Below are 72,089 nucleotides of genomic sequence, written 5' to 3' on the forward strand. Positions count from 1 at the left end.
TATTTTTTAAAGCAGAAAAGTCTCCTTATCAGCTCAATGGTCCATATCTACTCTAATTAATTCCTAAAAGCTCTCTCTTGCTCCTAGAGAGTTGGATTTGACTTCTACCACTCATTTTCTCATTTATTTATTTTTGAGAGCATTTACATCTTCTCCCATTATCTAATTAAATCACACTTAAAGGCCTAAATATTGCCTTAACTTGATACTTAGGAAAACCATTTCCTAAAATGCATGACCCCCTATGTATACTATTTACAATGACTTTCCTTGGGCTGAATGCTCCTGCATCAATATTCTCCCTTAATGAAAATCAATTCAAATTTTTGGAGTTACACCTAGCCTGACATGGTATCAGAGCCAACCCTGATTTTTAGCATTTTTTTTCCCAATAACTTATGCATTCTTTGTCCTGTTCCTTTGGTCTTTGTCCCTATGCATTTGGTGTGTTGAAGACTCTAATGCGTTGTATGTGGAATATGTGGGCTACATTTGGAGGAGTGAGTCTGTGCATGCAGCTTTGAGAAGATGTAGAACTCTATTGAATAGTTAACTTTTGCAGTGCGCTGTATTGGATACCAAAACACTGTGTTATGAAAGCCAACGCTAAGTTCTGGAGACATTATTTTTTTTATGTTTAAGGGATCTTATTTCTGTGGCGTTGAGGAATAGAAGCACCAGCTGATTGACTCGAGGACGAGTCACCAAATTGTGTTGGGGGGTTGTTGGGATGGGGTCCCTGGGGTTAAAATTTTGTATTTCCTTTTTGTAAAAATGTAAAGTCTTTGCGATTTGTGGAAGAGAAGCGTGAAGATAGTAAGAGTCAAAGGGGATTTAGTCCCTTAGGTTGTTAGGTGTTAATAAGGTTTTGAGACCTGCACATGGTCTTCGGACCATGGTATTGTAAAAGGAAAGGCTATAAATAGAAGAGTCACAGCGAGTCTAGCGAGGCATCATAAGATAGAATATCATTGTTGGAGCAAGTAAGCTAAGGTAGGAAAGTCTATTTCTTGTACTTAAGCAAAGGGGAAGGCTCCCGCAACTGAGTGCACGGATACCTTGGTAAGTTCACAAGCAGAGTGCGCGGGAAAGTTTGTACTTCAAAAGATAATCTAATAAAAGACAGTTTTGATCCATACTTTGCATATCTGCTTATCTATATTTACTTCTGCAATTTATGTGTTTCCACTCTGTATCTGAAATTATATGAATAAATGTTTATCTAATGCGTGAAAATGGTATATCAGTATAAATTATGCATGTTATGAATAGTTAATGACCTTCGCAAAGATATAATTGTTGTGTATAAGATTCATTGCTATTAACTGTTTTGGAAGGGTTAGGGTTCATGAAGACATGACTAAGCCCTAGAACCTGCAGGAACCCATCACGCAGACCTATGGATGTAGAAACCTAGTTTTGTCATCCCCCAATACTTCTTCAGGTGAGATTGCAGCTTGTGCTACGTGGGTTTTTTACCGAAAGGGCCAGAAGTTTAGGGTTTTGTTGGTTGGTGCAACTAACGTTGAACCTAGGTCAGGCCCCATTGAGCCAACAAGAATATGGATAGGCATACCTTAGCATTGCATAGTGTTTCTTGCATACACTTATAGGGTCGTAATGATGAAAACTCATCTCATCGAATCTAAGGCGATTAATTTCTTCACTTTTTTCCTTTTTGCCTTCATATTCTTCAGTTCATATGACCTTATTTGTAGAGGGAAAATAAACCATGGCGACTTCTTCAACTTTTTCATTTGTTGTGACAATCCTATGTAGAGCTGGTAACCAACCTCTTGCATAAATACTTTATCCGTTACAAACTTTGGCATAAGATGTGGGACCTTATAAGCTATAAACACCCTAATAAACATGCCCTAATAAGATGTGAACCAATCTTCAACAACAACTTCTCTAGTCTTATTAGTCATGCATGGTGCCTCAACTTCAACTATCATCTGATATAACATGATAATGAAGTTCTCATTTATCTTCTCATACACTTCCTTGTAGCTAACATGTGAAAATATCTTATAGTAGGTGTGGGTAGGAGGACGTTACTTGGTCCACTTCCATTCTAGACCCAAGAATTTGTTCTTGGCACAGATCCCATCTAGCAAGTACGTTGATGTATACAACTCGAGTTGCTCGCCTTATGAAACATTTTCACCTTTGCAACAATCCTCTGTAATTGTTTTGCTATTATATTAGACCAATTGAAAATATTTCCTTCAGCAATGTGTGCATTGACCCTATAGACCCATCTTTCTTCAAAGAATTTTGTGCGTTCATGCCCATGCATCCTACATCACATAGTTATAATATATTGATATATTTTCCTCAATGACTTCACTCTGTAAATTCCTACATGCTTTTACTGAAACTTTCTTGGTTCTTGCCACCATGTATTGATAATGTCCTTTCTAGAAAATTGAGAATAACAAACAACATAAAACTTCTAATTCAGGTATTCTTCTTGCCTCAAATTCTTGTATACTGAATGAAGATCATGGGGTTGGTATGTAATGAGATATTTTCCGCTTGAACTTTTGTGGATCATGATTTTAGGGTCAAGAGGCTGCAATATCCATATATTACTTACACACAAGGTCAAACTAGATACCCGCTAACAATCCTATAGAATCTGGACCTTTTAACATTGATATACACTTCCATATCCTCTAGATATTATGGGAACTCATCCTTGATGAAATATCTGAATATCATTTGCCATGTCAAGGTGGTCAAGTTCTCTATCAAGCATCTTGTGTCTCCCAAGATTGGTACTTTTTCTCTCGAGTTATCCAAAACACCTTCGGTATTGCTTTTGGTGGCCTCTCTTATTAGTCCTTTGCATGTAAATGGAGGAATAGTGTCGATGGAAAATTACAAACTAATAGGCTCTGGATTTTCAATACTTGGAAACTAAATTTCACTCATTGAAAAACACATAATTAGTCCCACAAAAACACCTACTCATCTTTTTTACTCATGCAAAATATTCACTTTGAGGGGATAGTGCACTAGATCTGGCCATAATTTCTCAAGCTATAAGTAAGGTTTTGGCATTATGATACAAGTATGACACGAGTGTTGTCCTTGATGGAAACTCTCTCAGATGAAAGATGACAGTATAGCAGGTAAACAACAAGAATGAAGAAAGAAAGGTATAGGCAGGTTCACCATTGACCAAGCCGCGTATACACGCAGGTTCACTATATACAAAGTCGCGTATACGAAAATGTATACGCAGGTTCACCATTGACCAAGTCGAGTATACACGTAGGTTCACTATATACAAAGACGCGTATAACATACACACGCACTTTCACAGAAGGAAAGGCGCGTACATGTTGGAAAACTAAGTTTTGGTTCGTGGTATTTGGTCCATGGTATTTTGGTATTGATCCATGGTATTTGGTCTGAGGTATTGACCCCAGGTATTAGGTCCAAGGTATCGGTCCTACGTGATTTTGGACCATGGTATTGAGAGAGGCCTAAACCTATATAAGGAGAAGAAGATCATTAGGCCAAAGTGCAAGTGTGCAAGTGATGAATATCTGATGAAGTGTGAGATCTAGTATGCTGGTTATGGGTTTGTGATGCTTTGCTTGATCTGAACCAAGGATGCACCTATGCGGTTGATGATGGATGATGGATCGGGATCATAAGGCTTGGAATGTATTATCATTATGTGGTTTGATCATGGATAGACTAGATCTGAATTATTGACGCATGTTTTATTGTATAAATGTTATGATCTGGGTATGACTGATGTCTGGAATAGCTACAAAGTTATGAGTAAATATTTGCAGATCTATACGCGGGTTCACTTTGGTAAAAGTGCATATACATGCTGGTTCGGCTCATTAGAGTAGTGTGTACAGTATGAAGTATGATATTTGAAGTTGCAGTTGGATTTGGTTGTTGTTGCAGAGTTCTGTGGTCTTCTCTGTGTTCTGGTGATTGTGTTTTGTTGACAGGGTTTTAGTGATTCAGTATTGGGTGATTCAGAGATTGATGATTGGTTGATGCAATAGTTGTATTGCAGTGGTGATTGATTTTGTGCCTCAATGTTGTTTATGGGTCCAGTATGAAAATTGGATGAAAAGTGGCCTTCATATTATGGTGTTGTGCTTCAGGAGTATTGAGTATGAAAATTTATGAAACGTGGTCCTTGGAGGAAGAGAAAACGTCGTAGCCTTCTATAGGCTGGTGCCCACGTATTGGTAAACATATCGTCCAGTACAAGAGCCAAGGGGTTGGAGCCCCCTTCCAGTAGCAGCTGGAAAACGAGTGAAGGTTGGAGCCTTCAGTAGGCCAGCGCCTACGTACTAGTAAACATATCAGCTAGTACAAGAGCTAGGGGGTTGTAGCTCCCTTCCAATAGAAGCTGGAGAACGAGAGAAGGTTGTAGCCTTTTGCAGGTGGGTGCCTGCGTACCGGTATGTGTCAGCGCCAGTACAAGATTGTAAACAATTTTTTTCTTATCTTAAAGAAAACAACAGCAGCTGGTTTTTGTCCCGCATTGGGTTTCCACCTTATATCGTGGTGTTCATGTGTGTTTCTTATGTGTGATGATCTGTTCTATTTTTATTGAACCTGGTTACTATTTATATGGTTAATGAGGTTCTGATGCACTAATTAAAGATCAACATATGATGAATTAACTGAATCATAAGTTTACTGGATATACGCTGGTTGCATTAATCATAGTTGTGTGTACATGTGAGTTCCCTTAACTTAAGTAGCGTATATGAATCTGATTATGGAAATGAAAAAGTAATTGATTTGTTAATACTGATTCACCCCTCCCTCTCAGTATTATTTCCAACATAAGGGTAATCACACTGGTCACTAGAAGTTTGCTATGCACTAGTGTTCAGAGAGAGACTAGCTCTAGTGCAAGGCACAATTTCTGGAGGGTAGTGGTCAAGGGCTTAGGAATTAAGAATTCACAGTGCGCCATCACTAAGAGAGGGTCTCTTGGTTGGGTGCATGGTACATATATAGGGAACAGAGATTGGCTTGCTTTCCAATTGGAAGTGTGTTATGCACTACTCAAGGCAAGGATGTCAGTGGTGGTCACAGGTCGTAAGTCCAGGGAACAAGAGTGGTTGAGACTATTATCTAGCATTGGGCTATGTAACCTATATGAGATATTGGCCTAGTGATGGGCACATGTCACAAGTCCAAGGAGAAATGGATTGAGAACTATTCCTTGGAAGCTTAATATGTGCTCTTAAGGAGAGTTATGACTTGTGATGGGTGTATATCACAAATTCAAAGAGAAAGAGTTTCATTATTTGTTGGCTAGGATATCACAATGTGCTGATGCATAGCTGAAGGATTCAAAGCTAGCACACTATATAAAAATAAGGGTTTACTTAGAAATAGACTAAGTGTTGGGTGGGAGTAAGAAAAAGGGAACATAAGAATGGAAAGGACTTGGAATGCATATCCATATATATAACCAAACCCATTACTGGAATATGAACAGTCTAAGAATGCAAAGAGACTCTAAAAACCAAACATGAAAAAACTTAAGTGACACATTCAAAAGCACATTTTCAAAGTGCGATAGATGAGGAATTATGCAAAAGATAGTGCATTTGTGACCAAGAGGGAGGGGCTAGCCTTATGCTCCAAAAGTGTGCAGAGATCCAATGCAAAATATAAGTGTGGAATGAGCTCTTGGGATGGGCTCTTTCTATAGGAAGACCACATTTGTGGGCAGGTTATGGTTTGAAAGTGCACTTAGCATATGTCGCAAGATTAGTAGATAAGGGTGTGATGACTTCCACTAGAGAATTTGAAAGTGCCGCATCAAGGAAGTGTGCTAGGTTTGTGTTTAAATGGCGTTCTTTGCCTATTTTTATAAGGTGCACTAGGCTTACCACTAGCAGGTGCACTAGGCTTGCTCCTAGAAGATGCACTAGGCCTATTTTTGGAAAGTGCGCTAGGCCATGGAAGAGAGATGTGCTATGAAGGAAAATTGACATAGGATTATGAAAGATGCATTGACACTTATGGTTTTTCAAGAGGGGCTTGAATACTGAGGAAAATATTACCAAACATGACTTTTATGACTTGAAACAAAAGATGACAATATTATTAGGGGGCTCTGAAATTTAAATGAAGGAAGAATTTTGGATGGTGTTGTAACAACAACAAAAATAATGAAGAGAGACACCTTTTTCATATTTGGAGTAAATTTTTCCTAAATCCTCATCATCTTTGTTTATATAGCACATGCTTCCAAAAAATTTAAAATACTTGACTATTATTGGTCTACCCTTCCATAGTTCATAAGGTGTTTTGTTGTTGTTGAATTTTATTTTCTCTCTATTCAAAATGTAGATTTTGGTGCCGATTGTTTCTCTCAAAAACATGTGTAATCACTTTGCTTCATTCAACATTGTTATAGGAATATAATTTAGGGTCAGATTCTTGCTTTCTAACACTACATTTTGTTGTGGAGTTCTTGTAGTTGAAAAATGTCTCTTCATTCCATGAAGCTCCCAAAACACTTCAAATTATTGAGATAAATTAACCTCCTAAATATAATCTCAAGCACTTGATTTTAAAATTAGTTGTGTTTTTTAACCAAGGCTTTTAAAGATTTAAACTTCCCAAATGCTTCTAAGTTTTCTTAAGGAACACGACCCATGTCATTCTTGAGCAATCATTAATTAGAAACATGAAATATTTTTTACCCTATATACTTTGTTTTCTTATAGGCCTACAAAGATCCATATGAATGAGATCAATGGCTTTATGGTTGAGTAATCCTTTGTTGTAGAGAATTTTCTTGTCTACATCCCATGTTGCATTTATTACAAACAAATTTTCAAGGTTTTTTCATCTTTGATATGCCTCTCACTACTTGTTTAGTGTTTTTTTCACTATATTATAAACGTTCATATGATCAATTCCTCTATGCCATAACTTGATCTAATTTATTTGTTATTTATAACACTTTTCTCCCTTGATCTAATTGAGGATATATATGTTATTTTTTTTGTTTACATCTACAACTAATTTTCCTATGCCTTCCTTACATATGTCAAATCGTTGAGAATGATATGTCAAAGTATACCCTTGGTCACACGTTTGATTGACACTAAGATATACTTTTCAAAAATTCAACATACAAGACATTTTATAATTTAATATTTCCATTATTGAGACTAGCAGTACATTTTCTAGCTACCCTTGTGGTAGCATTATCTCCAAATGTCAAATTTACTTTGTAAATGTTTTTCAAAATGAGAAAATTTATCTTGTCTCCTATCATGTGGCTTGAACATCCACTATCAATGTACTATTGGTTTCCTTTAATTTGGACATGAAGTGTATTTTGTAAAAGCATACATTTCTCCTTCAACTCTTCTTTCTCATTCTTCTTTTTCCAATTTTTTGAGGAATTTTTGACAAGGGTATTTTCTTCCATGTTTTATTTAGGAGATCCTATAATGCCACTTCTACAAAAAACATGCTATGTTCTCATGTTAATTTCACTTATAACATGCATCATTGTAATCAAATAATGGGGCAAGTGAATTATCTATCCTATTTGAAAATCAGTAAGTACTTATATTTTTGTTCCATACATGATTATTTCTTGAGTGTGCTCTACAAGCAATTTCTTTATGACCAAAGTGATTGCAAAATAAACAATAATTAAAGGAGCTTTTGTACCAAGTTGTGTGAGTCTGCCTTGAAGGAAAATATATTCTAAATTCACACTTGTTCTTGTGAGAAAGATTAGGTTTTTGTGGAAATTTATTTTCTTTCTTCATGTATCCTTCATTTTTTATGGAGATTTTGAGAACATCGTCATCACTTTTAGATTTTCCTTCATTCACCATCTTTGGTGGCTTTATATCTAGATAATTTGAATCTTTTGTAGGAGTATTATAATTCATATCATAATCAATACCAATATTAATGAATGATGACCTTTTAAAAATGATCATATCATATAATATTCTAATACTTGTTTCAAAATTCAAGCTTATGTTTAATTGTGTTGTTATTTCCTTTAGTTCCTTGCTTAAGGAAACAATTTTATCTTCCGGTTTCTTGCAATTTTCTTCCTTTTCCTATACCTATATTCTCACCACCTGTTCCATCCCTTTTTCTTCTTCTAGTTCAATATTTAGGCTAATAATAGTCTTCTTTGTTTCTCCAAGGTTTTTGTGACATCTTTAACTTTTCATCATGATCCTCCTATCCATATTTCTACAACTACTCCTTTTGTCAAAAATTATTTTTCTCAAGCTTCTTTATTTTCCATAAGGCACAAATGAGTTCTTCTTCAAAATCCACATCCTCATTTGTTTCAACATTTTTCCTCTTCTTTAGAATCCATCATTTTTCCCCTTTTTATTCATTCTCCAAGACATCAATTTTTGTTTTGATTTCCATGAAGAGAGTTTACTCTTTATCACTATTGAAAGTATTATCACTGATGCCTTTAGATGATCCTCTAACAAATTTTGAATAGAGACTCTTCTTTAATTTTCTTATAAGGGTTTTTCTTATTTTCATGATTTCCCTATTTGTGGTTCTTTTTGTTGTTGATGTTAATTCATTTTCTTTATGTTATGGTATTCTTCATTATCACTATTTTCATCTTCTGCTTATGGAAACATATCCACAAAAAGTCCTACTTTCCCACAATACAAGAATTTAAATAGTATATTACATTTATATTCCTCTATGCCTGATTCACTATTGGAGTTATTTCCTTATTCATGTTATGACCCAAAGGGTTCACTATATTGGGTTTAAGATACATTTAATATGTAAATGTATAAGTAATAGTGTCATCATAATAACAATGGGACCACCTATTCTGGAGGACATGTGATTTGGATGTATGAATGTATTTGGGTATTTTTAGGAGTTTCTCATATTATTATAATTCAAATGGAACTACTACAAGCTCATAATGGCTATATTTGGCTCTAAATATTCTCTTGTTGGCTTCCTTCTCCTTAATGCCTACTTGATGATATCTAGACTTCAAATCAATATATGAGAATGCCTTTCATTCTCTTATTTGATCAAACAAGTCATCTATCCTTAGAAAAAGGATACTTGTTTTTCATTTTCACCTTATTTAGCTACCTAAAGTCTGTGCATAATCTCAACGTTTCATATTTCTTTCTCACAAAGAGAACTTGGGCACCCTAAGATGACAGACTTGGGTGTATGATCCCCTTTCTCAAAATTTCTTCACACTAAATTTACAATTCTTTAATCGCTAGTGTGCTCATGTTGTGTAGTGTCTTGGATACTGGAGTAGCTCTAGGTATCAAATCAATGGAAAAATAAGTATCCCCCTTAGGAAGTGATAATAGTACTTTAACACAAACATCTTCAAATTCTTTAAGTATTAGATGATCTTCAATGCTTGGTACCTTGTCTGTTACTACCTTCTCTATATGGGGTACATAAATTATAGGCATGCTTCTTCGCATGTCCTCCACTATATCAACTCCTTGAATATTATGAATAGTCCTCACTTTTTCCCATTTGATAGGGTAATCTCTATACTTATGATCTCCTTCACAAACCAAACATCTAATCAAATGATATCTTTTCCTTTATCCAAATGATTATGATTTCCTTTGTTGAATTTGGGTTGTCTGAATTTGTTGATTTTCTTGAGAATTGTTCCTAAATAGTGAAGGCTTATGTCCCTTCCTCTATTGCTCCATATTGGCCCTCTTTTTGTCATCCCAAGCTTTCTTAAAGGCTGGTATTTTTTTCTCATAGAAGCACTTTACCTTTCATATGGATTTCCCCAAAGTCTTTGGCACATCAAATCTAATTTTATCTTTAGAAAATGATGGTAAACTAATAAATATTTGTATTTTTATCTTCTCATCCTTAATAAATCCAACATGTCTCAATATCTCAAGGAAATTTCTCTCATACTCCTCCATTATCATGCTACCAAGCTTGATTTGAAAGAGATCTTGATTTCTTTTGTCATAATAATGCTCAAGAATATAATTTTTCTCAAAATATATCTTAAATTTATTCCATGGGATCATCTTGTCATCTAAGTTCTTGACTTGTTTGAGTTGGCTCCATCACATTGGTGTTTTTCCTTACAAATTATAAATTGCAATTATGGCCTCCAAATTGGATGAGTAATTATACACTTGGAGATACTTCCTCATCCCCAATAAATAGGATTAAACTTCCTGACCATTATTATAATCACCATCAAATATGGGAGGCTTCATATCCCTAAGATTTCCTTGTAGATCATGTAATTCGAACCTCCTTCTCTAATATTTGAATTGTGGTATGCATGTGATTTTTATCACTGAAAATACCTTCTCATCAAATTAGAGGAGATCATTGTGCCTTTGGTAAAATTTTAACCTCTTTCTTTGGCCTATTTACGACTACAATGGACCCTATGTTCTTACTAGCATGCATTATAACATTGTTCATGTATTCTACAACCTACATTATCCTAGTATGTAACACTTTGTTTCTTTAACTCGCCCAAGTTACCAAAAATTCACCCAGTTATCAATGAAAAAAAATCAAGTTAACTCATTGTTACACTCTCTATCACATGAGGAAACTCTTACATGGTGGAAAGTGATTTCCTTGACCTCATCTTCAGATTTTTACTATACAAAAAAGTACTTAAAATTGGTTTAAAACATTTTACATGAGGAAATATCACCCACTCCTAAGATTTTTCCCAATTTACGTTAGAGAGAAACTAAGAGTCTTCATAGCTTCCATTTTCCTATAAATTGAGAGCTTGGCCATTGAGAAAAGGATCATAATTCAAAGCATTTTTATGTTGTCGATATCATCACTGAGAAATAGTATTGGAGCTATGAGCTAGAATAGGTTATGTTGCAACTTCAACACTTGGTTGCAAACTTCCTTGTTCTTAATAAAACTGATGATTGACAAAGTGATGTGAAGGATGAACCTGTTTGTCCTCATATGCTCCTAGCTAGCTCCAAGGAATATCTTGCACAAATAAAAGACTATATTAAATCATTCACAACATAACAATATTGTTAATAAAAAATATAATGAAAGAACGACTAAGAATTATGGATTGAATCAATGCAACTCAAGCTTCCAAGAAATCATTAATTATACATAATACTAATTTGGAAGGAAGAATAGTTTCTCTATATTATTAAGAAGAAGAAAGTTCATGACCAAGTGTTGAAGCTGCAACATAACCTCCTTTAGCTCCTATCTCCAATACTGTCTCTAAGTGATGATATCAACAACATAATAATGTTATGAATTCCCATCCTTTTATCAATGGCCAATGGCCAAGCTCTAGATTTATAGGCAAATGGAGGCTATGGATATTGTCATTTTCTCTCTAATGTAAATTGGGAAGAATGTTAGGAATGGGTGATGTTTCCTCATGTAAAATTATTTAAGTCACTTTTAAGTGCTTTGTATATATAGGAAAATGATGAAAATGAAGTAAAGGAAATCTCTTTCCACCATGTAAGAGTTTCCTCATGTGATCGAGAGTGTCACACTAAGTTAACTCGGGCTTTTCTGCTTGTGACTGGGTGAGTTTTTGGTAAAGTGTGTCAACAAAAGAAATAGAGCATTACAGACGAGGGTAAAAAAGTTTATAGAATTGATGACAAAAATTATAACATACGCTTATAAGAACATAAGGTTGTTACAGTCATAAATGGGCTAGAGAAAAAGGTTAAACTATGACCAAAGGCATAATGATCTCCTCTGAGATGATGAGGAGGTATTTTTGTTGATAAAAAAATTCCCCCTAAGGTTTGAGGGCAGAGAAGAAGGAAATAATTTATAAAAAAAATCAAGGAGAGATAGTAATCAGAGTGTTAAAATGGAAGCAATCCTACGAATAATAGCAAACATATGTCAAGTATAGATCATGTCCTAAGTCATACATTCCCATGCTTAGTAGATAAAGACAAACCATGGCCACCAAAAACTACACTATGGATCCATGTATAAAATGACAGATCATGGCCAAGAAAGAGTATACGGTGACCATCAACAAGTGCAATGTGGATCTATGTCGCAGTGTTTCTAGTGTGATTTAAGTTGTCTCCAGAAACAAAATATGCAACTTGTGAGAGGAAACAAGGATGAATGATGTAAGCCTCTTCCCAAGGTCTTCGTCACCATCCCAAAATGGCATAATTCTGTACATATGAATAAATGAACTGATGTTTAATATGTGAGGATTTGTATACAAGTCAATAATGAAAATTGTTAACAGATGTGAGGAAGGGCACTGATAAGGATGACGGTCTTTGAGATTCCCAGTACAATCTAGCGAGTGTGAGTAGATGTGCTGAGCTCAAACACTCATAGATGCGCTCAACTGTGAGTCAATAATGAAAGCCCATTTTCAAATTCACAGATACTTGTCATTGATGACTGCAAACTGCAGGGTCTTGTTATGTTTCTCGATCCACTTCCTAGATAATTTGTTGAAGTCGACAGGAAGGGATTTATCGATGGAGGGAAATGATGAGTCCCGCATCATTCAACATGAAATGGTAACAAAGTGATTGATTTTGGAATGATATCAAATAACAGGGTAGAATTACCTAGGTCAAAATGGACACATGATAGAGTGGTTGATCAGGCCGACAGATAGCATATGTTGGGTCCTTCATTTTTCTAAACAATGTTGTTCAATTATGATAGAATAGAGTTATCGACATAAGAAGCGCAAGTGGAAAAGAAAATATGGCCAAACTGGTTAGAAAGCAGAAGCACAAAGAAGAAAGCAACAAGTGACAAAGCAGAACAGTTAAATGAACTTGCCAAGGTTTTGGAAAAAGGATAGAGATGCTAAGTTTGAAGGAACCAAGTGGAAAGTGGACCAAGCAGTTAGATTTCGTCAAGCTAGCTAAGTTGGACCAAATCAAGCGAGCAAGGGAAATATTAGAGGAGTAAAATATATATATCACTACATAGATTAAGTTGTAGGAGAGAATTCAAGAGAGAAGGGGCCATCATGCTACCAGAATGAGAACCAAAGTTTTGTGCTAATTTTGTTATACTCTAATGTAATATGTTCCTATAGTTAGATCTTGAATGAAGTTTATGAAAAGATCCTCAAGAGTATTTGCAAATCCATAAGGTAATTTTTTCACCTCTTAGGATATAATACAGAAAGGAGTTTGATGCAAGGATCCATATATATGTGTCTTAAGATTAAATGTGTTTGAGTTTAATAGCCTCTTTGTTATATTTGTTGTTATTTATTATTCGATTTTATGCAAAGGGTTTTTCTAAAGATTTATGAATGATTAAGGATGTGATGTGTATTTTAATTAATAGAATGAATCTTGTTATCATCCAAATCCCAAACACATCACCTGAATATCTATGCATGCCTCGAGTGAGAACTTCCTCCCTTGTAGAGGATTTAAAATGTAAATGTCACACTAAACTACAATGGACTCCTTTGTTGGCACCCTATGGTTGAACCCTAGGTCAACATCGTAAATATTTTCTTCCAACAAATGGTTATGTTACCGGGACCCAAAGATTAATTGGGGTTCTTGGATAATGGTGAAAAGGATTCTTAAGGCTAGTATTCATGAATAGCGGGAAGAGAATCTTGACTCATTTTTTAATCAACAAGTTGAGCTATGGTAGAAAAACCTAGATTGGGTCAGGGAAGAAATTAGTTTTGGAGAACTTACATGTGATCAATATGGAATTTTCTAATGTAAATTTCTTGAAGAATTGTATCATTAGCTGAGTAGACTAAGGCATACCTCAGGACTTGGGAGTGTTAGGTGAATATTTAGGACCTAGAATACATATAACTTGGCTTCCTTAGATCAATTGGAAAATGAAATAACTAGCATTGTTGATTTTTGGGTGCAAACTATGTTGGAAGGCTATATTATTGAGTTTGTTGCGGAGAACCACCAATAATTTTCGAAGTCTGAAGAAATGTTCAAGTACATGTTTCGAGGTAGATTGCTAAAAGATATTACCTTTTGGATTAAAGTCCTTATGGTTGAAGAAATATTATTTCCCTCCAAGAAACCAATATGGAAGTGTATGACTCTTGTACTTGTGGTATGGTTTATGGGGGAGATACTAGCTAGTTGTGGAAGATGATGGGAAGTTGTGATGGATTGGGAGGAGTTATGGAAAGAGGATAATATGGAATGCATGGGATTTTAGGCCACTTAGAAGGGTGATGGTAGCTAATGAATGGAGGGTGCATAGGTTTTGTGAGATTTGGTGAAGACAATTAGAGTTACAATAGAGAGGTGAATCATTGAGTTGTCCAAGGTTACATATAGGAGGAATGGGAAACCCAGAGTTATGGCATGAGAATGTAGGTAAAAGGCCAAGTTCTAGCACAACGGGAGGAGCTATAAAGAATTAGGTAGGAGATCCAAAAAGGGATAGTGGACCCCACTAGGAATCAGAGAAAGTCCAAACACCAGAAATGCCAAGATAGATGATCATAATGGCTAATCAGAATACTCTCATGGATGATGAAATGCATTTTTTCATGAGGAAGTTATTTCATGAGGTTTATTCCATTCCTACAAGTAACTGTCTGAAAGAAAACAACATGGTTATCTCTCTCCCTAACCTCCCCTTGGTACTTTATCAAAAACTTGTTAGTTTTATTTCAAATTTAGTTAAAGAGTTGAAGTTTTAAAAAGTTCATAATGTGTATATAGTTAGTGGTTCTATTTGTTCTAGTACTAATATTCAGTCACATTTTACCACTTTTTCACAACTTGGTTCACAAGGATTTGTTCTAGTTCCTCCTAGTCATATAACAATGGCTGAGAATGTGGTGGTATCATTTACTCAATACCTCGACTTTGCAGGTCGAGGAGATCAAGATGAAAAACAACATTGGTACCAATGAGAAGCCATTTTGGAGGGCTAGACCAACTACAAATGATTATAAGATGATTGAGTTCTAAACTACCTTGAGGGTCAAATATATCCAATGCTTTGTCGTGGTCTGCGAAATTCCATATCCTACTCTAGATACAGTCAAAGAAAAGTTTATTAAAGAGCATCAACTTCCTCAAATAGAGTAATAAGGCTTACTAAATTATGGTATAATAAACAAAACAAGGGAGAAACCTCTTTCAAATGCATGCACTGGTTTAAGGACATAGTTGGGAAATTGATTGATCTCATCCATCCACATCACCAAAAATATTGGTTTATCAAAGTATTGTTACCACCAAATAGAATTCCCATAACATAGAAAAATATTGGCACTATACAATATGTGTTGGAGTAGGCCATGGAAATCTAGGAAATAGCATGATATCCTCATGACTATTGAGCATCTTATGCTTCAAGTGAACATGCTATTATTGGACTAAAACATTATATTGTTGATTTAAATGAGAGGCTAAAGAATATGAATGTTGCTAGACCAAGTCATCCGCAAGTGTGGTGCACCATTTTCCATGTTGAAGGCCATCATGATGCTAAATACCCGAGGTCGCTGAGTACAAGACATTCTACTACACCGATGGGACCACTTCCACCACAACCAAGATCTTCAGAAGGGGTCGTGCAAGTTTCAACAAATGTTCCTTAATAGGGACACACCCAATATCATGTATTCCCCAATCATGAAGTTATGTTTGCACATGAATATTGTGAAATGTGTCATAATTATGGCCATGCATCTTGCCTTTTCCCTGTGTTGTAGAAGTATTCTAGTGTTCTAAACAACATGTTTTTTGAGTTATGTGGGTCCCTGACTGACCATACCAACCAGCGTAATGCCTTGGATTCTCTAGTTGGTCACCTAGACTATGCTACATTCAGGAACAACAAGACACCTCGAGGAAGAGGAGGAGGTAGATATAGAGGAGGAAGATTTGGAGGTAGAGGTATAATTCACTATAACTATGATCAGGAAGGCCATGTCAGTCATGGTTTTCCATTGATTAGGAGGCCTTGGTGCTCTCATTTTTGGAGTAAATACTCATGCTACTAAGGATTTATCAGAGTTAATATCTGATTGGGAACAATGCAACAAACAGAGGGGTATTAATTTGATCAACGCAAAAACAAGACAATTTGAATCCGTTCTTTAGCCCAATATTAACATTATCACAAGAGGAGGTAAGTGCAAAACAACTTATAGGGAGGTGTCTAAACAACCTACTATTATAAAGCCTACATCTCCAAAGAAGTCGTATGATCATATTCAACAGAAGGAGTATTATGAGGATGTTGCTAAGATATTCAAGTAGTCAACTTATTCTTATAGTCCTCAAGCAAAAAAACAAGAAAAGGGGTAGATGAGGAGTCCTTGATCTTTGCAAGAGACATCTCAGCCTATTATGTAATGGTTTAAACTTTTTCTGCATATTATGAAAAATGATTAGCTATCTGGACAGTTTCATAACAAATTGAGAAGTGTTATAAAGGAGAAAGAATTTTTAGAGCGGCCTATTTCTTATAACTTACTAGAATGAAATCTTAGACAAGTTCGTCGCAACAAGTTGAGAACAAGAAGGTGGTTCCATATTGATGCTCAGATTGTTGGATTCCAGATAAAAGATATTATGTTGGATCTAGGTTCTAATGTGAATATATTACCGCAGAAGACTTGGGAAGCATTGGGAAGACCAAAGTTGGTGTTATATCCTATTGAGTTGCATATGGCCAACTAATACTATATTCTCCCCATTGGTCGGTTGGAGGATGTAGAAGTTGATACTGTTGGAGTCAACACATACATAGATTTTGAGGTCATTGATGTTATTGGAAACAAAGATCCTTATTCGACTTTGTTGGGAGTCAACTGGGCATTTGAAAATTATGTTTTCATTGATCTCAAATGAGAAACTATGACAATTGAAGTGGATGGAGTCAGAGTCATACAACCATTAGATCCCATTCAAGTTCCTAGATTTATAGAGCTTGTTGATGATGTTGAAGAGACTGGTCCAATGTTCTAGATCAGTTATATCAACTAATTGTGGGTAAGAGAGGATTGTATTAAATCTACAATAGATGGTTCTCTCAATTGGATAAGTGTCCAACATACCGAAGTCATTTCTATTGTTGCATTGAATGAATGACAACAAAGAGACCATGAGCTATACTCTATACATTATGCAACAATTCACTCAATTAGATGGATTAGTACAGAGGTAAGGAATTACCCTAATTTTAATGGCATTTGTTATGTTGTTGATTTAATAGGAGAATTTGAGCTGCATATTGAATCAGAAAATTTTGTTGATAAATGCTTCTTTTCTAGAAACACCTACGAGATGGTGGGGAGCTCACCACAACTAGTTCCAGACTTGGAACTATATTAAGTATTCTATGCTATGCCAATTCATTGGTTTTGAAAGGAGATCAGATGCAATCCCTATGTATGAGGCTTATACTAGCCCTCGGAGACATGTTCAGGTCTACATCACAGTTTGGAAAAAGGTTGGATTTCCTATTGAGTTGTGCAAACATCAATTTATCCATACACTAGGTACATTTGTGCAAGCTTGGTATTTAAAAGAACAAATGAAGAGGTGGACGACTAGTTGGGATGCATTGATAACTCAATTTTCTAGTGACTTTTCATTCTCAGATGAGGATGAACAGATAGTTGAAGGTTTGAAATCAATTAAGAGGGTACTATTTCCTATTGGAAATCCAATTGTTGAATTTTCCAACTATACAAATTGCAAGATTCTATCTAAGAAGTTGTTTCTTGCATTAAATTCAACAAAGAACCTTAAAAGGATGATTTGGAAGAACTAAGACATTTTTCCTTCAAGGAGATTGAAGGGGAGATGAGATTAAATAAGATCTGGTGAAAGATGCTCCACATCTAAAGACTTTGAAGTTGTGAAAGCACAACATTGGAACTGAAGACAAGCCCAAGATGGCTTCTATTGGTGATTATTGGGATGAAAATTATACTAAGGAAATCTTTGACTTACTAAAAGAGTATGAGGATTAAGTTTCTTATTTTAAAAACATCTTTATTATGATTCTCTTCAGTGAGAGCTTCCTACTCTACATACTAAAGTAATTACAAGTTCTAAAATTTTCAATAGCGATAAAGTAACCTTAAACGTTTATAAATAACAAACTTTCTATTTGCAGTTTAACTACGTCATGAATGCTTTTATGCTTTTACCTATAAGCAAGGGTTATTATGACCTCATGTTAAATCCAATTTTGTGAGCCATAGGTCACACCGAAGCAGGTCAACAGGTCCCACCGGAGCAGGTCGGGGTCGGCCCAGACTAGAGGTTGGACCCTTTTTTTCTTGCAATTCGTCATCGACGCTGGCTCTTTCGAACCCAACTATGCTGCTAGAGGTCGGCCCCAACTCGTCAAATCAAACATTGGATGACAGTGTCCATTCTGGATCGGGTCGGAGTTCATATTGAAATTATTTAGTTTTACTGAAGTATCACTAAGATTTAAGTCGATAGGATCTAATTTTTCTGTAAATATTTTTATGAGCCAATATTATTTAAATATTTTGTGTTATTTTGGCTGATATAAACAAAATTTTAACTTTAATGATGGATTGACATTATTATACTGAGCTATAAAATGAGCCTATAAACTTAATAAAATCTAATTAACTAAATTTTATTGTTCTGTTTTGGGTGGTCGTCAATCTCATAACGAATAATAAAATCTAATTAACTAAATTTTATTGTTCTGTTTTGGGTTGTCGTCAATCTCATAACGAATTTCATTAGAACAATGTTCTGAGTAGGTTTCAATTTCTTTTCTTTTTATTTCTTATTTTTCTATGTTCTTTGCATTCACTATTCAAATGGGTAATTCCCTCGTGTACATAACTAATGAAAAGGACCGACGTGTGGGTAGAAGTTAATAATCTAGTGTGGTCGTGTAAGGCATATTGGAGTGTTTAGGCAAATCTCGAAAGAAAATTACCTACGTGCCGGTAGGCAGTTATATTTTAGTGTGGTTGACTCACGTTAAAATGAAAAGGAACTGGATAGATGTTAATGTTTTAATATAATAGAATGTAATACATTATTAATTCTATTATTTGTTTACACTTTTCATAGTTTGTTATATGCCATTGTTTTCTATACATTTTGTTACTATTGCTGTGTATGATTTTATGATGTTATTACATAATTTTACAATGACTAAAATTACAATTTATTTATTAAAGTAACATATTACATTACTAATATATAACATTGGTGCTAAATTAATATATATATATATAATATAATTATTTACAAATATATATATATATATAATATAATTATTTACATATATATATATATAATACTTTTACAACTTATATTAAATGTATTTACAATATGGTTAACTAACGATCTATCGTTCAGGTGTGAAGTCAAGTATAAATAAATAATCGATGTGATCAAAAGAGTAAGGGGAGGTGATGTAGCAATTCACTTTCTTGTGACTACTAAGAAGTGTGGTCATAAATGTAAGAGGTAAGAAAAATAACAATCACGACGGACATAACATGATCAAAGTTCCAAAGCCAAGTACTAAAGACTAGAGGGATTGTAAGTCACTCAAAAGTTGATAAAGAAGGGAGTTATCCAAAAGATGGGGTAAAAGGACAACAAAAAATAAAAAAACCTAATGCAAAGAAGGAGTAACATCAACCAAAATCAATAAAGGTCTCCATATATTTTTCAAAAAGCTATGGGGGGTGTTGTGGCCACAATATGTTGAACCCTAGGTTAACACCGTAAAAATTTTCTGCCAGCAATGGTCAATCCCTTGAACTGTGGAAGGCATGACACGAGGGATACCAAGCAACCTAGACTAAAGAACACCGGAAAGAGTAAGATGGACATCGTGGTATCAAGGAAAAACTCACAAGATGGTAGGGCTTAAAGAGAAGTTGAGATATGAAAAAGGGTGAATATGTTGGACGACTGCCATGTTTAAGGGATATATAGTATATTGCTGCCATAAAATTTCAAACTCATATAGATAACAATGTCTATTCTTTCTTCCAATATCTTTCCCATTCCATTTAAGTTTTACAAGTCCAGAAAGGGTAAAATTGGTGGTTTTTTCACATTTGGAGAGTCTAAAAAGAGCTTAAAGAAGATTCCAAGAGGGATTTTTATCATGGTTGATGACTGGGTGTGACAAAGATATAATAGTATACCTAGCATAATTCATTTTCTATAGTTAGTCCATTGAGCCTAGATACATAGATAAACCTATGATCAACAGATGGTATCCTCATTTTGTTACGACCATGAAAAAGGACAAAGTAAACTCAAAATTCATCGTAAACTTTTGTACGATTCAGATGAAGAAAAATCAGGGCATATTTTTCAAATTGGAGAGTGAGAAAAAGATAGAAAAATAATTTCTCGACCTTCTATGTGGGAGTTTTACAAGCTTGAAGAAGTAAGCTTAAGGTTTTTTAAGTTTTATGACCGAGAAAAATACCATAAAAAGAATGTTTGTTTTGGGCACAAAGTAGTCAAATCTATTTAGAAAAGCACTCAATGATCACATCAGCAGATTAAAACATGTTGCAAATCACTTATATGAAATGGAGGGTGAGAAAAAATTTAAAGACTGCATTAAAATGACAAAACCAGGTGGTTAGGCATACCTCTAAAGCTACAAATAGGAGTCTAAGCTCCTCATTTGCACCATTTGTGGTTGGAGAGCTATTTGGAGGTGAACATGTAGTAAAATTTTGAGCCAATCTACAAACGATCTAGGCGGCCATTTCTAGTTTTGTCAGTCCCAAGTAAGAGACATGACCCTACACTCTTCATTATTTCCATTTATTTCAGTTTCCCCTATAAATTTTGGATTTTTAGGCATCCCCTAGATGTTTGGGCCAGGTAATGCAATCACCTAGGGAAAAGAGTGTGTTATAATGCATTTCCTAAAAGGGGAACCCACGTTATAAAGCATTGATAGTCGATATGAACCCATGTTACCATGATAGACATGGTAAAAAACATGTTTTACATATTTTTAAGCTTACTTGATGGCATGGAAACTGATTCAAAGAGGTTTTAAAGCAGGTTAACTCTAGTAAAATGATGGCATAGAGGGAAAGAGTCAATGAACAAGAATAAATGAAAATGCTTAATGATCCAGCATGCTTGACAACATTGAGAAGATGTGGGATTTTGAAATATGTATAGAAGATATGTGGGATTTTCAAATATGAGGGTGCAAGAGGATATTTTGGAAACAATAATCCAGATGTGGGATGAACACCAGAGAATCTATTTTGCAGATTCCGACTTGGAATGTCTAGCTAGCTTGTCCTAGCAGAGTTTGACTTGGGAGTAACTTGGAGATATTATCAACTATGATCTCAATTAACCTAGTCTATTTTTTAAGGATGAATAAGATAAAGATGATGTATTCTGAATTAAATGCAATGAAAATAGCATTGCAGGATTGGCCTCCAAACACAAAGAGGAAAAGAGAAGTGATATATTCCAAAAAAAATTCCTTAAGTCCCTAGCAGAGCCCTTTCTTGAAAATGTTATTTGCCAACCAAACCCACCTTAGGATTCGAGACTATTGCTGGTCCAAATAAATTAATTTTTTTTTTACAAATGGTCTTATCTTCAAAACCGCAAACACACATCATGCATTGCTTCTGCCGCAAGAGAAAGGGCGAGGAAGGAAAGTTAGGCATACCTGAACACCGTGATATTAATCCAAATCTGGAGAAGCCTTTACTCAGAGAAATGCTTACTTCTTCCCTAAATGTTGAAGTGCCTGTATTTTTCTTTATTATTGTATGAAACTTTGTACCAGGGATATTGTAAAATTCCCAAAGCTTTTAGGTAATTTCAAGGGACAAGTGATAGAGAATCGAGAATGGTAGACACAACTCTCAAACCCACTTTTCTTGCAATAGTCGTTTTCCCACCTTCTCTGTGAGCTTTGATGTAATTTCTGAGTCGAAGAACTTCCTCTAGTATCTATAAACTTTTGTTCAATACCATAATTGGAAATCAATATTTTGTTCAATTGATTCAGAGCAAAAGGTTTTGGTTTCTCTGAGCTACACCCAAAGTGAGATAGAATAATAGAATCACCTCACATCAAATCTGATAGATATCAAATCGCAGAAGTCCAGAGATAGAGTGCGCCAGCTTGAAGTAAATAAATATATAAATAAAATATGTATATATAATTGAAACTTCTGATTTTCTTAACTGCCAGTAATTTTGACACTTTTATAAATAATTAGCCAGATAATAATGACGAGTTTATTTTGCAATAAACTATATTTTATGGTTAAAATAGCCTAAAATGGGTAAACTAGCGTCAATTTTAACCCGTGGTGGGGTCCATGGTTACGAAATTTAATTATTCTGCTCTTCGTTGACTGATTATTGGGATTATAAAAGATGCCACCATCGTTGATGTATGAGAGTGGGGTTCATGGTTACGGAATGTGGTGATAAAAGTTTCAGTGAGATTGTGAATTTTTTAGGTTCAAAATGTGTTGTTAATGTATAATTAATTTTTGTGTTTTTTGAAAATTTCTTGGACTTTCCAATTATGTAAATTAAAATTGCGTTGTGGCCGCAATTTTGACACTACTCTCATTATAAAACAAATGTAAATTAAAAATGCGTTGTGGCCAAAATTTTGACACTACTATCATTATAAAACACAAACTTAACCTTACTACTGCATCCGAACAAAAATTGATCGAGGAAAAAGATTAGAATACATGATAAAAATTGTGTTATATTGGTTTGCGTTCGAAGGAAGAATTATGTGGCTCACATCATACATAAGAAAGCATCGGGAGCTGGAAGGGCCCTCATTATTAATTATTGCACAAGCTATGACAAATATCAGATGGTTACAAAATGTAATTATGCTGTTTTTTTTATTGATTGCTGTGGTTATATAAGATGTCATATTGATGGTTGGTACTTGGTATTATATAAGATGTTATTTTGTTGGAAACTAATATTGACTGTGTTATTGACTTATTAATGTTTGGGGTTGTATATGTTATCGTTAGATTTAAACAAGTATATGCTATTGTTAGATTTAAGAAAGTATATTATTCAACATGGACATATACAACCCCGTACATTAATGACTCAATATCACCGTAAATTTAGATTTTTGTTGTTAATGTCATTGACGTATGAGTTGAGTAGCGAAAGCATAACCTGCAAATAAATTGAAGTTGCAGAAAATAATGGAAAATAAACAAGATAACAGAATAATCAAACACAAAGATTGACACAGTGTTTTACGTGGTAAAACCCTCCTTGTGAGGGAAACATTCACGAGAAAATTATAATTGGTATTCTTATTATTCAAGGGAGATTTGGATAGGGATATATGTGGAACAACTAGAAGGGTTTGTTCAAAATCGCAACAAGAGGTTTGTTTGCAAACTCAAGAAGTCATTGTATGGCGTGAAGCACTCTCCGAGGCAATGGTACAAGAAGTTTGATTCCTTCATGATGAGCTACAATTTTACCAGAAGTGAGTATGATCATTGTATTTACTTTCAAAACTTGGAAAATGGTATATTCATTATTTTGGTGTTATATGTTGATGATATGCTTGTAGAAAACAAAAGCATGGTTGAGATCAACAACTTAAAGGCTCAATTGGCTAGGACATTTGAAATGAAGGATCTTGGAGTAGCAAAACAAATCTTGGGCATGGAGATACACAGAGACAAGAAAAATGGTAAGTTGTGGTTATCACAACAGAAGTATGTGGAGAAATACTTAGATTTGGTATGAATAATGTGAAACCTGTTCAAATCCCTTTAGCTTCTCGTTTCAAGTTTTCTTCAAGTTTGTTTCATAGTAATGACGAAGAAAATGAGTATGTCTCGTGTACCATATGCTAATATAGTAGTATGCTTAATGTATGTGATGGTTAGTACAAGGCTGGATATTTCACGTGCAATTGGTGTTGTCAATAGATACATGGAAAATATAGGTAAAGAGCATTGGGCAGCAATGAAATGGGTCCTTCGATATCTTAGGGGCATGAGTAATTCTTGTATCGCCTATAATGGTACTAGTGATTCAGTCTGTGGTTATGTTGATTCAAATTTTGCAGGTGACTTGGAGAAGAGGAGATCCACTTCTGGATATGTTTTTACTCTTGCAGGTGGAGCTATTAGTTGGATGTCAAAGCTTCATAACTTAGTTGTATGGCATGCTTGCAAATACACAATTTCGTTAAAAGGTTTGCTATGTGAGTTTGGAAGGGTGTAGGACAAGGTGAAAGTATTTTGTGATAGACAAAGTGTTATACACTTGGCGAGGAATCTAACTTATCATAGTAAGACAAAACATATACATGTTAAATATCATTAGTTGGATGTCAAAGCTTCATAACTTAGTTGTATGGCATGTTTGCAAAGACGCAATTTGGTTAAAAGGTTTGCTATGTGAGTTTGGAAGGGTGTAGGACAAGGTGAAAGTATTTTGTGATAGACAAAGTGTTATACACTTGGCGAGGAATCTAACTTATCATAGTAAGACAAAACATATACATGTTAAATATCATTTTGTAAGACAAGTTATTGATGAAAGTGGGGTGGTGGCTCTAGAAAAGGTCCATACAAAACAAAATTGTGCAGACATGTTCACAAAACTAGTCTTGTTAGAGAAGCTAAAATGGTGCCTCGCTTCTCTTGGATTGCAAAGAAGGTGATGAATGTTTTTGGGCATGATATATTAGGTAAATTGTTGTCAAGGTGGAGATTGTTAAAAGTTGCCAACCATTTCCCTATATTTTTGGGATAATAGCTAAGATTGGTTCCTTGGCTTAGTTTGTTTTTCCTAATATAAATTTTTGGAAAAAACATATAAAAGGAACTTCTTTGTTTTATGTAAAAAATTTCTTATGTAACAGGATGGATTTTGAAAAAATCTGACGGGTTTCTATTTAACCATGTAAGCCTATAGAGGCAATATGAAAAACATAAAAAAAAAATGTAAATCTTCCTTGGATAATAAGAACACTGATTATCATTGCCCATGAATGTTTCCCTGACAATGAGAGTTTTACCACATAAAACACTGTGTCAATCTTTGTGTTTGATAATTCTATTATCTTGTTTATTTACCATTATTTTCTGCAACTTCAATTTATTTATAAATTATGCTTTCACTGCTGAACTCAACAATGCTTCTCTTATTTGACTGATTGTTGACTGATTGTTGGGATTATAAACGATCCCATCGTCGTTGATGTACGAGAGTGGGGTTGATGGTTATGAAATTTAGTTCTGGGATGCCATCGCCATTGATGTATGAGACTGGGGTCGACGGTTACATAATGTAATTATGCTGCTCTTTGTGGATTGATTATTGGGATTATAGAAGATGCTATCGTCGTTGATGTATGAGAGTGGGGTCCACAATTACAAAATTTATTTATGGCGCTGGTCCTTGACTGATTGTTGGGGTTATGAAAGATGCCATTGTCATTGATGTATGAGAGTGGGTCCATGGTTCCAGAATTTAATTATGCTGCTCTGATTTAATTGATTGTTGGGATTATAAACGATGCCATCGTCGTTGATGTATGAGAGTGGGGTCGAAGGTTATGGAATTTAATTATGGGGTGCCATCATCATTGATGTATGAGAGTGGGGTCCATGGTTACAGAATGTAATTATGCTGCTCTTTGTGCACTGATTGTTGGGATTATAAAAGATGCCATCATCGTTGATGTATGAGAGTGGGGTCCACAGTTACGGAATTTATTTATGCCGTTGGTCCTTGACTGATTGTTGGGATTATAAAAGATGTCATCGTTATTGATGTATGAGAGTGGGGTCCATGGTTATGAAATTTAATTATGTTGTTGGTCCTTCATTGATGGTTGGTACAAAAGGAGTAGTTTTTAAGTGTGATATTTTGGATTTTATGGTTGGAATTGTAAAAGGGAGTAGTTTTTAAGTGTGATATTTTGGATTTTTTTGTTGGATTTGTAGTTGAATATGGTGAAAAAATTTGTGGTCAAATCTTGATTTGTGTTGTTTAAATTGGTTTTTTGGTTACATATATAAATTCAACATCTTAAAAAATCTTTAGGGCACTCCTATTGTGAAAAGTTCACTTATCAATTTTGTGATTTCAATAAATCCTTGTCAAATATTAGACAAATTAAATGAAAAAATGAATAGGAAAACTTTTCAAAAAAATCTCACATACAAATAAATTCAACGGGCTAAAAAATGTTTAAGGCACCTCTATTGTGAAGAGTTTATTGATAATTTTGTGATTTCAATAAATCTTTGTCAAATTTTAGACAAATTAAATGAAAAAATAATAGGAAAACTTTTCCAAAAAAAAATCTCACATACAAACAATTGATTATAAGAAATGTTTTAGTCTAACTTTTTGCCTTGAAAATCATAGAAATTCCGGTCATATTTTGATAAAATTGGGTAGGAATTTTCTAAATCCTAGTTATAGTTTGTCAATCTACAATATTTTGGGTGCCCTAGAGGTTTTTGATGGCGCTGAATCCATTTCCACCATCAAAAACATGATTCAAACACTGCTACTACATGATTTTTTGAATTTTTTTTGCCCAAATTCCAACCACTTTTCACTGTCTGGGCAGTTCCTTGCAGTGCCTTCCTCCGCTTCCGTAAAAGACTCCATGAGAAATGCCATCATAATTTCTTATTAAAAAATGCCATCCTCGTTGATGTATGAGAGTGGGGCCATGGTTAAGGAATTTAATTATGTTGTTCGTCCTTACTTATGGTTGGAATTATAGAAAGAAGTAGTCTTTAAGGGAGTAGACAAATTGATAGAAAAATTTTCAAAAAAATCTCACATAAAGACAATTGCTTATAAAAGATGTCATCGTCATTGATGTATAACAGTGGGGTAATTTCTTATCCTCGTTGATGTATGAGAGTGGGGCCATGGTTACGGACTTTAATTATGCTGTTCGTCTTTACTAATAGTTGGAATTACGAAAGGAAATAGTCTTTACTAATAGTTGGAATTACGAAAGGAAATAGTCCGTAGACAAATTAAATAGAAAACTTTTCAAAAAAAATCTCACATACAGACAATTGCTTATAAAAGATACCATCGTCGTTGATGCATAAGAGTAGGGTCTATGGTTACTGAATGTAATAATTATTCTGGCCATCGTTGACTGATTGTTGGGATTATGAAAGATGCCATGCCGTTAATAATGCTGCTCTTCTTTGACTGATGGTTGGAATTATAAAAGATGCCGTCGTCTCTAATGTATGAGAGTGGGGTCCATGGTTACGGAATGTGGTGCTAAAAGTTTCAGTGAGTGTGGATTTTTTTAGTGTGTTGTTAATATATAATTACATTTGCGTGTTTTGGAAATTTCTGGGACATTCCAATTATGTAAATTAAAACTGCGTTGTGGCCACAATTTCGACACTGCTCTTTTGCATCTTTGGAAACAGAATGAAAGAAGCTTTTTACATTATTGAAATTATTAAAGTTAACTATTACGCTCTTGTAAGACTAAAAAACATCCAAGCAAGCGAAAGTGACATAAACCAGTTTTTCTTGAGTTAGAGGCCAAGCCTCCCTAATGGGAAGGAAGTCGTTAGAAACTTCAAATATATAAATAGAGACGCTGAGGACTTCAGTGGGATTCAGACTTCTATTGTAAAACTCTGTTTTATTTCTGAGTTGCTAAAACTTGTGATAGTTTGCTCTATAATCCATGGTTTCCACAATAAGAATGAGTTCTGTTTAAGCCAATTCTGAGTTAAATTCGAGGGCTGAAGCTCTTGGGTTAGGGCCCAACCCAAGCAGCCACAACTCCTCTTTACTGTACATTTATGCTAGCATAGAGTTCTGTTATGTTCATCTGTTTAAGTAGCTTCCTAGTTCTGTTTACTTGCTTAAATAGCTTTTTGGTTTACTTGTTCATTTGCTTAAATAGATTCATGGTTTCTCATTGGTTATTTGCTGAAGTAGCTTTCTGGTTCTGTTCATTTGCGTTGTGCTTTAATTTACTTTCATTTATGCCTTCTTTCAGTTCACAGGTTAGTTAAAGGAAAAAAATCACTATTAAGTTGTGCACAGGTGTCTCGACCTCATCTCCTCCCTTTGGGACCATGACTTGAGGAAGGGACCCTCCAGCAACCCCAAAAACACAGTCTCTGATTCTCACATGGGCTATGGAGTTCGCTGTTTAATGTAGTTATTTGTTCACCCACACTGGTTTTCTCTGTCATTTTCATTTGAAATCGCCTCCAACACGTTCCTCCTACATCGCTTCCTCACCGTCCGATCACCAACAAACCTTCCCAATCACTGCCCAATTCACTTTTAATGCGACTTTTTGCACTTTAAATCCCCATCGTCGATCTTCCTCATTAGATCCAACAGCTATCGCGCACCCGCTCACCAACTAGCTCGGTCAAATCTCCACCATTGATCTGCCTCACCAGATCTGACAACTATCGTGCAATATCGCGTGGACTTTTGTTCGATCGTTATTCACCCGAGGGCACACGATGAGAGTGGTTTCTCCGTGCTACATGTCTCCCAGTTAGGCTAATCGCGCAAAATTTTAGAAAACCACTTACAACATTGAGGGCACGCGATAAACAGCTTATTGCCCTCTAAACTCGCTTTGTCATTTTCGCACGTTTCTTTTTCCTGCGATCTAATCTTCGTCATCCATCTGCCAATTAATCTTGTCCGTCCATCTCTTGACTTAGCCTCTGCGATATAATCTCAGCCTTCCATCTCCGGCTAACCCTGTTCGTTGATCTATTCACTCAACCGCCACGATATAATCTCCACCGTTCATCCTGTTAGTTAACCCTATTCTCCCATCTATCTACGTAACCTCCTGCGATCCAATCTCTGCCGTTCATTTTCCTTTCACCCGACTGATCCAATGGTTCTTATGCATTGTTGCTCCCTCACGTCCTCCTTTCACTGATTTCGACCTCTGATTGCTTTTTCCGCTTGAAACCTAATTTAGCCTAAGTTTCTTTGTTACACCTTAGTCTAGTTTTGATGCTCTTTACTTTTGCAACTTAGATAATTAGCATTAGGTTAGTGTTAATTTAACAATTTTGCTTAGCATAGTTGTTTAATTGGTTAGTTAGGTTATGGTGTAAGTTTAGCATTTCATGATGTTTTCTTCATTACTGTAGTAGAGTAGCTCTCTCTTAGAATAGGTTTTCTCTCCTTCCATCAAAGAATTAAGCTTCTTCTGACCCTATAGAAGTTTGGCTTGGAACCCCTGGGGTCTCTTGCTAGACAAACAGTGACAACAGGCAGGACCTTCACTTCTACTTGTGCATATAGCACTGTCACCTCCAAGTTTGTACGAACCCCGGGTTGATAAGTAAAGCTGGTAGCCCTAGGAGTTGCAGCATTATTGTTGCAATACCTAGGCTCATCAGTAATATATGAAAGATTTGTTATTCCACAGTATACTTGTTTTCTTTCTTTTTCCTCCGCCTCGTTTCTTTTCCATACAAAGTTATACTGTATAGTTCTATTTCTATACAAGTACAATTCAAATTTCTTTTAAAACCAGACATATACTATCCAATTTTGTTCTTCATTTCCTTAGTCAGAAATGTTGCTATGAAGTAATACTATACAATTCTATTTCTATACAAAGATGTACTCTTCATCCAATTATTTTTTTATTTCCTCAGTTAGAAATGTTGTTCTTTTAAAAGAAAAGAGACATAACAAATACAGTAATGTAAATGTACTTATCTAATTCCTTGCCAAAACCAAGAAGTCTCTCCTACCAACCGTGACGCTGGCAATGACGTCCAGTCTCCCCCCGAGCTTCCACTCGTCCAGACAATATAGGTATTAATCCTAAGTTTTCGAACCTCCAAACCTCAAGACCATTGGTCCGTTTTAGAGTCCCAACTTGCAAGGATTCTTCAAGGGTTCCACTGGCCCAAGTCTAGCTCAAGAACTCCTCAGAAGTTTCAGCGTCCTGCTCACCTGCACAATGTCCTGTGTGAGACTTGTTCACCTGCACAATATCCTGTGTGAGACTTTCACTTTCCTTGATTTCTCTCCTTTTGTTCCTCACGGTCTTTTCTCATCAAAAAAGCTCTGCCTTCCTTGGAATTGTCTTTTTTTACAGGAAGAAGAGAGTTATAAGTGACCTAACTCCTTGGAGAGTTTTATTTAATTATATATTAAAAGTTTTTCTTTTAATATTCAAAAACTTTTGTCTCAACCATGTATGAATCACTATATTCCTTTGGATAAACCATGGTTAGTTTCAAAGTTCATAAAAAATAATAATTGTAATAAGAATAAATTAAAACTAGCATATAAATTCATAAAATTCTTAAGGGGTGTCACACATGTTGAGAAATAAAAGATGGAGTAGTCTAAAATATTAGAAGTATTTTACTTTTATGGGTTAGAATGGGAGTCACCTATAGAGGTAGAGGAATTGCTCGGACCGTCAAAAGTGGCTGGAATAGAGGTAAAAATATTTCAAAAAATCTTATAGAGGGAGTGTTTGAATCATGTTTTTGATGGTGGAAATAGATTTTGCACCATCAAAAACCTCTAAAGCACCTAAAATTATGAAGTTTGACAACTTTTATATAGATTCGCAAAAATCCTTGCTAGATTTTTTCAAAATATCACTGGAATTTCCATAACTTTAAGGGAAAAAAAACATAATCGGCATTAAAATGTGGCGATAATTTTTTTTGGGTGTAAGTTATTGTAAAAAATTGTGATTCTCTTTTTAAATGTATTTTTAAATATATAATTGAATTTAATAATTTAAAAAATATTAATAAATTCAAAACTTATCATTCCAAGAAAATCTCTATCAAATCTAACAAAATCTAAAATAAAAAAAAACATTAAATGCATAATAACACTGGTGTTACCTTGATTTTCGTTCAAAAGAAGGGCGTTCTCGTTCACGTCATTCAGAACAAGGCAACAGGAGCAAGAAGGACAGTCAAACTTATCTGTCCTTTGCTTTCGGCGAGAAAATCTCTATCAAATCTAACAAAATCTATAACAAAGCATTACCTTTGTTTTAGTTCAAAAGAACAGTCATTCAGAATAAGGCAAGGGGAGCAAGAAGGACCGTCAAAATTATCTGTCCTTTCCTTTTGGCGAGAAAATCTCTATCAAATCTAAACAAAATCTATAAAAAAGCATTACCTTTGCTTTCGTTCAAAAGAAGAGTGTTCTCGTTCACATCATTCAGATAAGGCAGGGGAAGAAGGAAGGGCCCTCAATATTATCTGTCCTTTTCTTTTGGCAGAGAAAATTCCCGGAACTTTCTTTTAAAGTGAGGAAAAGAAAATTAACAAAGTTCCTATGATGAAAGTTATCCATCCCTTTGAGTTCGGTGAAATTGAAAGTGGGGCTAATGGTAATGCTACGCTTCTTTAAAAGATGGACTAAGATAACCAAGAACTCATTGATGTACTTTAAATGTGGTGTGAATATATATAACTAGATTCAGTGTTTTGGAAAATTTCTGTGTAAATTATCAAACACAAACTTATCGTCACTCACGCATCCCAAATTGTGTCAAATGAAATGAAGAATTCACTCATTACCGCACAAGCTATCACAAATCTCGTTTTCACTGAACAATCACTGAAAAAAAATCTCGTTTTCACTGTTTGCTATAATGGCGATCATGCTCTTTCACATCCTTGGAAAAAAAATTGAAAGAATCTTTTTTTCATTATTGAAATGACAAAAATTAACTATGACGCTGCTTCACAACTATAAGTGTGCAATTCTTTGGTCCTATCTATCAATGTATGAGAGTTATAGGTTACAAAATCTCAGCATTTGTGTTCACAATCCCGGGTTGGTTTTTAGTTACATAATTTCTGGTTCCCTTCCACAAGGCTCTGCTCTTGTAGTGTTAATATTGGTTGAGGATTTCATTAGCTGGAGAGAATTTTTCATTTTGAGATTTCTCAATATTGATATTCACCGTTCTGGGGCTTTGTTATTTTGTGCTATCAAGGGAGTTGAACATATTTTTTTATCATGCCTGATCCTGGTTTCGTATCTGGATTTATTAATGTGGGCATAGACATGGCTATCCACCAAATCATCCATCACGTTAACATTGCTCGCAGTTGCAAGAAAGAATTGGCCAATTTGAAGCGCCTGGTAATGGAAATTGAGCCAATGTTGAAGGAGATCCAGCACTATCGCTTGCAATTAAATAGCAAGAAAATCTCAATTGCTCAAAGCAACAATAAGCTGAGACCCTCAGCTGTTAATACATGGCTTAAGGAGTTGGATGCGCTTATCCGACCAGCATCAGCAATGGCGCAACAATGCAGTACAGTCGCTAAGTATGACGTGATTTCTCGTTATAAAACGAGTAGAAGGATTACTCGTTTGATTTCAGATATCAGAGAGCATCTCCAATCAGTTCCTTTGATTAGCATGCTCCAAAATGAGGAGCTCCGAGAGAGAATTGAAGAGTTGCGAGCCTCTCCAGTTGCAGCCTCTACTTCTGCAACGCCCACCCAACCTGATGCTTCAAGAGGTTTCTTCATCAACGAACCCCTTATCGTGGGGCAACACAATGCCTTTGCAGCACTAGAGAAGTCAGTGATGGAGGCAGAGGGTGAGTCTTCCTTTTCGTGCATTGGCGTGCTTGGCAAGGGCGGTTCTGGTAAAACCCTCCTCCTGAAGTCCGTCTTCAATAGCAAAAAGGTGAGGGGTTTATTTTCCAATGGATTGTTGCTTTGGCTGACTGTTTCGCAGTCTCCATCTTTCCCAAATCTTAGGAATCAACTCTTTTCCCAAATAGCCATGCAAGCAAACATAAATCCAGATCAAAATATGACTGAAGAATCTATAAAAATATGGTTGCATGAGAGTATGCAGGGAAAAAGGTTTGCGTTGTTCCTGGATGATGTATGGGAGGAGGGTCGCCGATTGCTGGAGGAATTGTGTCTAATCCAGCTAACCGACCATTCCACCTCCAAAATTGTTGTGAGTTCAAGGAACCAGAAAACGCTGCAGGAGATGGGAGTTAATGAAGATAAGTCCACATTGATTAGATTAGGCGATTTGATGGAGGATGATAGTTGGCGGCTGTTTGTTTATCATGCTTTTCCACATAACAGTGGAAGTCTGCCAGGAAACATCGACGAAGGAAAGGCGAGGGTTGTGTGTACAAAGTGTGGAGGGCTTCCCTTGGCAATCAAAGCAGTAGGGAGGGCAATGGCAGGCATTATTGATGCACAAGAATGGGACTTGGCAGGCCACAGGTTGTCAAACGCCAACAACGAAGTCTATGATTGCCTCAGGTTTAGTTATGACGCACTGGGCAACTACAACATTAATCTCCAATTGTGCTTTCTGTACATAGCTGCTGCCTTTCCGGAAGACCTAATTCTTCATCCTAAGCTCGTCACTACGTTGTTGTCGGGAGAAGGACTGCTGCAAGATCAGGGTGGCCACGACCAATTCGAGATCGGAAGAATCTACGTCAACAATTTAGCCGAGCTTTGTTTGATTGAACCAACAGTGAGAGATATTGACGGGCGCGTGCAATATTTCAGGATGCACGACGTTGTCCGCAGTTGCGGAATACAAATTGCTGAGCAGCAAGAGAGCTTCTACTGTGGCGCAGGTAAGGATCTCACAACATTGGATGCAAATCAGTGTTTAGCACGCACTAGAATTTTGTTGACTGGCAACCAGTTGACTTCTCTTCCAGAGTCTTTCAGAGCTCCAGAAATCTGCACATTAACATTGGATGGGAACAGACATTTGGGAGAAATTCCAAGGGGGGTGATTGAGAGCATGATCTCTCTTAAGGTTCTGGATTTGAGTAGTACGTCCATCCAATCATTGCCTGAAAGTATTGGCCGTTTGAAACAACTTACATGCCTAAAATTATTGTGCGTACCAATCAAAAGGTTACCAGCATCTGTCTCCAAACTTGTAAATCTCCAAATCCTGGCTCTTTCTTATTCTGGAATTACAGAATTACCTTCGGGCATTGGTAAGTTGAGAGCACTAAAGTATTTAACGCTTGCAAAGTGCGCCGATTTGCAATGTCTGCCGCATGGCATATCACAGCTCACTTCTTTGCAATACCTCTCGGTTCCTAGCAGTGCGTGGAGTCGTCGAGTGTTTAAAAGAGGTCAAAAAGCGGCTTCCATTAACGACCTGGGGAATTTAACACAACTGAAATATTTGAGGTTAGAGAACAATGGAGAAACAATTTGTGAGGGCATTTTAGGGAGGATGCTTCAGATGGAAACATTGGAATTGAATATCACCGTCACAGCCTTTTTACCTGAAGATGTTACTAATATGTCAAAGTTGAAGCAGTTTTCATTAGAGAGCTCTAACATAGTTAAAATGGAAAATAAATTTTATCAACTTCAAAATTTAACTCATCTTAGATTATGGGACTGTCAGATGTTGGAAGAACTTCCACATTTACAAAATCTAAGAGGGTTAAGGAAATTAGATATTGTACGATGTGAGAAGTTAAAAAGGATTCCTAAAGAATTTGGAGAGATGGGGGCATTCCCAATGTTGAAGACATTTTCAATGGTTAATTTAGATGAATTAGAAGAGCTGCCAATGCTACAGGAAGGTGCAATGCCCAAACTTGAAAATTTTACATTAATGTTGTGTGAAGTATTAATGATGTTGCCAAAAGGTTATTGGAATCTTAAAAACCTTCATAGTATAAAATTGTATGGTTGTTCAAAAATTTCAGAGAATCTTGAAATAATCAAAAGAACAAATCCAAATGTGGAAGTGGTAACTATGTCTACTAGCAGGACAGAAATACTTTTAGAAAAGTATTGGCGAGGAATAGAGATTTACAGTGAATTTTGGAGCTCAGAGATTTACAGTGAACTTTGGAGCGGAGAGTTTTACCTTTTCCTCCAAGAAATATATAGATATTTCTAAGATTCTATGTATTATGATCAATGATCAATAAATGTAATTTATTTTTTTATCAGCATATATATGTGACTTATTATTCACGTTTTTGTCTTCAACATTTTCATATTTATGTATCATATTTGAAGAGAAAAAATAGATAGTTTTAATTTATTAATAATGTTATAAATTTAGAAAATTAATTAATTATCAATATTTTTAATACAATTCATTTTTAATGATTCTATAAATTTTAAAGTATGATATATTATTATTTAAATTTGAGAAAAAATTAATAAAAGATTAAAAAATATTAATACAAATTAATTATTTTATATATCTAATTATACATTATATTTATTTTAATTAGAATTTTTATCTTTTCAAATTTTTATTTGTTATAAAATTATATTTTTAATTTGATTTAGATTAAATAAATAAATAAAATTAGTATATACAAAAGAATAGAAAAAATGACACAAAGAAGGTTATTTTTTATATAATTTAAAAAAAATAGTTAGCTAGCCGTGGTAACAAAGGTTATTTTTTATATAATTTTAAAAAAATAGTTAGCTAACATGGTAACAATGTTGATTACCATAACAGAAATACTTTTAGAAAAGTATTGGTTAGGAGATATGGCGTATTTTGGGAGGGAGTATTTTACTTTTTCCTCTAAAAAAAGTATAGATATTTATAAAATTCTATGTATTACTTTTCATGATTAATAATTGTAATTTATTTTTTCATTAATATTTATGTATGATTAATTATTTATGTTTTTTTTTTGAATATTTCTATTTTTAAATAACACATAAAAAAAGAAAAAAATATTTTTCAATTCATTAATAATGTTATAAATGTAGAAAATTAACTGAGTTATCAATATCTCTAATATAATTTAATTTTAATGATTGTATATATTTTAAAGTGCCATATATTATAATACTAAATTTTAATGATTATATAAATTTTAGATTTAGAAAAAAAATCAATAAAAAAATATTAATAAAGTGAATCTATTTTATGTATTTTAATTATACATTATATTTATTTTAATTAGAATTTTTATTTTTAGTTTATAAAAATAAAATATTTTTATTTAGATTAATTATATAATATTTTTTATATATATAAAAGAATAGAAGAAAATGACTTGGGTAATGTTATTTTTTTGGTATTTTTCAAAAAGAAAAGTGTAATACAAATAAATTTTGATAATTGAAATTTGAATTTCCAAAAAATATTCTTGAAACATGCTATATAAGTAAAATTATTGTTTTATGCGGGTGATATTGCCTTTTAATTAAAATTTTGGATTTTTAAGAATGCTATTAATAGTATAAGTTATGAGTGCATGGAAATGAAGGCAAAAAAGCTAGGACAACCTCCATTTCTATAGATCTTGCTTTATTTGTTTCTCATAATGGTGATTATGCTCATGTACACTTTTCAATAGGATAATGGAGAATTTTTGCTATTTAATTAAAAAAATTAATTGAAAATGGGTTATGACAATGTTGCACAACGATAAATTTGTAGTTGTTTAGTTATATGGAGGTGTAATGCTCACAAATTTGGGTTGATTTTAGTTACGAATATTTTGATCATTCGCTTTTGTCAGGTCGAGGTAACTCCTCAAATCAAATTGTGTCTTTGCATAGGTCAGGAGGTAACTCCTCAAATCAAATTGTGTCTTTGCATTAAGATGTATCATAGATATATACATGGAGAGACTCTTGGTTTCATCTCCCAGTTTCTCTGTCTTCTAATTCTCTTTATTTTCTATTTACAATATTTATATGGATTTACCTAATCCCAAAGATTAGGGGTCAACATTCACCCCCTTAATCTGAAGGGATGTTGGTGAGACCAAGCATCATTCTGAATCTTTCAAACTTTTCTCTTCCAAGCGCTTTGGTGAAGATGTCTGCAATATGATCGTTTGTGGAAAAATGGCGTAGGTGGACTGTCTTGGCCTCAACATGATGTCGAATAAGATGGTATTTTGTATTGATGCGTGTCGTTCGATCATGGAACTTTGGGTTCTTGGCCAACTTTATTGCAAACGCGTTGTCAATCATTAGAGGAGTAGAATGCACTTGTTTTTCCTGCAAATCTTCTAGAATTTTCCTCAGCCACACAATTTCCTTTGTTGCTTCAGCTGTTGCCACATATTTTTCGTCAGTTGTGGAATCTAGTGGAACTGATTGTTTACGTGACCTCCAAGAGACTAATCTTGATCAAAGACTCATAACGTAACCTAATGTAGATGCCCTAGTTTCTTTATCTCCATCGAATTCTGAATCAAAGTATCCAATCAAGCTGAAGTCTCCCACTTGTGTATACTTAAATCCAAAGTCTTGAGTTCCCTTCAAATACCTTAGAACTCTTTTTGCAGTAGACCAATGACCCTCACAAGGATTTTGCTTAAACTTGGAGAGGATTCCAACAAAAAATGAAATATCTGGTTTGGTAGTAGTTAGGTAGTTGAGACTTCCTATGAGTTGTCTATACTTCATTGGATCCTCAAATTATTTTCCTTTAGTGGATGTGAGATTTAAGTTTTGTTCCATTGGAGTAGTCAAATGATTGCACTCAACCATGTCAAACCTATTCAACACATCTTTAATGTACTTTTTCTGAGAGAGGAATATCAACTTTGGATGTTGAGTTACTTCAATTTCAAGATAGTAGTGAACATAGTCCAAGTATGTCATTTCATAACCTTTCCTCAATTTGTTCTTTATGGATGAAATGTAGCTCTCATTGTTCCTTGTCATCAAAATATCGCCTACATACAACAAAAGATATACAACTTTCTTGACAAACAACGCTGCATCATCAAGATCATTATGCTTGAAGTTGAGTTTCAAAAGATGCTCAATTAACTTCTCGTACCAAGCTTGGGGAGCTTGCTTGAGGCCATACAAGGATTTTAAAAGATTGCATATTTTATGTTCCTGACCCTTCACAACAAATCCTTCTGGCTGGGACATAAAAACATTTTCTTTCAAATATCCATTTAAGAAAGTAGTTTTTACATCCATTTGATGGACTTCCAATTGCTATGTGTTGCCAAGGAAAAGAGTGTCTGGATGGTAGGCCATTTTGTTGTGGGGGAGAAATTATCCTCATAGTCGACCCCTTCCTTTTGTGCAAAACCTTTTTCCACAGACCTGACTTTATGCTTGTCAAGTGAGCCATCTTCTTTATACTTGTTTTTGAAGACCCACTTACAGCTAATTTATTTGGTTCCTAATGGAAGATCAACTAGCTTCCAGGTGCCATTCTTTATCAAAGCATCATATTCTTTCTGCATCACTTCTTTCCATTCATCATGAGAAGCAACTTCTTTGAAGGAAGTTGGTTCGAAATCTGTAGACAAGTTCAGTTCATAATCATAAGAAACATCCATATCAATAGGTGAATCAGAATCATCTACATCAGCTCCATTTTTTCTGGTTGAGCTTCTTGTTCCTGTCTTTCTGACCTCATCAGGATGAACACTTTCAAGTGTCTTTGTCAACCATTTAGAAGGACCTTTCTAAGATGGCCTAAGCTACTTAGTTGATTGAGATGGGGCTAAATCAAGATTTAGTCTCCCAATTCTGTCACTCACATAACTCAAAGTGTCATTAGTGGTTGAAGCTTCATGCGAGGGAGAGAGTGTTTCAGAAGAAGATTCCACATATTGATCCAGTATAGGAATCCCCCCTTATCTGATTATCAAACCCTTGAAAATATTTTACATGTCTGAATGTATCCCAGTGATCAAGTTGTCGCTCAACAATATTGTGAGCCTTGGAAGATTCAAGAAAGATCACATCTCTAGATATTATAAACTTCTTATTGGCTTCATCATAGAGATGATATGCCTTGGAGGTATTTGAGCACCCTAAGAAGATACACTTATGACTCCTTCCACTGAGTTTGTTTCTCTGTTCCTAAGGTATTAAGGCATAACAGATGGAACCAAAAACCCTGAGATGCCTCACCAAAGGAATGTGGCCATACCACATTTCATATGGAGGATTGTTTTTTATAGCATTAGATGGACACAAATTCTTTATATACACATCACATAAAACTGCATCAACCCAAAACATCAATTTAACATTCTTGAAAAACATCATGGAACGTACCATATTTAAGATTTCCTTATTCATTCTTTCAACTACTCTGTTCTGTTGGGGATTATAAGGCATAATTGTTTGATGTTTGATCCCATGCTAGCGAAGATAGTTTTCAAATTCATTTGAAGTGTATTCTTTTCCATTATCAATGAGAATAGAGCCAATATGAGATCGTGTATCATTTTCAATCCATGCATGAAAGTTCTTGAATGTTTCAAAAGCTTTAGTTTTGTTCTCAATAAATAAATGCAACACATTCTGGTGTAGTCATCAATAAATGTCATCATATATTTATTTACCATTTGCATAAGGAATAGGCATTGGGTCACATAAATCTGAATGAATGAGTTCCAGTTTTCTATGTGCCCTGGAATGAGAATCATGAAAAGATTGTTTGTTGTGCTTTCCTAAGATACAAGTATTAAGTTTCCTAGGAATTATAGGCAAACCAGTAACACCATTTTTCTTCAACAATCGAAGGTTGTCATAGTTAAAGTGTCCTAATCTAGCATGCCATAAAAGACTTGATGGAAATGTACCTTCATCATAGTGAGAATTGTATGAGAATTTTTGTGAACGAATAGAGGTTCCTTGCAACTTCAAAAGTCTTTCTTCTTCTATCCCCATAATGACAAGTGAGTGATATGATGCTTTTCTGACCTCGACCTTGCCATCAAATATATGAATGGATTTTCCTTTTTGGCAGATGTGGACCAAAGACAGTAAGTTTCTCCTCGGCTCCGAGAGGTATAAAACATCATGCCGAAGAAATTCTGGAATACCAGGTAGTTTGAGCCTGATGGCTTGAGTTTTGACTTGTGTGCAAAGTATATTACTCCATCAACATCGTGAGTGAATTCTTCAAAGAAATCTCTCCTGAAAGTTGTGTGGAATTTTTCTCCTAAATCAAGCAACTAGTCATCTTTCCATGAAGCAAGTGAAGGATTGAACAAGTATTTAGTTACTCCATTGTTACAATGTGCCACAACATAGTGAGAGGATTTAGGTACTTTACTTTTCCCTTTGTCATTAGTTTTACCTTTCCCTTCATTCCTTTCCTGCTCAATTTTGTCCTATGGAAACTTACACCTGGATGTATCATTTCCATCTCTAGTGCATCATATGCAATGAAGATTAGACTTTTCTCCTTGGTTATGTCTGCTCCCTGCCTCTAAAATCCCCCCTTCCTCTTCCTCTTTGTCCACCTCTTCCTATAGAAGAATCTTGTGCATGATTCTTCTCCTTTTGTGCAAGGCATTCAACTTTGTAAGTATACTGAGGAGTTGAATTCTTCCCAAAAGCCTTCTCTCTCTTAGCAAAATGATTTTCAATGGAGTCAAAATTAATCTCCTTAAGGTTTCCACTTGCTTGCAATACTCAAGATAATGTGAATGGGTGGGATATCATGCCCTCACATAAGCTATGAGAGGAATATCTATCTCAACAATAGTTCCCTTTATATCATGCATAATGGATCTTACTTCTGATGCTAAGGCAATAGGGTCATCATTTTTCAACTCAAGAATGAACAACGTAATCATCAATTTAATAAATTCAAGTTTAGAGTGTGGGTCATACAATTCCTTCAATTTCATTAAAGATCCAAAGGCATTTGAAAATGGTGAAATATGACGATTCACTTCTTCATTTACTGACGTTGCAATCAAGGCATAGGCCTTCTTGTTCTTGTTTTCCCAAATGGAAAAGTCCTTATCTGAAGTGGGTTTTGCAGGAGCATTGTCTCCTTCTCCTTCACAAATCCGTTTCCACAACTCATTGAAAATGAGGGTGTGTTTTATCTTTTGAGACCACTCAGGATAGTTCTCTTTGTGAGTGAGAACTACTCCCACTATGGAGATAAGTGAATGCATCATAAAATTTGACGTGGCCTCAAAATAATTGCAAAAAAAATGAATATGCCTTCAATTAAAAATGTAATCTCTCAATATACCTTCCTGACATATTACATAATGCTCACCTATCATACCACATATGGTCCACATAACATATATTATAATAATGTTCCACATAACATATATTATAATACACGCCTCAAAATAGGAACTCGAGGTATTTGCCATCCATATGCTCCATTTAATATATGTGCCATGTAAAGGATTATGGTATTAAAAAATAACTCCAAATACGGTCTTAAAAAAGGCTAACGCATATAAAAAAATTGATACACACACCATTCAAATAATGATTCACCCACCATTCAAATGTATATACATAATTCCAATGCGCCATTCAACACTCCATTCACTACACGGTCATTCATCCGGATATAATGTATCGTTTCCTATTTATAATAGCTTGAACGCAGAAGAATGCATCATATACAGCCTAAGACATGACATTATAACCAGAGATACGACATTCATATAAAACTTCAAGAACGCAGAAGAATGCATCATATACAGCCTAAGACATGACATTATAACCAGAGATACGACATTCATATAAAACTTCAATGCACTCCAACAGATGGACTTCAAGAGTTACACACATTTAATTAACGAATTGCTCAAATGTCGAGAATGGATTAAGACGTAGAGAACGATTGCAAAAGGTGGTCTCTCATTTTTGAACTTCATATCTAGTAAGTCAGCCTAGCGATCTACGTCTTCTAGAGAGAATAGGTCGCGTTCAACATCTACAGGAACAAAGAGGATCTATGTTACTTGCAGCGGAACTTTAGGGAATCAAGCCCAAAATGCAAGGGAGTTACTGAGTAGGAAAATACTAGAATTTCACACTACTCGAACTCAAAGCTTCTATGAGAGTTATCCATTCAACAACAATGCATGGGATTATGCAGGGATTTGACAGAAATGTAAGTCTGCAAAAGATGTAGAATGGAAGAAAGGAAGCTAAAAATGGGACTGCCTCTGATACAATCATTGCCTGAAAGTATTGGCGGTTTGAAACAACTTGCATGCCTGAGATTAGTGTATGTGCCAATCAAAAGGTTACCAGCATCTGTCTCCAAACTTGTAAATCTCCAAATCCTTGATCTTTATGGGTCCGGAATTACAGAATTACCGTGGGACATTCATATGTTAAGAGCACTAAAGTATTTAGACCTTGCAAATTGCGATGATTTGCAATGTCTGCCGCATGGTATATCACAGCTTTCTCGGTTTCTAGCAGAGAGTGGAGTCCTCGAGTGTTTAAAAGGGGTCAAAAAGCGGGTTCCATTAACGACATGGGGAATTTAACACAACTGAAATATTTGTGGTTAGAGAACAATGGAGAAACAATTTCTGAGGGCATTTTAGGGAGGATGCTTCAGACGGAAACATTGCAATTGAAGACCGTCACATCGTTTTTACCTGAAGATATTACTAATATGTCAAAGTTGAAGAAGTTTTCATTAGAGAGCTCTAACATAGTTAAAATGGAAAATAAATTTTATCAACTTCAAAATTTAAATCCTCTTAAATTATGGGACTGTCAGATGTTGGAAGAACTTCCACATTTACAAAATCTAAGAGGGTTAAGGAAATTAGATATCGTACGATGTGCGAAGTTAAAAAGGATTCCTAAAGAATTTGGAGAGATGGGGCATTCCCAATGTTGGAGACATTTTCAATGGTTAATTTAGATGAATTAGAAGAGCTGCCAATGCTACAGGAAGGTGCAATGCCCAAACTTGAAAATTTTACATTAATGTTGTGTGAAGTATTAATGATGTTGCCAAAAGGTTATTGGAATCTTAAAAACCTTCATAGTATAAAATTGTATGGTTGTTCAAAAATTTCAGAGAATCTTGAAATAATCAAAAGAACAAATCCAAATGTTGAAGTGGTAACCATATCTACTAGCAGGAGTGGTAACCATGTCTACTAGCAGGATAGAAATACTTTTAGAAAAGTATTGGCAAGGAATAGAAAAGTATTGGCAAGGAATAGAACTAAAAATTTTCAGAAACTGTGGATTTTGGAACTGAGAGTTTTACCTTTTCCTCCAAAGTGTATAGATATTTATAAAATTCTATGTATTATGATCAATGATCAATAAATGTAATCTATTTTTTCATCAATTTATTATTTATGTTTTTGTCTTCGACATTTTCATATTTATATATCATATATGAAGTTTGTCTTCGACATTTTCATATTTATATATCATATGTGAAGAGAAAGATAAAATACATATTTTTAATTTATTAATAATATTATAAATTTAGAAAATTAATTAATTATTAATATTTTTAATATAATTAAATTTTAATGATTCTATAACTTTGAAAGTATGATATATTATAATAATATTATTATTTAAATTTGAGAATTAATTAATAAATAATTAAAAAATAGTAATACAGATTAATTATTTTATATATCTAATCATATATTATATTTATTTTAATTAGAATTTTTATCTTTTAAAATTTTTATTTTTTTATAAAAGTATATTTTTAATTTGATTTAGATTAAATAAATAAATAAAATTACTATATACAAAAGAATAGAAAAAAATGACACAAGAAGGTTATTTTTTATATTATTTAAAAAAAAGTAGTTAGCTAGAAGTGGTAACAATGTTGATTACCAAAACAGATATACTTTTAGAAAAGTATTGGTGAGGAGATATGGTGAATTTTGGAAGGAGAATTTTAATTTTTCCTCAAAAAATATAGATATTTATAAAATTCTATGTATTATAATTCATGATTAATAATTGTAATTTATTTTTTCATTAATATTTATATATGATTAATTATTTATGTTTTTGTGTTGAACATTTCTATATTTAAATAATACATATGAAAAGGGAAAAAAATATTTTTCAATTCATTAATAATGTTATAAATTTAGAAAATTAATCAAATTATCAATATCTCTAATATAATTTAATTTTAATGATTGTATAAATTTTAAAGTACTATATATTAATATGGTATTATTATTTAGATTTAGGAAAAAAAAATCAATAAATAATTAATAAAATATTAATAAAATGATTTTTTTTTAATTATACATTATATTTATTTTAATTAGAATTTTTATTTTTCTTTTATAAAAATAAAATAATTTTTTTAGATTAATTATATAATATTTTTAATATATATAAAAGAATATAAGAAAATGACTTGAGTAATGTTATTTTTTTGGTATTTTTCAAAAATAAAAGTGAAATACAAATAAATTTCGATAATTGAAATTTGAATTTCCAAAAACAAAATGAGACATGCTATATAAGTAAAATTATTGTTTTATGTCAGTGATATTGCTTTTTAATTAAAATTTTGGATTTTTAAAAATGCCATTAATAATATAAGTTATGAGAGCATGGAAATGAAGGAAAAAATGCTAGGACAACCTCCATTGATACAAATCTTGCTTTCTTTGTTTCTCATAATGGTGATTATGCTCATATACACTTTTCAATAGGATAATGGAAAAATTTCGCTATTTAATTAAAAAAATTAATCGAAAATGGGTTATCACAATGTTGCACAACCATACATTTGTAGTTGTTTAGTTATATGGAGGTGTAATGCTCACACATTTGGGTTGATTTTAGTTACCAATATTTTGGTTTCAGGAGGTAACTCCTCAAATCAAATTATGTCTTTGTATTAAAATGGATCATAGATAGATACATGGAGAGACTCTTGGGTTTCATCTCCTAGTGTCTCTTTGTCTTCTAATTTTCTTTATTTTTTATTTACATGTATTTACCTAATCCCAAAGATTAGGTGTCAACATTCACCCCCTTAGTTTGAAGGGATGTTGGTGAGTCCAAGCATAATTCTAAATCTTTCAAACTTTTCTCTTCCAAGTGCTTTGGTGAAGATGTCTGCAATATGCTCGTTTGTGGAAAAATGGCATAGGTGGACTGTCTTGGCCTCAACATGATGTCGAATCAGATGGTATTTTGTATTGATGTGCTTTGTTCGATCATGGAACTTTGGGTTCTTGGCCAACTTTATTGCAGAAGTGTTGTCAATCATGAGAGGAGTTGAATGCACTTGTTTTTCGTGCAAATCTTCTAGAATTTTTCTTAGCCACACAATTTCCTTTGTTGCTTCACCTGTTGCCACATATTTTGCCTTAGTTGTGGAATTTGGTGGAACTGATTATTTCCGTGACCTCTAAGAGACGACTCTTGATCAAAGACTCATAACATAACCTGAAATAGATACCCCAATTTCTTTATCTCCATCGAATTTTGAATCAAAGTATCCAATCAAGCTGAAGTCTCCCACTTGTGTATACTTAAGTCCAAAGTCTTGAGTTCCCTTCAAGTACCTTAAAACTCTTTCTGCAGTAGACCAATGACCCTCACAAGGATTTTGCATAAACCTAGAGAGGATTCCAACAAAAAATGAAATATTTGGTCTAGTAGTAGTTAGGTAGTTGAGACTTCCTATGAGTTATCTATACTTCGTGGCATCCTAAAATTATTTTCCTTCAGTGGATGTGAGATTTAAGTTTTGTTCCATTGGAGTAGTCATATGGTTGCACTTAACCATGTCAAAGCTATTCAACATATCTCTAATGTACTTTTTCTGAGAGAGGAATATCAACTTTGGATGTTGAGTTACTTCAATTCCAAGAAAGTAGTGAACATAGCCCAAGTATTTCATTTCATAACCTTTCCTCAATTCATTCTTTATGGATGAGATGTAGCTCTCATTGTTCCTTCTCGTCAAAATATCACCTACATACAACAAACGATATACACCTTTTTTGCCAACTTTCTTGACAAACAAAGTTGCAACATCAAGATCATAATGTTTGAAGTTGAGTTTTAGAAGATGCTTAATTAACTTCTCGTACGAGGCTCGGGGAGCTTGCTTGAGGCCATACAAGGATTTTACAAGATTGCATATTTTATGTTCCCGACCCTTCACAAAAAATCCTTCTGGTTGGGACATAAAAACATTCTCTTTCAGATATCAATTTAAGAAAGTAGTTTTTACATCCATTTGATGGACTTCCAATAGTTATGTGTTGGCAAGGCAGAGAGTCTCTGGATGGTAGCCCATTTTGTTGTGGGGGGGGGGGTGGGGGGGGGGAGGGGGGGAGAATTATCCTCATAGTTGACCCCTTCCTTCTGTGCAAAACCGTTTTCCACAAACTTGACTTTATGCTTGTCAAGTGATCCATCTTCTTTATACTTGTTTTTGAAGACCCACTTGCAGCCAATTGGTTTGGTTCCTAATGGAATATCAACTAGCTTCCAGGTGCCATTCTTTATCAAAGCATCATATTCTTTCTGCATCTCTTCTTTCCATTCATCATGAGAAGCAACTTCTTTGAAGGAAGTTGGTTCGAAATCTGTAGAAAAGTTCAATTCACAATCATAATAAAAATCCATATCAACAAGTGAATCAGAATCATCTACATCACCTCCATTTTTTCTATTTGAGCTTCTTATTCCTGTCTTTCTGACCTCATCAGGACGAACACTTTCAGGTGTCTTTGTCAGCCATTTAGGAGCACCTTTCTGAGATGGCCTAGGCTTCTCATTGGTTGAGATGGGGCTAAAACAAGATTTAGTCTCCCAATTATGTCACTCAGATAACTCAAAGTGGCATCAGTGGCTGAAGCTTCATGCAAGGGAGAGAGTGTTTCAAAAGAAGATTCCACATATTGATCCAATATAGGAATCCGCCCTTCAAGATGTGGAATCTGATTATCAAACCCTTGAAAAGATTTTACATGTATGAATGTATCCAAGTGATCAAGTTGTCACGCAACAATATTGTCAGCCTTGGAAGTCAAGAAAGATCACATCTCTAGATATTATAAACTTCTTATTGAGTTCATCATAGAGATGGTATGATTTGGAGGTATTTGAGTACCCTAAGAAGATACACTTATGACTCCTTGCACTAAGTTTGTTTATCTGTTCCTAAGGTATTAATGCATAACAGGTGGAACCAAAAAACCTGAGATGTCTCACCAAAGGAATGTGGCCATACCACATTTCATAGGGAGGCTTTCTTTTTATAGCATTAGATGGACACATATTCTTTATATACACAACACATAAAATTGCATCAGCCCAAAACATCAGTTTAACATTCTTGAAAAACATCATGGAACGTAGCATATTTAATATTGCTCCATTAATTCTTTCAACTACTCCGTTATGTTGGGGATTATAAGGCATAATTGTTTGATGTTTGATCCCATGCTAGCGAAGATAGTTTTCAAGTTAATTTAAGTGTATTATTTTTCATTATCAATGAGAATAGAGCCAACATGAGATTGTGTATCATTTTCAGTCCATGCATGAAAGTTCTTGAATGTTTCAAAATCTTCAGATTTGTTCTCAATAAATAAATGCAACACATTCTGGTCTAGTCATCAATAAATGTCATCATATATTTATTTACCATTTGCAAGAGGAATAGCCATTGGGCCACATAAATCTAAATGAATGAGTTCAATTTTTCTATGTGTTCTGGAATGAGAATCATGAAAAGACTATTTGTTGTGCTTTCCTAAGATACAAGCATCACATTGCTTAAGTTTCCTAGGAATTATAGGGAAACCAGTAACACCATTTTTCTTCAACAAATGAAGGTTGTCATAGTCCAAGTGTCCTAATCTAGCATGCCATAAAAAACTTCATGGAAGTGTACCTTCATCATAGTGAGAACTGTATGAGAAGTTTTGTGAATGAACAGAGGTTCCTTGCAACTTTAGGAGTCTTTCTTCTTCTATGCCCATAATGACAAGTGAGTGATATGATGCTTTTCTGACCTCGACCTTTCCATCAAATATATGAATGGATTGTCCTTTTTGGCGGATGTGGACCAAAGACAGTAAGTTTCTCCTCAGCTCTGAGAGGAATAAAACTTCTTGCAGAAGAAAGTCTGGAATACTAGGCAGTTTGAGCCTGATAGCTTGAGTTTTGACTTGTGTGCAAAGTATATTACTCTATCAACATTGTGAGTGAATTCTTCAAAGAAATCTCTCTTGAAAGTCATGTGGAAATTTTCTCCCGAATCAAGCAACCAATCATCTTTTGATGAAGCAATTGAAGCATTAAACAAGTCTTTAGTTACTCCATTGTTACAATGTGCCACAACATAGTGAGAGGATTCAGGCACTTTAATTTTTTCTTTGTCATTAGTTTTACCTTTCCCTTCATTCCTTTCCAACTCAATTTTTTCCTAAGGAAACTTACATGTGGATGCATCATGTCCATCTCTAGTGCATCATATGCAATGAAGATTAGACTTTATCCTTGGATATGTCTGCTCCCTGCCTCTAAAATTCCTCCTTCCTCTTCCTCTTCGTCCCCTTCTTCCTATAGAAGAATCTTGTGCATGATTCTTCTCCTTTTGTGCAAGGCATGCAACTTCGTAAGTAGATTGAGGAGTTGAATTCTTCCCAAAATCCTTCTCTCTCTCAACAAAATTATTTTCAATGGAGTCAAAAGTAATCTCCTTAAGGTTTCCACTTGCTTGTAATAGGATATAGTGCCCTGACATAAGCTATGAGAGGAATATATATCTCAACACTAGTGCCCTTCATATCATGCATAATGGATCTTACTTCTGATGCTAAGGCAAGAGGTTCATCATTTTTCAACTCAGGACTGAACAACTTAATCATCAATTCAATAAATTCAAGTTCAAAGTGTGGGTTATACAATTCCTTCAATTTCATTAAAGCTTCAAAGGCATTTGAAAATGGTGAAATATGGAAACCCACTTCTTCATTTACTGGTGCTGCAATCAAGGCATAGGCCTTGTTGTTCTTGTTTTCCCAAATGGAAAACTCCTTATCTAAAGTGGGATTTGCAGGTGCATTGTCTCCTTCTCCTTCACAAATCCCTTTCCACAACTCATTGAAAATGAGGGTGTGTTTTATCTTCCGGGACCACTCAAGATAGTTATCTTTGCGAATGAGAACAAAACTACTCCCACTATGGAGATGAGTGAATGCATCATAAAATTTGATGCAGCCTCAAAATAATTGCAAAAGAAAAAATGGATATGCCTTCAAAAGCCTTCAATTAAAAATATAATCTCTCAATATGCCTTCATGACATATTACATAATGCTCACATATCTCATTACATACCACATATGGTCCACATAACAAATATTATAAAAATGTTCCACATATCATATATTATAATACACCCCTCAAAATAGGAACTCAACGTATTTGCCATCCATACGCTCCATTTAATATATGTGCCATGTAAAGGATTATGGTATTAAAAAATTACTCCAAATACAGTCTTCAAAAACGCTAACACATAAAAAAATTGATACACACACCATTCAAATAATGATTCACCCCCCATTCAAATGTATATAGATAATTCCAATGCGCCATTCAACACTCCATTCACTGCACGGTCATTCATCTGAATATAATGTATAATTTCCTATTTATAATAGCTTGAATGCAAAAGAATGCACCATATACAGCCTAAGACATAGTATTATAACCAGAGATACGACATTCATATAAAACTTCAATGCACCTTAACAGATGGACTTCAAGAGTTACGCACATTTAATTAATGAATTGCTCAAATGTCAAGAATGGATTAAGACGTAGAGAACAATTGCAAAATAAGGTCTCTCAGTTTTGAGCTTCATATCCAGCAAGTCAGCCTATCGATCTACATCTTCTAGAGAGAATAGCTAGCATTCCAAATCTACAGGAACAAAGAGGAACTATGTTACTTGGAGAAGAACTTTAGGGAATCAAGCCCAAAATGCAAAGGAGTTATTGAGTAGGAAAATACTAGAATGGGACCTGTGCTCCAACAATTTCACACTACTCAAACACAAAGCTTATATGAGAGTTATCCATTCAACAACAATGCATGGGATTATGAAGGGATTTGACAAAATTGTTATTCTGGAAAATATGTAGAACATAAGCAGTGGGAGTTACAAGGGCAGAAAGGAAGCTAAAAATGGGACTGCCTCTGATACCATGTCAGGCCAGGAGGTAACTTCTCAAATCGAATTGTGTCTTTGCATTAATATGGATTATAGATATATACATGGAGAGAGAGACTCTTGGGTTTCATCTCCTAGTGTCTCTTCATCTTCAAATTATCCTTATTTTCTTTCTACAATATTTACATGGATTTATCTAATGCTAAAGATCATGTGTCAACAACTTTAAGGCATTAACAAGTTGAGAGAAATGAACCAATTAAACCTTGGAGACTGTGATGAATTGAAATGTATACTTCATACCATGTCGTTGTTAATTTTCACACTGCACTATGTTGATTCAATTACTTTTAGCCCAATTCAATTATTCAATTAACAATCTTTTCAATAATAATTCATCTTTCCAATCATCAACAGTAATTGAAGATAAAACAATAAATTCAATGACAAAGGATACAATCAACAAGAGACACCAGATTTGGTCAAAGACTGGGGAAAATCGACACAAGGTGGAAATCCCTTTGAAAAATCTTCTTCTATTAGATTGTCATAAAATGTTCAACAGAGAGTACAATGAGCCCAATACAAAATCATCCAACAAAATTAAACCAACAACATTCAGAAATATGTTCATAGCATCAATATATTAGAGAAAACGTTTCCTATCTGTGGTCAGCTACAGTCATATGTCAAAATTTAGCCATAGATCCCAGCTGCATGGAGTAAGAGTCGTGCATGCGGTTGAGACCTTCCAACCACACCCTTGAGCCCGATAGCCTACAGTTATGGCCAAAAATTTCCTTTGACGAGCCTATGGTCAGAAACCAAAACCCTAGAACACGTGCGAGCTCCAAAACTTGTATTTTCGAACCTGTGTGAACCTCTTTCCTCAACCCAACATCAAACTTGTGTGAAAAAATCAATGAATAAGAGAAGAAGATGATGCTTAGTGATATCCAAATTATCTTGAGGTTATTTGTATTTATAGGCTTCCAAGGGTGACCATTTCCTGTTAGGGCCAACTTGTCCAAATGTGCATATGTTGGATTTTGTTCATAAGTACACTTTCCCTTGTCCAAATTGAGCACTTCAATATTCCAAATTGGTCCTCTCAAAAAGAGGAATCTAATCCCATGGTTCGAATATTCATTCAGCTACCAAATTAACACTCCCTTTCAGCGATGGAGAAATTACAATTACATCAGGTCACATGTGTATCCTATCATCATATCATGTCCCGTCTCTTCTCAAATCTATTTGCTGAAACATTCTCGAATCTGAAGAAGAAGAATTGGGGAGCATTAACTACCACCCTCTATAATATTGAAGATAACATCTCCGTGTGAAAATAATATCAGGGAGCACATCTCAACCTGAATCTACATCGAAGAGCACATCTCAACCTAGAATCGCATGGGGGAGCAAAACATCTTCAACCCCATATCGAGCAATAGGTGATATAGGGGATCACATCTCAACCCATTCTATTGCTCACTGATCTTCCCAACAATGACCCTCAAGAGTCATGTGGTATAAAAACTATATCATAATCAACTTGGGTTGTACACCCCTAACACTAGTAGAAAAATGATGAAATTAGTGACTAGGTGACTAAAAGAGTTAGTCATCGCAATTATTTCAAGTGAATTACTACTAAATTTGAGCAATTTTAGTTGGTCGAACTAAAAGTGACTAAATTAAACGACTAATTTAGTCTAGGGATAAAATATACGACTAGATAATAAGTGATCAAACTAAAAGTGACTAACTTAAATGACTAATTTAGTCCATGACTAAAATATATGACTGGATAATAAGTGATAAAATCAATAATGATTAACTTAAATGACTACTAGAGTCCAAGAATAAAAATATGACCAAATAACAAGTACAACAATTATATGAATTACTCATTTATGATAGTAATTTTTAATTATGTTACTCCAGAAATGGAAAATTGCAATTTTGATATTGAAGTGTTACATTTCACTATATGGGTCTCTGAATCCATCTGCATTATTAAAATTTAGAGACAAAGGGGTCTCTTAATCCAACTACATTGTTAAAATTATGAATACCCTTTTGTCTCTAAATTTTATCCCTGCAAATGGATTCAAAGACTCCCTTCTTTAAATCCATCTACAGTGTTAAATCTAGAGATAAAGGGGTCTTTGAGTCCATCTGCAATGTTAAAATTTAGAGACCCCTTTAAGAGTGTCTCGAAATCCATTTGCAATGTTAAGTACATAAAAAATGAATCAAAATGACTAAAATTTTCTAGTCATAACAACATTTGACATAAAAATGACTCAAAATGCACATACATTATCTTGAATCCCTTCTAACAAAAATTATTATCCATTGCATTGTGAATAAAAGGTGATATGAGATTACTTGTGCTATGAAATGTTTGATTTAAATCATTTTCTTATAATAGTTCATGAATCTTAATGAAGAGCATTTTCATAAATCCTTTGGAGTTAAGATGTTGTGCATTACCTTCATTTTGAACATATTCTAGAATATTGGCCTCGTTGAAATATCCCTGAAACATAACATATGATAAAAAAGAAATGCTAGTAAAGAAACAAAATTGCATAAAAGTTTTTCTTTCTTCTATGTTATTGTTTCCTATGCTACCACCTTACAACGTTTACTTTGAAACATGTGGTGCAATTGCTAGCTTTATATGTTTGATGAATAGAGTGTTTAGAGTTTATACAGACTAATTTGTTATTTCCTTCTTGGGTGATATTCTTATACAATCCAAGACAGAAGAGGAGCATGAGTGACATTTGCATGTTGCAAGAGAAACAATTGTATGCCAAGTTGAGCAAGTGCACTTTCTATCAAAGGAAAATCCATGATTTAGTTCACAATGTCTTATAGGAGGGCATAGCAATGGACCCACGGAAGATGAAATCCATCAAAGGTTGGCCATCACCAAATAATATTTCAAAGGTGAGAATGTTTATGGGCTTACCTAGTTGTGAAGATAATTTTCAATAGATGAAATATTTATTAACCAATGCACCTATTCTAAAGAATGCAGATCCAAATGAGGATATTTTTGTGTGCATAAATGCATGTAAATAAGGACTTGGTGGACCCCTTATGCAAGATAGGCATGTCATATGAATTGAAGAAAATCAAATAACATGAAAGAAATTATGCTACCCATGACTTGGAGCATACAACTATTACCCATGCATTGAAAATGTGAAGACAATATCTTATGGGATGAAATTTTGAGTTGAAAATAGACCATAGCGGCTTGAAATACTCACATAGACAAATTAGATAGTTGGAATGCCCTAGTGAATCTAACTTTGACATCAACAACATTAAGGGAAAAGAGAATAAAGAGGTTAATGCACTCAACATTAAGAGGGTACATGTAATGCATGCTATAACTATTAGCATATACAACATAGACTTAAAAAGAATAATTTTGGAAGATCAGGATCAAACTTACATTATTTACAAATTAAAGAAGGGTTACAACAAGGTAATTCACACCAAAAATTTAAAGGCTACATTCTAGAAGAGGATGGAAACCTCTTGCAAAGGAACACAAGTTTATGTTCCTAATTCTCAAGAATTGAGAAATTTAGTGATAAGAGAAATGTGTGATGCACCATATGTTGGATACTAGGGTACCAAAAAACTATTGTAGCTATAAGAATTCAGTATTTTTGGCTTATTAGTACGAAAAAACATGTGGTTTATTACATAGCCAAATGCATGTAATGTTAAAAGGTAAAGTCTAAACATGGACATCCAACATGATTTCTATATCCATTGACCATTCCTAAATGCAAATGACAGATTATTACCATAAATTTCATAGCTAAGCTACCAAGGATAACAAGGTGAGCTGATTCCATCATGGTAGTGATGGACAATCTTACGAAAGGCACACATATTATTTCAATTAAGTTGATTGATAAGGAAGCATGTATTGTGGAAATTTATATAAAAAGGAAATTGTAAAGTTATATTTTGAGTTGGGATAACCTAGAAAACAAAGTGATTTTTGGGCTATATATTATAAAAGATATGTAAGAACATTTGTTAAAGATAAGTAAAAATATAAAGGATACACAATATAGGTAGAAATTTGTGCAAACAAAGGAAAAATACATAGATAATTTAGATTGGTTTGGCATGTGTTTTTCAAAGTGAAGGCTAAAAATAGCTCACTAAAATTGGGAAGCTACCGAGAATCGGTAGCACAATATTGTGGCCCATTTGAAATACTAGATAGGATAAGTTTGGTTATATACATTCTTGCATTACTTGCATACATGAATATTCGTAAAAGTGTTTCCATAGCTTGGATTAAATTCCATAGCTTGGATATTTCATGTCCAACCAGTGGTTGAGCCCTCAAAGGTAAGTGGGACAACCTAAAGGATTGTGATGGAGAGAAGGGAGTACTCTTCCTTGGGTTATATAGGTTGAGGGGAGTGAGAGTTAGGCATTTGGAATTTCTATAGGAGTTACTAAATTTTCAAATTATAAAGTACTAAGATGTAAAAAAAAATATGTATCTACATGTAAACCTATATGGTGATGTGCACCAAATATAGTGAAAAAATGTAGGGGGAGGAAAATGTAGCACCGCGATTTTGATCACAGATTAGAAATGCATATTTTTAAATATGATGATTGTGTAAATGTCAAGATATATAATATGTAAAAATGTAGCCAAATATCGATAACATTATTGGATTTCAATGGTTTAATTATCTAAGGTTACCAATGTGCAAAACTCACAATAGTCGGGAGGAGACACCAAAAAAAATTATCCATGTTAAGGGTTGGTGTGGTCTAGACCTAGTGTGATCGTCAAGTGATTTTGATGGCTTATATGCCCTAGGTTATGGTTTCTTAGATCACATGCTAGTCCCACAAGTCATGGACACAATATCAAACAAAAAATTATATGTAAACATTTATATTGAAAATAATAATATAAAATACATCACTGGTTATAAAATGGATAAGAACATATTCATGGAGGACCTATCATTCCATAAATGAGGGGGATAAAAATGGGTCCAAGGGTAAATCACACATGCCTAAAATCCCATGTATTAGCATAAATTAATTGTCATTACCATATAATCCCCATTTTACTTATTAAAACCAGTCATTGAATCCATTTTTGAGGTTGGTAGAAGAGTCATATCAATTAGTTATTGAAGCATGGGCTAAGTACACTCATGAGGGGAGTGATTTTATTGAATGCATGTAAGAGGTGGGTGAGAGAGTCATCTCACCTAGATGTGAGAACATTTTATGAGTAAAATTGTGTTTTTAATCACCTGAGGCAAAACATGCATAAGAATAGGAATTTGAGTAAAGGAAATAACTAACTTTCAAAAAGAAAGATGTTGACACCTAATCCTCAGGATTGGGTGAATATAATGTAAATAGATAAATAAGTAATATGAACAGTCATCGGGAGATGAAGTGAACAGTCTCTCCCTCATGTATATAATGAAGACCTACCTGATGGAATAATACACATGAATCAATTTTGGTTGAGGAGTTACTGCCTGGTCTGACATGGTATCAGAGCCAGCTCCCAAAATAGTTGTAACTCCCACTGCCTACTGCTCTCTGTCCACTGCCTACTACTCTCTGTCCCCTCCACAGTCACTACTGTGTGCTGTATGCTGGCCTGACATGCATTGAACTATCCTAATGAACTCCTGCTCTCACTCAGAGTTATTCCTACTCTGTCTTCTATCCGCTGAATGCATACAGTTCTTTGCTGTACGCTGTATGCTGCTGTCAAAATTTTTTTGAACCATACGCTGGTCCGTTGAACTGTTTTGTAATGGTGAACCCGACGTGAACATTGGTCCATTGGTAAAGCTTTGTAATGGTGTCCGTTGGTAAAGCTTTGTAATGGTGAACCCGACGTGAACGCTGGTCCGTTGGTAAAGCTTTGTAATGGTGAACCTCTGCTGCGTTGTAATGGTGAACCTCTGCTGCGTTGGTAAACCTTTGTAATGGTGAACCTCTGCTGCGTTGGTAAAGCTTTGTAATGGTGGAGATGCGGGGTATGAGTCTTCCTACGGTGAAGTGTTGCGCATTAAGTTTTTCAGTGCTTTGACAATTTTAATGAAGCTAAGACTTTTTAGATTTCAATAACTGTTTCAGTTATCTGAATATTGCATGTGACAAATCTGGTGGTGGGGCTTGTGTCTATATAGTAATTTGCGTGGAAGTGTAAGGCCCTTATGGTTTTTGGAATCCGTGAGCATGTGGATTGCTACAACAAGAGGAGGATTACCGTGGAATGTCAATATATATACGTTTGTGTGAATCTGCAACGTAGTATGATTTATAAACAATGCCTGTAGCGTGGACATACCTTACGTAGTAGTTATAGTTGTTCTAAGATACATAAGAATATATTTGTTGAAGAGATCTTGAACCTTGATGCAATGAGTTAAGGATTAGTCTCACGTATTGACAGTTGAATCTTCTGTCAAGTCATATCAAAAATATATTTCTTTGAATTGTAATTTTTAATTACCACCAGAAGTACAATTTTACTGTATATTGGCAGAAGTATTTTTCTATCAGCAGAAGTTTTTTGTTACAGTATGCATTCAATCATATCCATCGTGGGAATAGTTCTCACTGGCAAAGAGAAGTATCCTGAGTGGTCCTGGATGATAAAACACACGCTCATTTTCAATGAGTTGTGGAAAGGAGTGTGTGTCGGAGACGGAGACAATGAACCAGAACAGCCTACCTCAGACAAAGAGCTCGTCATTTGGGAAAACAAGAACATCAAAGCTTATGCATTAATCGCAACATCTGTAAATGAAGAGGTGAGTCGCCATATTTCGTCATTCTCAACTACCTTTGAAGCCTTACAAAAGCTTAAAGAACTCTATGCCTCACATTCTACACTTGAAGTTGTTCAACTCATGATTAAACTCTTCACTCTTGAACTACAAAATAATGATCCTCTTGCTCTTGCATCTGAAGTAAAGTTTATAATGCATGATATCAAATCCACTAAGGTTGAATTGGATATTCCTCTTATCGCTTTTCTCAAGGAACTTTATCCTACTTACTCCAATTATCTTGAGTCATTGCAAGCAAATGGAAATCTCAAAGATATCACCTTTGACTCTCTTGTGAAAAAGTTTGCTGAAAGAGAGAAAGCTTTTGGAAAGAAGACAACCCCTGAATCTTCTGAAGAGGCTGTGTGCCTTGCTCATAAAGAAAAGCATCTTGCTCAAGATTCTTCAAGAGGAAGAGGTGGTCGAAGAGGAAAAGGAATATATTTCAGAGGTAGGGGGGCAGACACTCTCAAGGAGAAAAGGAAGATTTGCACTGCATATGCTGCAAAAGAAATGGATCACATGATGCCTCTACATGCAAGCTACCATGGGACAAAATTGAGCAGCAAAGAAACAAACAGAAAGGTAAAATTGATGTTACAGACAAAGGTAAAGCACTTGGATCCGCTCACTATGTTGTGGCACAATGTAACATTGGAGTAAATGAAGATTTATTTAATGCTTCACTTGCTTCTTGGAAAAATGATTGGTTGCTTGATTTAGGAGCAACCTACCACATGACTCATAGAAAATATTTTTTTGTAGAATTTACTGAAAATGTTGATGGAGCAGTATAATTTGCAGACCAATCAAAAATCAAGCCATCAGGGTTTGGCACAATCAGGCTTAAACGGCCTGGTCTTCCAGACTTTCTTCTGCATCATGTTCTATATCTCCCACAGCTCAAGATAAACTTGCTGTCCTTGGTCCACATCCGCCAGCAAGGTCACTCCATTCATATGTTTGATGGCAAGCTTGAGGTAAGAAAAGCATCTAACCACTCACTTGTCATGAGGGGAATAGAAGAAGAAAGGCTTCTCAAGCTACAAGGAACCTCTGCTCGTGCACAACATTTCTCATACCATTCTCATCATGAAGAAGGTACACTTCCATCAAGTTTATTATGGCATGCTAGATTTGGACATTTGAACTATGACAGCCTTCACTTGTTGAAGAAAAATGGTGTTGCTGGTTTGCCTACAATTCCTAGGAAATTTAAGCAATGTGATGCTTGTATTCTAGGAAAGCATAGCAAATAGTATTTTCATGATTCACATTCAAGAGCACATTGAAAACTTGAACTCATTAATTCAGATTTATGTGGTCCAATGCTTGTTCCTTCTGCAAATGGAAATAAATATATGATGACATTTATTGATGACTACACCAGAATGTGTTGGGTTTATTTATTGAAGAACAAATCTGATGCTTTTCAAACATTCAAGATTTTTCATAAATGGATTGAAAATGATGCACAATCTCATATTGGGTCTATTCGCACTGATAATGGAAAAGAATACACATCAAATGAATTTGAAAACTATCTTCGCCAACATGGGATCAAACATCAAACAACTGTGCCTTATAATCCCCAACAGAATGGTGTAGCTGAAAGAATGAATAGGACAATCTTAAATATGGTACGATCCATGCTCTTCTTAAAAAATGTAAAGATAATGTTTTGGGTTGATGCTGTTCTATGTGCTGCATATATAAAGAATAGATGTCCATCTAATGCTATTAGAAACAAGACTCCATATGAAATGTGGTATGGACATGTTCCTTCGGTAAAGCATCTCAGGGTCTTTGGTTCCACCTGTTATGCTTTGATACCAAAGGTACATAGAAGCAAACTTGGTGCTAGAAGTCGTAAGTGTATCTTCCCGGGGTATTCAAACACCTCCAAAGCATACCGTCTCTATGATGAAGTAAATAAAAAGTTTGTTGTATCTAGAGATGTAATTTTTCTTGAATCATCCAAAACTGACAATGTTGTTGAGCGACAAATTGATTGCTTGGATAAATTCGCAAAAGCAAAATCATTTCAAGAATTTGATAATCAGATTCCACATCTTGGAGGGGGATTCCTATACTAGATCAACATGTGGAATCTTCTTCTGAGGAACACTCTCCCTCGCATGAAACTCCAACAACAGATGATGCTTTAAGTGATGTGATTGATAGAATTGGGAGACTCAATCTTGATTCAATCCCAACTCAATTAGTGGAGCAGCCTAGACCATCTAAAAAAGGTCCCCCAAGGTGGCTGACAAAGACACTTGAAAGTGTTCATCCTGATGAGGTTGGAAAGATAGGAACTAGAAATTCAAACCGGCAGAATGGAGGTGATGTGAATGACTCTAATTCACTTGTTGATATGGATGTTTCTTATGATTGTGAATTGAAGTTGTCTACAGATTTTGAACCAACTTTCTTCAAAGAAGCTGCTTCTCATGACAAATGGAAAGAAGCGATGCAAAAGGAGTATGATGCCCTCATAAAGAATGACACTTGGAAGCCGGTCAATCCTCCATTAGGAAACAAACCAATTGGCTGCAAGTGGGTCTACAAGAACAAGTATAAAGCTGATGGCTCACTTGACAAGCACAAAGCTAGGCTTGTGGCAAAAGGTTTTGCACAGAAGGAAGGGGTCGATTATGAGGAGACTTTTTCCCCCACAGCAAAATGGGCTACCATCCGGACACTCTTTGCCCTAGCAGCTCAGAACGGTTGGAAAGTCCATCAAATGGATGTAAAAACTGCTTTCTTAAATGGAGATCTAAAAGAGAATGTTTTTATGTCTCAGCCTGAAGGATTTGCTGTGAAAGGACATGAACATAAAGTATGCAAACTTGTGAAGTCCTTGTATGGCCTCAAACAAGCACCACGAGCCTAGTATGAAAAACTAATTGAGCATCTTCTGAAACTCAATTTCAAACATTATGATCTTGATGATGCAACTTTATTTGTCAAGAAAGTTGGAAAAACAGTTGTATATCTTGTGGTATATGTAGATGATCTTTTGATGACAGGGAACAATAAAAGCTACATTGCATCCATAAAGAAGGAATCGGGGAAAAGTTTTGAAATGACTGATTTGGGCTATGTTCATTACTATCTTGGCATTGAAGTAACCCAACATTTGAAGTCCATATTTCTTTCTCAAAAGAAATACATTGGAGATCTTTTGAACAGGTTTGGCATGACAGAATGCAATCCTCTTACTACTCCAATGGAACAAAACTTAAATCTCACATCTATTGAAGGAAAAGAATTTGAGGATGCAACAAAGTATAGACAGCTTGTAGGAAGTCTCAACTACCTAATTACTACCAGACCAGACATTTCGTTTTCTGTTGGAATCCTCTCCAGGTTTATGCAAAAGCCTTGTGAGGGACATTGGTCTACTACAAAAAGAGTTCTAAGGTACTTGAAGGGAACTCAAGACTTTAGAATCAAGTATACACAGGTGGACAACTTCAGCTTGATTGGATACTTTGATTCAGACTTCGATGGAGACAAAGAAACTGGGGTACCTACTTCAGGATATGCTATGAGTCTTGGATTAGGAGCTGTCTCCTAGAGATCATGCAAACAATCAGTTCCAACAGATTCCACAACAGAAGCAGAATACGTGGCAACAGCTGAAGCAACAAAAGAAATTGTGTGGCTCAGGAAAATTCTTGAAGATTTGTAGGTAAAACAAGTACAATCAACTCCACTCATGATTGACAATACCTCTGCAATAAAGTTGGCCAAGAACCCAAAGTTCCATGATCGAATGAAGCACATCAATACTAAATATCATCTGATTCAACATCATGTTGAGGCCAAAACAATCCATCTCCGTTATTGTTCCACTAATGAGAAAATTGCAGACATCTTCACCAAAGCGCTTGGAAGAGAAAAGCTTGAACGATTCAGAATGATGCTTGGACTCACCAACATCCCTTCAAATTAAGGGGGGGAATGTTGACACCTAATCCTCAGGATTGGGTGAATATAATGTAAATAGATAAATATGTAATGTGAACAGTCATCGGGAGATGAAGTGAATAGTCTCTCCCTCATGTATATAATGAAGACCTACTTGATGGAATAATACACACGAATCAATTTTGGTTGAGGAGTTACTGCCTGGTCTGACACAAGAGGATAAAAAAAAATAGAGTTTTGGTGCTACAAAAGCAGAAAATACAATTTGTGTTGAAAACCAATCTCTAGTGTTAATATTTATGATAAGAACTAGCTTTGCATTTTTGCGAGGAGTTCTCATTTAGAAATCACTCAAGTGCTTCTGTAAAGGTTGTTGTGAGTGCTCCACTAGTAGTTAGATTTCCTAAATCCCATAACTAAGAGATTCCTTACCAATCTATGTTATAGCCATAGAGGGGATGAAGATTGTCTAGGGGACTATGATACATAGAAATAAATATCATCCTTAGATTGTGAAATATGATGGGAAAGAAAGCTGGCTAGTAGGAATTATTGTAGGGGTGGCATCACTCTTAATTTACTAGGTATTGGTATCTTAGTGTTCACTATAGACATCCATAGGAGCATGCTCACCTTTGTGGAATCATAGCCTTACATTAGGCATGGCCTATTGTAGAAAGAATTAGTCCAAAAATAACTATGGTTGGATGGAATATTTGACATTTGTAGCTAGTTGTGTAAAACATTTATAAGGATAAATATTCCAATCACTCTATTATTTAATATGTAAATGTTATGCTTGAATTTTATGTCCAATTTATGTTGTTTATGTTTAAATGTTGTTGTGCATGATTAATTCATCTACATTCTTGAATTTTAAAATCATGGACAATCACATGAGCCTATATGTAAGACAACATACATTCATTTCTTTCAAAATGGTATTAAAGTTGGATTTATGGTAACATGCCTTAGACTAAGAATCTAGGTATGTTACTCATCGTCTTATTGGTATGTTTTCAAAACCTATAAAATTTTCAAGTAGAAGAATAAGTGTGATGAGGTTTGATGAAACTAACAAACTAGCATTTAAGATCTAGAAAGGGATCCTTCATGGGAGGTGAACTACTAGTGATGATGCTCCTTGGCGATCATGGCCTAATGTGTCACATTAAGTAATCCTAGTTTAGATGGATATTTCCCCACTTTCTTCTCAATTTAGTGATGGAGATATGTATGTGAAATTGCTACTAGATAAGCTATCACTAAACTTGTGAGCGCTACTAAAAATGATATGATGAGCAAGGTTACAATGATGTGCACGAGCATATGAATCAAACCCTACTCAATGTGCAAATGCAAAAAACTATGCTATGAAAAAAATGAAACATATGTTGTTGTTGTAAGCTACCAAACACTACTAACATTATAGTGTGCCCATCAAAAAATTCTAATATATAAAATGAAACAAAGATCTTATCCAAAATGTAAAAACTCATTGTGTCAAATATCTCACTCTTACCTCTCAAATATTTAAGCTCTTAGAAACTTTTGACTTCCAAAATGATCAACACTCATATTTTTATGACATTTCACAATGGATAATTTTTTTATTATTTTTCACACCATTTTAAAAAGAAAACAAATGTCCAAAAGAAGAAAAATGTTGAAAATCTTCAAATAAATTTAAAACAGATTTCTTAAAATTGAGCGCCTTCAAATATATCTATCCATCCCATAATTTAATGCATATTTCTCAAATTTGGCCCTTTTTTATACATATTTTACCATGATCTAATTCCCACCAAAAAAAACAAATTTATCACATATTGCTCAAAATTAGGCGGGTTGTTAAACATATTTTACGATGATCGAATTCCCACCAAAAAACCAAAGCCAAAACAATAGTTCGGCATGGCAATATCGATCTCCAATCTTTGCTACGAATATATGGAAACAGGTACGTCACTAGATCGATTTTTAATATATCTAGATCGATTTCCATTCTTCAAATCGATTGAACTCAGATGCCTTAGCTGCAGATTTGTTCTACGTTTTCACAGGAAATGTGGCAGTGATTCACTGACAATCAGGTTTTCAGGGTTGAATTTCGATAGATTGAGGGATTGGTGGATGGAGGAGAATCTCTTCAATAGCTTGCCCCAAAAAAAATCAATTTGTTCAGCTCCTATTTTTGTGAATAAATAGTGAAAGAAAGATTGGCAGAAGATCAGAGAGAAGTGGTCGACGTTATAACCCTAAATGATGATTTATTTCTCTCTTATTTGATTTGATAGAGTTAGCGAAAACATAAATAATAATTTTGACTATTCCCATGACAGAGGAGAGGACACGGTTAGTGAAGATTTAACCACATAAATCCAGATATTAATGTCACAGATGAATAATTGGAGGTGTTGGGATCGATTTCCATGACACAAATCTAATCTGGAGGTGTCGGGATCGATTTCCATGACACAAATCTATTATGTCACCAATTCCTTCTACTCCACTTCTATGTTCATGCCCTTGGATGGACCCTCTGTTAAGTTCATAAACTTCGAAGCATTTTCTTTTGGAATTTACGTTGATTTGATTCCTCTGCAGTAGCACGAATTTGTCTGTGATTAGTTTTTAGAAATAAAAATGGATTTTTATCTCCGAAGCTGCTTGGTACCTCTAGAAAGGAAGTGAGCTGCGATAGGTGACAGTTGAATTATCTAGGTCTCGGTGGTAAGGTTCAAGTTCCTGGGACCAGGTTGGAATTGAAGGTGTAGGTCTTGTTAGTCTACTATAAAGACAGGTCGAGGTTATCAAAACTCATCACTTGGAGGGAGCGAGTTCCCTACTTCTGGTGTTTGATTTATCTGGGTCAAGGTGTAAAGTGATCTGCAGTGTTGTAGTTTAGAATATACTCTTCCAATCATCCGAGCTAATGTCAGTGGTTATAAATCTCAATCTGCACCCAAATTTGGAACTCTGGTCATGGGACGTAGGACATCAAAGGATGTTTGTTATACTACTTGATTTCTATATTTATATGTATCCCCATCTGCATCTTCGGCCCTTATATCTGTTTTTAACTCCGCTGCTCGAAAAAGGGTATACATGATATTTTATTGGTTCATCTGCTTATGGGACTTCACCTGGAATGGTATCTACTACCTCTACCTTTGCTGGATCAACTGCTTTCATTCGATCAGCAAGATCTACTGCATTTCGAACCAGGCGAAGGGAAGCTGGCATGACAACTTGATTTGCAACTGGTGGGACCGCCGCTCAAACGAAAATTGGTAGATTTCTTTGGTGGAACCACTGAAACCACTTCTGCTGTCACCACCTCCTTTGCTGCTTTAAAAGATACCATATATGACTTTAGCCTATGCCTTTGTCAATGCCTATGTGGGGTATCAATATTGATTTGCAATAGGGGAATGAACTAAATCTAATTATCAATCTGATTGTTAGCTTCTTACATCTATGCCTTTTTCAATGCCTATGTGGGGTATCAATATCGATTTGCAAGATGGGAATGAACTAAATATAAATATCAATCCAGTTGTGAGCTTCTTATATTAATGGCACTTTATAACTTTATAAATCCCTTCTACTGCCTTTTGATGCCCTAACGTTTCCTTCCCTTTTTTCAGATCTAAACTATTATTTTTTTTTAAGAAAAATTTCCTGGTAGATTTGTATACAAGAATGCGTGATTGTGATCTCATTGCATTTCTGGAAAATTTTCTACGAGGGCTAGCACTTATGGGACACGAAAATCCTTCCATAAGGGCAAGGCCCTCTTCACATGCCAATATGAATGCTATGTCTGGATTAGCTAGGAATGACTTGGAGTAAGGTATCCAATAATAGACCATGTCTGGTAGAGTTGAGCCAGCTTGCCAATAAATCTCGCTACTTTTGTTTCATAATACTTTGGCCACCGATATTTTGAAATCCTTTTCTCTACAATTTCCACTACTCTACTTGCTAGATCTGGCCTCCCCATCTTTATGCGTGCAATAGTAAACTACCAAAGAAGTGTCAGCCATGATCCTCCATTGTGATATGACCGACCCGTGTTCTTAGGATCATTGCGAGTGATAATTTTCCACTCTTCATATTCCAATGTAGGAAAGTAGATTCTCATAGGCATGGTGCCCACAAGATCATCCCATTTTCTATCAATTAGGTTCAATATAGCCTCAACCTATTCTGAAGTAGTTAGCGAAGTTACTATAGCCCAAAGATTACCCAACGAGAAAAACTTGAAATCCATGTGAGTAGGCTGAAGGTGTTGAAAATAGCAACAAGAAATGATAAAAATAGAATCCAGTATATTCCAATTTTAAGTTGTCCTTGAATTAAAATTTTGAATTAAATTCAAACTTAGTCTCACTAGCTGCTTGGAATTAATTAATTAATTAATTATGGATTAATTAGTTGGAGAAATTCAAGTTGGAAATCTTTCTGAAGTCATGCAAGAATTATCCCTTAAACTAAGGATATTATCCCTTAATTAAGGAGATAAGATTGAGTTATATTTGAGTTGTAATTAGTTAGCTCAGTTTACTAAGTTAAGTCCAGTTAAATTAGTTCCAAACTATTTGAGGAACTAATTGTGAGTTATCAGTCAGTTGATGCATGCATGCACTCAACTAGTGTACTCTAGATAACTGAAGATTCTCTCATCAAAAACTCATGCATGTCTGTTCTGAGAATGACCCAGTTGAGCTAAATGACAAGGACAATGTACTATCAGTTACATGTGTTTTCCTATAAAGGAAACTCATGCATGTAGTCAAGGCAAGGTTCCTTGAGGATTGCGCAGTTCTGACAGTGTGTTAGAGCAGTGTTCCACTGGGTGAAGGAGATCATCCCAGAGGAACTGCACAAGGAAATAGGAGCTTGGAGGGCAGAGGAGAAGGCTTGTGAGAAATTTTGATTGCCTATGAGCATCCAGGAGGATTGTACTGAGAGCTGGCTAGTTGTGAGAGCTAAGGTTTTGTATAATTCTGATGTATTTCCACCTTGTATGATAATACAGATAGTGGGGTTTTTAGCTGAGGCTTTCCCCAAAGTATTTTCATGTGTATTGTGCATTGATTCTTATTCTTATGGTTATATGTGTTCAGCTCTATTCAGCTCGATCTTTAAGCTTCCGCAAATAAATTTGATAGTAGAAGTAGATTATAGTATTTTGCTTTGGTATATTTCATTATCGGGTTAATCTACAGTCAGATTTTCTACATAGTCTTAGAGTGAGTTTTGTAGATAATTTGCAGAATTTCTACATGGTATTGGAGCTAGGTTTATTGGAGTAAAGTTTATTGGAGCTGTGAACAGTATACAAAGAAGAGAATTCGAAGTTTGAAGTTTGGGGTTGCAGGTGCAAATCGAATTCATATCATACAGTTAAAAAAAAAAAAAAAAAAACGAGATGGGACATTATGCGACTAATTGCCCATCAAAGAAGTCTAACAAGGGATCCTCAGATGGATCGAAAGGTGAGGCATTAGCCTCTCAGTTTGAAATGGACTTCACCCTCATCGCTTGCATGGTGTCATCGGTGATGGGTTGTGGTTGGTATCTTGACAGTGGAGCCTCATACCACATGATCGATGATAAAAGCTTATTCAGTACCTTGGAGGAGAAAGACCTAAAAATGCGCATAGAGATGGGTGACGATGAAAGGTTTAGTGTTTCGGGAGTGGGCACGGTTGCTTTTCAGAGGGAGCATGGAGCTCCTATCACCTTGACAGATGTGAAGTATGTGCCTGGACTGAAGAAGAACTTGGTATCGGTCGCGATGTTGGAGGACAAAGGCTATGATGTTGTCTTTAGTAAGGGAAAGGTTTTCCTTAAACACATCACCACGAGACAGGTGAAACATATCAGTTCACGAGTCAAGAACCTGTATGCTCTTAAGGTTCAAGATGCATGCAAAGCCTTGAGGAGCAAGGTAAATGTTAAAGACTTGGTGGCTGAGAGGGAGAGTAAATTACCTCTCAACATGTAGTCCCAGAAGAAGTCACAGACAATTGTGGAGGAGCCACAATTGGAGAAGTGGGCAGAGGGATCACATGCAGCCATACCTCTAGGTGTGAGGTGGGGCGATGTGAAGTGATAGTCTCAAGAAGGCTGAAATTGGGCAGGGTCCATTGAGAGGTTTTATCTCATGGATCATACCTTGCTACGAGAGCCCAAAGTACATAGTAGCGGGAGGAATCAGTGGGATTGATGCAATCAGAGATCAAAGTGAGAGAGACTAGAGCAGTCAGATACTAAAGAGAGCAGAGAAGGATTGACAACAGTGCAGAAAGACTGAGTTAGCAGAAGTGTAGAGTTTTTTTCTTTTTCTTTCAGTTGAAAAAGACAATAACAGTCAGAGACTTTGATGACAGATGCATCATTCTGATTTAGGTTGGATGTTTTTTGTTTCTGGAGTTGCTGGAGCTACAACACTCAAGAGAAGTGTTGCATGTAGAACATTCCAAAGGTTCAATATCAGGATCGAGTTGAATTCCTTTCTTGTTGAGAGGGAGTGTTGAAAATAGCAACAAGAAATGATAAAAATAGAATCCAGTATATTCCAATTTTAATTTGTCCTTGAATTAAAATTGTGAATTAAATTTGAATTTAGTCTCACCAGCTGCTTGGAAATAATTAATTAATACATTATGGATTAATTAGTTGGAGAAATTCAAGTTAGAAGTCTTTCTAAAGTCATGCAAGAGTTATCCCTTAAATTAAGGAGATTATCCCTTAATTAAGGAGATAAGATTGAGTTATATTTGAGTTGTAATTAGTTAGCCCCGTTTACTGAGTTAAGTCCAGTTAAATTAGTTCCAAACTATTTGACGAACTAATTGTGAGTTATCAGTCAGTTGATGCATGCATGCACTCAACCAGTGTACTCCAGATAACTGAAGATTTTCTCATTAGAAACTCATGCATGTCTATTCTAAGAATGACCTAGTTGAGCTAAATGACAAGGACATTGTACTATTAGTTGCATGTGTTTTCCTATCAAGGAAACTCATGCATGCAGTCAAGGCAAGGTTCCTTGACGATTGCGCAGCTCTGACAGTGTGTTAGAGCAGTGTGTGAGAGCAGTGTTCCACTGGGTGAAGGAGATCATCCTAGAGGAATTGTGCAAGGAAATAGGAGCATGGAGGGCATAGGAGAACGCTTGTGAGAAGATTTGATTGCCTGTGAGCATACAGGAGGATTGTACTGAGAGCTGGCTAGCTGTGAGAGCTAAGACTTTGTATAATTCTGATGTATGATAATATAGATAGTGGGGTTTTTAGCTGAGGCTTTCCCCAAAGTATTTTCATGTGTATTGCGAATTGATTCTTCTTCTTATGGTTATATGTGTTTAGCTCTGTTCATCTCGATCTTTAATCTTCAGCAAAGAAAATTGATAGTAGAAGTAGATTATAGTATTTTTCTTTGGTATATTGCATTATCGGATTAATCTACAGTCAGATTTTCTACATAGTATTAGAGTGAGATTTGTAGAGAATTTGCAGAATTTCTACAGGAGGTTCGCAATTAGGAACCCCCCTTGATCAAGAATTCAATGAACAAGCCATGATGGAATTTGCTTTGGGTAAATATTGAAATTTTTCAATCCTGTACAAACTCAAGCCTCTCTTGTTCTCTACATTGTCTACCCTAGTTAGAAGACTAAATCCACAGTTTTAAGTCTTCTTGTAGTGTCTTATAGACAACTATTCATGATCAACCAGACATCTTACTTATCCTGTGAATTTAAAATTCACAGTCCTTGCAATGGATATGAAAAACCTCTACGAAAAACCATCATCTTGTAGTGAAAGACTAGTGAAATACAAAGTTATTTCTGTAGGTGAAACGAGGGTGCCTCCTCAAGTTAAGTTGAGCAACCCTCTTTCAAAGGAAATTGTAAAGTTATATTTTGAGTTGGGATAACCTAGAAAACAAAATGATTGTTGGGCTATATATTATAAAAGAGATGTAATAACATATGTTAAAGAAAATTTAAAATATAAAGGATACGTAAGATAGGTAGAAGGTTGCGTAAACAGAGGAAAAATGCATAGATAATTTAGATTGGTTGGGCATGTGTTTTTCAAAGTAGAGGCTAAAAAGAGTTCACTAAAATTGGGAAGCTACCCAGAATCGGTAGCACAATATTGTGGGCCATTTGAAATTCTAGATAGGATAAGGTTGGTTATATACATTCAAGCATTACTTGCATCCATGAATATTCATAAAAGTGTTTCATGTATCTTTATTGAAAAAGTATGCGCCTATTAATCCTAACCTTGTGATTGATTAGACCATGGTCTAGGTGGAGCACAAAGGGGAATTTTGGGTGAAGCCAATATGCATCTTAGACTCAAAATTAGAAGTGCTCTTGTGCAAATCCATTATCTTGGTAAAGGTCTAGTGGAACTATTGCAATCCTGAAGATACCACATGGGAGCATGAAGAGGCTATGTGGGAGAACTACCCATAGCTTTTTGAATATTTTGAGGAAATATGAATGTACATTTGTGCATAAATGATTAAATACACCATTTTTTATAGCTATGATTACTAAATTCCATAGCTTGGACATTTCATGTCAAACTAGTGGTTGATCCCTCAGAGGTAAGTGGGACAACCTAAAGGATTGTGATGGAGAGAAGGGAGTACTCTTCCATGGATTAAGTAGGTTGAGGGGAGTGAGAGTTGGGCATTTGGAATTTATATAGGAGTTACTAAATTGTCAAATTATAGAGTGCTAAGATGTAAAAAAAAAATGTATCTACATGTAAACCTATATGGTGATGTGCACCAAATATAGTGAAAAAATGTAGGGGGAGGAAAATGTAACAACCCGATTTTGATCACTAGATTAGAAATATATATTTTTAAATATGATGAATGTATAAATGTCGAGATATATAATATGTGAAAATGTATCTAAATATCAATAACATTATTGGATTTCAATGGTTTCATTATGTAAGGTGACTAATTTGTGAAACTCGCAATAGTCAGGAGGAGACACCAACAAAAATTATCCATGTTAAGGGTTGATGTGGTCTAGGCCTAGTGTGATTGTCAAGTGATTTTGATGGCCTAGATGCCCTAGGTTATGGTTTCTTAGGTCACATGCTAGTCCCACAAGTCATGGACACGATATCAAACAAAAAATTATATTTTACGGTATATTTTTCGGTGTAAATCACATGATATTTCAATAGTCGGCGCGTTTCGAACCAACCAGTGTGGTTCATTGTCAGGACAAGTTGAGGAACATATCAAGCTATGCATGTTAAATAGATAGAGCATACCTCCAACAACTATAAATCAAGACTAGGCAATGGCTAGATTTGACTAGGGAATGGTTAGATAGACTAGGACAAAAAATAAGGTAGATTTAATAAGTTATATTATTATAAAAAGTCAAAGGGGCATATGAATTTTAATTATAACCACACACACACACGCACACACACACACACACACACACACACACACACACACACACACATATATATATAGATAGATATCTGATTATTAAGTTAATTAGTTATAATATTATCACTAATTAATTAGCTATATTATATGATTATATAATATTATTTTCAATTCCTTTTAGAATAACTATTACCCGAATATAATTTCATTGTATAGTAATTAAATTTTTTATGTAATTTCATATAAACATTGGTCTAAATCTCGATAATTTATTGAATAGGTCAATCTCTAGGTTAATTAGATAAACATTTATTTTTAAAATATGATCCTAACCCTTGGCTTGTAATTTATATATTTATTTAATAGCTTTTATAACTTACTAACAACCTTATAATCGTTTAAATTATATATATATATATATATATATATATATATATATATATATATATATATATATATATATATATATATATTTATATATTTAAAATCTTACGCTCCATAGTACCTTTTATAACTAATCTAATAACTTAATAATCATTACTTTATATATATAATTAAAAGTTGTAAAGTAATTAAAATCCTTTATGTAAATTCATATAAACAATGGATTAAATCTAGATAATTTATTATTTATATATTAAATATATAACCCTAATATGTGTCTTTTATATTTTATATATTTATTTAATACCTTTTATAACTAACTAATAACTTAATAACCATTTAAAATTACTTTTATATATATATATATATATATATATATATATATACATATAATTATATAATTAGAATCTTATCCCCCCTTTTTGACTTTTTATTTTATATATTTATTTATTTATTTAATACCTTTTATAACTAACTAATTAACTTAATAATCATATATATATATGGTTATAATTTAAATTCATATGCCCCTTTGACTTTTTATAATAATATAACTTATTAAATCTATCTTATTTTTTGTCCTAGTCTATCTAACCATTCCCTAGTCAAATCTAGCCGTTGCCTCATCTTGATTTATAGCTGGTGGAGGTATGCTCTATCTATTTAACATGCATAGCTTGATCTATTCCTCAACTTGTCCTGACGATGAACCACACTGGTTGGTTCAAAACACGTCGACTATTGAAATATCATGTGATTTATGCCGAAAAATCTATCGTAAAATTGATATGGATCACAGAAGCCTCAATTCAACAAAAAATTATATGTAAACATTTATATTGAAAATAATAATATAAAATACATCACTGGTTATAAGATGGATAAGAACATATTCATGGAGGGCCTATCATTCCATAAATAAGGGGGATAAAAATAGGTCGAAGAGTAAATCACACATGCCTAAAATCCCACATTATTAGCATAAATTAATTGTCATTACCATATAATCCGCATTTGACTTATTAAAACTAGTCATTGAATGCATTTTTGAGGTTGGTAGAAGAGTCATATCAATTAGTTCTTGAAGCATGGGCTAAGTACACTCATGAGGGGAGTGGTTATATTGAATGCATTTAAGAGATGGGTGAGAGAGTCATCTCACCTAGATGTGATAACATGTGATGAGTAAAATTGTGTTTTGAATCGCCCGGGTCAGAACATGCATAAGAAAAGGAATTTGAGTAGAGGAGATAGCTAACTTTCAGAAAGAAAGAGGACAAAAAAAATAGAGTTTTGGTGCTACAAGAGGAGAAAATACAATTTGTGTTGAAGACCAATCTCTAGTGTTGATATTTATGATAAGAACTATCTTTTCATGTTTGCGAGGGGTTCTCATTTAGAAATCACTCAAGTGCTTCTGTAAAGGTTGTTGTAAGTGCTCCACTAGTAGTTAGATTTCCTAAATCCCATAACTAAGAGATTC

The 72,089-nt window shown here is 34.8% G+C and overlaps 1 protein-coding gene across 1 annotated transcript; it reads left to right on the plus strand.

The window, feature by feature from the left end:
* Nucleotides 1-32,051: 32,051 nt before the first annotated feature.
* Nucleotides 32,052-34,958, plus strand: LOC149264702 (disease resistance protein UNI-like). Its single transcript, XM_089400450.1, has one exon. The coding sequence runs from the start codon at nt 32,052-32,054 to the stop codon at nt 34,956-34,958; it is 2,907 nt and encodes a 968-aa protein (XP_089256576.1).
* The last annotated feature ends 37,131 nt before the right edge of the window (nt 34,959-72,089 follow it).

This window comes from Pinus tabuliformis, chromosome 6 (assembly GCF_031772625.1).
Source record: "Pinus tabuliformis cultivar Carrire ecotype Pingquan chromosome 6, CPIR1, whole genome shotgun sequence".
Classification (NCBI taxonomy): domain Eukaryota; kingdom Viridiplantae; phylum Streptophyta; class Pinopsida; order Pinales; family Pinaceae; genus Pinus; species Pinus tabuliformis.

What these genes read in the sequence shown, in the direction of transcription:
- LOC149264702 (XM_089400450.1), top strand. Translation starts at nt 32,052, where the DNA reads ATGCCTGATCCTGGTTTCGTATCTGGATTTATTAATGTGGGCATAGAC.